At 43.8% G+C, this 72,089-nt stretch overlaps 1 protein-coding gene and 1 long non-coding RNA gene across 2 annotated transcripts in view; one reads left to right on the top strand and one right to left on the bottom strand.

Moving 5' to 3' along the window:
• The first annotated feature begins 2,789 nt into the window (after positions 1-2,789).
• On the top strand, positions 2,790-43,368 carry LOC121584448. The gene is made up of 4 exons (XR_006003717.2): positions 2,790-3,189; positions 9,002-9,209; positions 34,893-35,022; positions 43,190-43,368. It is a non-coding gene; the product is annotated as an uncharacterized LOC121584448 (long non-coding RNA).
• Positions 43,369-54,095: 10,727 nt separating this feature from the next.
• LOC121584273 (multiple C2 and transmembrane domain-containing protein 1-like) overlaps positions 54,096-72,089 on the bottom strand; it is a 195,742-nt gene continuing 177,748 nt past the window's right edge. Inside the window, exons 17-20 of the mRNA XM_045225950.1 lie at positions 68,752-68,861; positions 64,633-64,742; positions 63,893-63,990; positions 54,096-54,617 (exon numbers count right to left, since the gene is read on the bottom strand). Of these exons, the coding sequence (XP_045081885.1) occupies positions 54,546-54,617; positions 63,893-63,990; positions 64,633-64,742; positions 68,752-68,861 (390 nt within the window). The 3' untranslated portion in view covers positions 54,096-54,545. The remainder of the gene's footprint in view (positions 54,618-63,892; positions 63,991-64,632; positions 64,743-68,751; positions 68,862-72,089) is intronic.

Here is a 72,089-nt window from a genome sequence, read left to right on the forward strand (position 1 = left end):
CCTCCTATCTGGGATCTACCTTCTAGCAGCTGAGAGGAGCTATGGGTTTAGGAAGGTTGTTTTCCCTCCTATCTGGGATCTACCTTCTAGCAGCTGAGAGGAGCTATGGGTTTAGGAAGGTTGTTTTCCCTCCTATCTGGGATCTACCTTCTAGCAGCTGAGAGGGGCTATGGGTTTAGGAAGGTTGTTTTCCCTCCTATCTGGGCTCTACCTTCTAGCAGCTGAGAGGAGCTATGGGTTTAGGAAGGTTGTTTTCCCTCCTATCTGGGCTCTGGCACTTGTACAATCTTCTTGGTAAAAGTTATGTCCTGTGTCCCCTGACTTGACTGGGTACCACCAATATAACTTGCATTTAGAGCAGACAGACCAGGTAAAACATTAAAACGTGACATATTGTGCCTCTGTTCCCTGTTAGAACGCTCAATCACATTGCATCGCTATCCAGTGACCACCATCTTGTGGTACGCTTTAAAGCAATAAGGCACCTCGGGGGTTTGTGGTATATGGTCGATATACCACGGCTAAGGATTGTTCTTAGGCGCAACGAGAACCCTTGAGGTGCCTTATTGTTATCAGAAACTGGTTACCAACATAAATAGAACAGTATACAAGTACTGTATTTCTGCATCATACCCGTGGTATATTGTCATATATACACATGGCTGAAATGCTGTTTCAGCCAATCAGAATCCAGGACCCAAAGTACCTAAAGCCTAATTTATAAAAATGTTTGATCTGTTTTTCAACCTCCATGGCCAGCCAGGGTTTGTAGTTTCATACAGTAGGATATTTATATTCAAGCCATGTTAGTGTGAGAGAGCGATTCTACATTCAGACACTGGTTTAAATGAATACTTGGCATTGTGTATAGCTTTCTAGCGTCATTCTGACAAATAGCATTCTTATTAGAACCCATTGCCAGGAGCTTTTTGAACCAGCTCGCCAGCCGACACATAGTACAAGTACACAGACAAAGTGGACACATACATCTAACTTTTCTATTAAAGAGTGAAATGAGGGATTGTTAGAGGGATATATAGAAAAGGACAGGCGGATTTATCCTTTCCGTGCTTTTGTAAATGCTGAGCATGCAATTACCCCTAATAATGGTGGAGTTGTGTCCAAATTGGAGCCATTAAAGTGATTTAACAGTGCGTGGATTGGGCCTGGCATTGGCGAGGATGTGTACACATGGGGAGCTGTGGAATGGGTGTTTAATCACAGCGTTTTAGAGGCCATAATGGAGGAACACGGTGTGTAGAACGCTGACCTGCCACAGTGCATAACAACTCATTAAGGCCAACTTGGACTTCACTCTCTATGGCATAGGAGTTGCAGCTTTTTTTTGGTGTTCTTTATTTTTAATTTCTTTGTTTCCATGGAACAAATTTGGTCTTATTTATCTGATTTCTTTAAGTGTATTATAGGAAGATTGAGGAAGTAGGCTAGAGCTAATGAGGGAGACGTTGCATTGGCTCCAGCGTGTTACTTACTGTGCGGCGTGAGAGTATTGGTACGGACCAGTAACCCCCGAGAGGAGAATGTGCCTTTTAGGTCACAGTACTGTTCTGGGAGGCTCCAAGACCGGATCCAATCCACCAGTCCCAGCTGTCCTGCTGAATTTCGGACTATTCCAGTTCGACATAACACAATCCAAACCCATTAACTGAGCAGGAGCAGGATTCATTCAGGATATCCTGTGGGTTTTTTTCTTGTTTTTTCAGGGGCTGGCGAGAGGGTACGCACCATAGAGACGCCAAGAGGAGGTATTTATACGAGAAGGTGCAGTTGTATTTTTTACTTAACACTTTTTTTTTAAATTTTAACTTTAAAAACTGCATTGTTGGTTAAGGGCTTGTAAGTAAGCATTTCACTGTAATGTCTACACCTGTTGTATTCGGCGCATGTGGCAAATAACATTTGATTTGATTTGATTTGATTTGATGATACAGGTAGGGCAACTGGGCACTGGAGATCTGAAACATGCTGCCACAACAACACAAGCTACCCTCCGCTTTGTGGCTTACTTCTGGTAACAAACAAAGAGCAAATAATGAATCATTGCTGTTCCTTGTCCAGATGTTGTCGAAGCTACAGATAAACAGCCTCTCTGTCTCCGTTGCGGCTCCCTTCAATCTCTTTGTCAGGTGGGAATCACATTTAATGCATCTAATGCAGGCTCAAAGACACCTCTGGGAAGAAAGGAACTCTTCAAGTTGAAAGCGTTGAGCATTTTCCAAATTTCGCTGTGCCTTGAAATGCAGCAAGCCTTTTCCTCAGTCTGCCCTCTCCTCTCTCTCCTCTCTCTCTTCCTTCTCCTCATACCCTGCTCTATCTGCTCCAGTGAAGCCTCTGTACAGCCAGGCAGACGTCCTGGAGAGGGCTAGTAAAGCGTTTATTAGGGGCTTTGCAGTCCTGTATTATACTGGCAAGCAAAGAGGCACTCATGCTTGGCCTTTAACTTTCTTGTGAAGTTCAGCCATACATGAAGAGGGGGTACTGGTCCTCTAATGTATTCCTGATTTAATATTGTATCAAAAAGAGAGCAGGGGAGGAGGGGGGAGGGGAAGAGGGGGGAGGGGAGAGGGGGGCGGTGGAAAATGTAAATAGAAGCCTTAAGGAGGCTTTTGTGGCCGGGTGTTGAAGTTTGCTGATTAAATATCACGTGGTACATTGGTAATGCCCAGTGGAGCGTTTGAACCCTGGATGTGTGAAGAATCCTGTTGGAGTCTTTGTGCTTGGGCTGTGTACCATAACTTCCTCCAGTGGAACAATACGGGATAGGAAGACAGGAAGAGGCTCTTCTCACACTCTTACCCCATTTATTAACTTTGTGGGGCTCTTGTGTAAGAGGAAAATCCCTCCGTCCAATAAAGGAGGAGGAGAAAGAGCCCAATTCACCATCGTTTTTTTTCTTCCCATTTCTCATCTCTTCTCTGTAAATCGCATTCTCATTGGAGGGTCGCCTTAATTTTGTTCAGTTTTTTGGGGGGTCGTTGGGGACATTTCTCCAGCGCATTACTGGTGTGGGATTTCTTTATCTTTTTCATCTTTCTACTTCCTCTCTCTGTCCGTGGATACGGTGTCCCGGCAAAGTCGAGACACTCCTGCACAGAGCCTGTAAGAGGAACCAGGTTGAGACACTAATCCAGATTCTAGCACTTCCTGGGACCGACTTCAACGTGAAAGGTAGGTCTCCCGACCCCTCGCTCTCCGGCTGCCTTCACTTTAAGGCGTCGCAGAGCGATTAACACGGAAATAGAAAAGAAAGAATACAAGGAATGTGCGTCATCACCAGTGTAACCTTTAGCTAAAATGCGAAGGGTGTGTCTTGGAGGAACAGGGTGGGTTGGAGGCTAGATTTACAGCCGCTCTGCCAAGCAAATGCACGCCCTCTGTTATTTCCAATGGCTGTTTTTTTACCCTCACAGGGCAAATATAATAACTGTCGCCTTCCTTTTAAGTCCTATTCAATCGCTGATACAGATGTGGCGTTATTTGAATCATTTTAATGTGTTTATTAACTGTCATCTAACGTGCTAAGTGGAGATGATGGCGAAAAAGGAAGCGGGACAAAATGAAAGGGTTGAAATGGCGGTGGGGTGACTAGTTTGAGTACAGTCTCCATGCTCTGGTGACATGAAACACAAACCGGGTCCCCATAATGTGAGACCTCTGGTCTCAGACAGAAAACGCATAACGTTTAACTTCAGAGCACTAGAATGATTTTCACGACAGAATATATCCACCGACCACACAGTAGGTATAGATTTAGACTTGCTTATCAAGATCAAGATCGATTTAAACTATTCCGACTATTACGTTTTAGTGTGTCTAACTTTGGATGTAGTGAAATCATTAGAGTATCCCAGATGATTTGGTTTTAAAATGAAAAGGTGGCTGCTATTTTTATTTTGTATTTATTTTTATCATAATTGTAATTGTTATAAAAAAAGTAATATATATATATATATATATATATATATATATTTATTTTATTATGGGGGTAGATCAGCTTGTCACGTTCGTTGAGAGACGGGTCAGACCAAGGTGCAGCGTGATATGCGTACATGTTTATTAAGACGAATAAACACTTGACAAAATAACGAAAACGTGAAGTCCTATGGGCTATACACACAACAAGCCTAACAGGAACACAAACAAGATCCCACAACTAAGGTAGGCAACCAGGCTACTTAAGTATGATACCCAATCAGGGACAACTAGCGACAGCTGCCTCTGATTGGGAATCACACCTGGCCAAACATAGAAATATCAACCTAGATCTAAACATAGATATACAATTCTAGATCTACACATAGAAACTCACGCCCTGACCAAACCAACTAAAGACAACCGGGCTCTCAAGGCCAGGGCGTGACACCGCTTTAATATAGCAGATAGATTATAACTTCCATCAATGTAATTGTCTGCATCACTTCCAATCCCCCATAGGTTTTTTTTCTCTCGCAAATATACACTACCGTTCAAAAGTTTGGGGTCACTTAGAAATGTCCTTGTTTTCCATGAAAACATACATGAAATGAGTTTGGATAGGAAATATAGCAAAATGCATAGGAAATGTAGTCATTGACAAGGTTAGAAATAATGATTTGTAATTGAAATAATAATTGTGTCCTTTGCTTTCGTCATAGAATCCTCCATTTGCAGCAATTACAGTCTTGCAGACCTTTGGCATTCTAGTTGTCAATTTGTTGAGGTAATCTGAAGAGATTTCACCCCATGCTTCCTGAAGCACCTCCCACAAATTGGATTGGCTTGATGGGCACTTCTTACGTACCATAAGGTCAAGCTGCTCCCACAACAGCTCAATAGGGTTGAGATCCGGTGACTGTGCTGGCCACTCCATTATAGACAGAATACCAGCTGACTCCTTCCCTAAATAGTTCTTGCATAGTTTGGAGCTGTGCTTTGGGTCGTTGTCCTGTTGTAGGAGGAAATTGGCTCCAATCAAGCCCCGTACACAGGGTATGGCATGGCATTGCAAAATGGAGTGATAGCCTTCCTTCTTCAAGATCCATTTACCCTGTACAAATCTCCCACTTTACCACCACCAAAGCACCCCCAGACCATCACATTGCCTCCACCATGCTTGACAGATGGCATCAAGCACTCCTCCAGCATCTGATGGCTGCTGATAATGGCCCTCTGTATGCCTATGTAGATATTCCATTAGAAATCAGCCGTTTCCAGCTACAATAGCCATTTACAACATTAACAATCTGTACACTGTATTTCTGATCAATTTGATGTTATTTTAATGGAAAAACAAGGACATTTCTAAGTGAACCCAAACTTTTGAACGGTAGTGTATATATACACACACACACACACACACACACACACACACACACATATATATATATATATATATATATATATATATATATATATATATATATATATATATATATATATATATATATATATACATACACACACATACAGTTGAAGTCTGAAGTTTACATACACCTTAGCCAAATACATTTAAACTCAGTTTTTCACAATTCCTGACATTTAATCCTAGTAAAAATTCATTGTCTTAGGTCAGTTAGGATCATTGCTTTATTTTAAGAATGTGAAATGTCAGAATAATAGTAGAGAGAATGATTTATTTCAGCTTTTATTTATTTCATCACATTCCCAGTGGGTCAGACGTTTACATACACTCAATTACTTGGGTCAAATATTTCGGGTAGCCTTCCACAAGCTTCCCACAATAAGTTGGGTGAATTTTGGCCCATTCCTCCTTGCAAGCAACCCCCTTATTTCTCCAAACATAACGATGGTCATTATGGCCAAACAGTTCTATTTTTGTTTCATCAGACCAGAGGACATTTCTCCAAAAAGTATGATCTTTGTCCCCATGTGCAGTTGCAAACCGTAGTCTGGCTTTTCTATGGCGGTTTTGGAGCAGTGGCTTCTTCCTTGCTGAGCGGCCTTTCAGGTTATGTCAACATAGGACTCGTTTTACTGTGGATATAGATACTTTTGTACCTGTTTCCTCCAGCATATTCACAAGGACCTTTGCTGTTGTTCTGGGATTGATTTTCACTTTTCGCACCAAAGTGCGTTCATCTCTAGGAGACAAAATGCGTCTCCTTCCTGAGCGGTATGACGGCTGCATGGTCCCATGGTGTTTATACTTGCGTACAATTGTTTGTACAAATGAACGTGGTACCTTCAGGTGTTTGGAGATTGCTCCCAAGGATGAACCAGACTTGTGGAGGTCTGCAAAAAAAATTCTGAGGTCTTTGCTGATTTCTTTTGATTTTCCCATGATGTCAAGCAAAGAGGCACTGAGTTTGAAGGTAGGCCTTGAAATACATCCAAAGGTACACCTCCAATTGACTCAAAAGATGTCAATTAGCCTATCAGAAGCTTCTAAAGCCATGCCATCATTTTCTGGAATTTTCCAAGCTGTTTAAAGGCACAGTCAACTTAGTGTATGTAAACTTCTGACCCACTGGAATTGTGATACAGTGAATTATAAGTGAAATAATATGTCTGTAAACAATTGTTGGAAAAATTACTTGTGTCATGCACAAAGTAGATGTCCTAACCGAGTTGCCAAAACTATAGTTTGTTAAGAAGAAATGTGTGGAGTGGTTGAAAAACTAGTTTTAATGACTCCAACCTAAGTGTATGTAAACTTCCGACTTCAACTGTACATACAAATGCATATATACACATACATACATATACATATATACACACACATATATACAGTGGGGAGAACAAGTATTTGATACACTGCCGATTTTGCAGGTTTTCCTACTTACAAAGCATTTAGAGGTCTGTAATTTTTATCATAGGTACACTTCAACTGTGAGAGACGGAATGTAAAACAAAAATCCAGAAAATCACATTGTATGTGTAGTGTATTAGGATTATGTCTTTGTTAGTGTTTTTCATGTGGAACTGAACGGATGTTTATTTTAGTTCAAAAGTAGCCATTTGTAGGGTGACGCCCCAGGGGAGACAGGTGATTGGACAGCAGAGGGAGCAACCCATATTTTTGCATTGTTTATAAGTATATGCTGGACGAAGAAGAGGTTAGAGCAGACATTACAATTCGAGGACACTGCTCTCCGGGTGGTCATGACATCCGTCACTTATGCTGAAATCTTGTGATATGAATAAAACTTATGATCAAAGGTTCAGTATGAGCAGACTCCTTTGTTTATCAGCAATAATTGCCAGCATTTACTCGATACTACATATGATTTTTAAGTAATTAATTTGCATTTTATTGCATGACATAAGTATTTGATCACCTACCAACCAGTAAGAATTCCGGCTCTCACAGACCTGTTAGTTTTTCTTTAAGAAGCCCTCCTGTTCTCCACTCATTACCTGTATTAACTGCACCTGTTTGAACTTGTTACCTGTATAAAAGACACCTGTCCACACACTCAATCAAACAGACTCCAACCTCTCCACAATGGCCAAGACCAGAGAGCTGTGTAAGGACATCAGGGATACAATTGTAGACCTGCACAAGACCTGCACAAGGCTGGGATGGGCTACAGGACAATAGGCAAGCAGCTTGGTGAGAAGGCAACAACTGTTGGTGCAATTATTAGAAAATGGAAGAAGTTCAAGATGACGGTCAATCACCCTCGGTCTGGGGCTCCATGCAATATCTCACCTCGTGGGGCATCAACGATCATGAGGAAGGTGAGGGATCAGCCCAGAACTACACGGCAGGACCTGGTCAATGACCTGAAGAGAGCTGGGACCACAGTCTCAAAGAAAACCATTAGTAACACACTGCGCCGTCATGGATTAAAATCTTGAAGTGCACGCAAGGTCCCCCTGCTCAAGCCAGCGCATGTCTAGGCCCGTCTGAAGTTTGCCAATGACCATCTGGATGATCCAGAGGAGGAATGGGAGAAGGTCATGTGGTCTGATGAGACAGAAATAGAGCTTTTTGGTCTAAACTCCACTCGCCGTGTTTGGAGGAAGAAGAAGGATGAGTACAACCCCAAGAACACCATCCCAACCGTGAAGCATGGAGGTGGAAACATCATTCTTTGGGGATGCTTTTCTGCAAAGGGGACAGGACGACTGCACCGTATTGAGGGGAGGATGGATGGGGCCTTGTATCGCGAGATCTTGGCCAACAACCTCCTTCCCTCAGTAAGAGCATTGAAGATGGGTCGTGGCTGGGTCTTCCAGCATGACAACGACCCGAAACACACAGCCAGGGCAACTAAGGAGTGGCTCCGTAAGAAGCATCTCAAGGTCCTGGAGTGGCCTAGCCAGTCTCCAGACCTGAACCCAATAGAACATCTTTGGAGGTAGCTGAAAGTCCGTATTGCCCAGCGACAGCCCCGAAACCTGAAGGAACTGGAAAAGGTCTGTATGGAGGAGTGGGACAAAATCCCTGCTGCAGTGTGTGCAAACCTGGTCAAGACCTACAGGAAACGTATGATCTCTGTAATTGCAAACAAAGGTTTCTGTACCAAATATTAAGTTCTGCTTTTCTGATGTATCAAATACTTATGTCATGCAATAAAATGCAAATTAATTACTTAAAAATCATACAATGTGATTTTCTGGATTTTTGTTTTAGATTCCGTCTCTCACAGTTGAAATGTACCTATGATAAAAATTACAGACCTCTACATGCTTTGTAAGTAGGAAAACCTGCAAAATCGGCAGTGTATCAAATACTTGTTCTCCCTACTGTATATACACATATATACATACACACAGATACATATAAATACATATACATACATAGTTATATACATATCCTTTTTTTAAATATAAAGGTGGCTGCTATTAGCTATGAAGCTATTAGCAGCATAATATGTGAATGTGTTTAATGGTTGTCTTAGGGGTTGTCCTCCATTTCACTCATAACGCTTTCTTTAAAGGATTTTAAAAGATTCCATCGGGATGACTGTTTGTTCTGTGTGTATGTGTGTGTGTGTGTGTGTGTGCGCGCGTGCATGTGTGCCTGCATGTGTAGTTGTATGTGTGTGTACGTGTGTGTTACTCCTCAGACCACGCAGGCTGGACGCCCCTGCAGAGGCATATAACCATGGCAGCAGTGCGTGTGTGGAGGCCCTGCTGCGCCACCAGCCCGTCCCTCACCTGAACGGCCAGGTGGGCGGAGTCAGGCCGCTACACAATGCTCTGTGGACACACAGACATCGGCAAGATGCTCCAGCATGCAGGTTAGTACACACAAACACACACACACACACACACACACACACACACAGATAAACAAATTAATGCTCACACAAAGCTATTGGTACGAGTTTGAGGGGTATTTGGACCACTATGGTACTTGGAAAAGGAACCATTGAATAAGGTGAGAGGAATATGGATGGATGAATTAGTCTGAAATATATCAGGGAAATTGGCACTGGGCCTTAGGGGCCTAACAGTCCTTTGCCCACAAATCTGAATAATCTCTGCATCTCTACAGTCCCCCCCACACCATCTTCCTCTTCCTCCCCGCTTCTCTCTTCCTTTCTGCGCTCTGTCGCAACGTCTGTCCAAACATCCGTCATAAGATGTCTGTTAATGTATTTTTGAAGAGATCAGAGTCGTCAGGTTCTGCCGCTTGCGAAATTCACACTGGTTTGGTGGGAAACGTGTCACAACAGAAATACTTTTTCTCTGTGTGTGTTTGCTTGCCACATGCAATCGCTGACCGGGAGCTTTGAAGTGAGTGTGACGTGTGACGTGTGTCAAAACGGGAGGAGGGTGTGTTGGTGGTATAGCTGTGTGTATGGTGGTGGTGCGGGAGGAGATGGATAGATGTGTGTGTGTGTGGTAGTGGTGGGGGGAGGGATGGATAGATGTGTGTGTGTATGGTAGTGGTGGGGGGAGGGATGGATATATGTGTGTGTGTATGGTAGTGGTGGGGGGAGGGATGGATAGATGTGTGTGTGTGTGGTAGTGGTGGGGGGAGGGATGGATAGATGTGTGTGTGTATGGTAGTGGTGGGGGGAGGGATGGATAGATGTGTGTGTGTATGAAGGTGGTGTGTGTATGTATGTGGGGGGATGTATATGTGTGTGGTTGGGGTGGGGCTAGACAGCGTTGAACGAGACTCCCATGTATGCTGATGCCACTTCCCTGCCTCACTCTCCACTTTGACTAATTATAGTTAATTTGATTCGGCTTTCCCATTAACACATGTACATATTCTGTCCTCAAAAAATAAATGAGATTGGGATTGTTTGGTCCCGGTGAGAGTTTTTTTTCCCGCAGTGACAGGAGAAAAGGAGAAAATTAAAAAGGGTCAGAGGAAGAGACTGTTTGCAAAATTAGAAAAAAGTGTGTGTGTGACTGTCTGTGTGTGCAAGCAAGCTGTCTGTCAGGGCTGTACCAGTCACTGCGGGCCCCGTCTGTCTAGGACTCAGCTCGTTCTGTCTAGGACTCAGCTCGTTCGGTGCTGCCTGCTAGGCCACAGCACTGAGATGGGTGGATGGAGGGAGCTACTGCTGCTGCAGAAATGTGACACGCGGCTCACTTTCCCTCTTTCTTTCACTTAGTTTCTATTTCTTGGTGTTGTGACAGGAGATAGTGAGGCAAGCTGGGTAGTTGGGATGGGCATGAGTAATCGAGTACTCGAACGGACGTCAAAGCTTGATCTTTAACCAGAGAGCACATTTGTTTCAAATACTGTAAAACTATTTGGTGGAATGTGCTTTATGGCTGCCCGAACGGCCATGTAAAATATTGTCTTGAAGACAACGTTAATTTGCTTTGACTCTAGTGTTCCATTTATACAACAACAAAAAAAAAGTATCACACCGTTTTTCTCCCTAAATTCCTGTTCCCCTCTTAGTCTCATTCACGCAATTGCGTTTTGACCGCTCCTTCCACACATGCGTGCTGAGTGGGCACACAAGCTCCCGTTAGGCCTACAGAAATTAATACCTATAAAACGAATCTAACTGATGGGATAGATAAGCTACATTCCTTGCCCAATGCCAAACAGTTTAATTGATTTTTTTAAATGGACTGGTTAATTGTAAATGTGTTCCAACAGCGAGCTGCAGTTTTGGAATAATTGTGTCCCCTCTATGTCCCGCTTAAGCGACTTTGCAAACCGGTAGTGCCATTTAGAAAAAATTAATAAATAATCAGCTTTAATATTGCAGATAGATTGTAACTTCCATCAATGTAATTGTCTGCATCACTTCCAATCCCCCATATGTTTTTTTCTCACGCAAATACAGTGGGGAAAAAAAGTATTTAGTCAGCCACCAATTGTGCAAGTTCTCCCACTTAAAAAGATGAGAGAGGCCTGTAATTTTCATCATAGGTACACGTCAACTATGACAGACAAAATGAGGGAAAAAAATCCAGAAAATCACATTGTAGGATTTTTAATGAATTTATTTGCAAATTATGGTGGAAAATAAGTATTTGGTCAATAACAAAAGTTTCTCAATACTTTGTTATATACCCTTTGTTGGCAATGACACAGGTCAAACTTTTACTGTAAGTCTTCACAAGGTTTTCACACACTGTTGCTGGTATTTTGGCCCATTCCTCCATGCAGATCTCCTCTAGAGCAGTGATGTTTTTGGGCTGTCGCTGGGCAACACAGACTTTCAACTCCCTCCAAAGATTTTCTATGGGGTTGAGATCTGGAGACTGGCTAGGCCACTCCAGGACCTTGAAATGCTTCTTACGAAGCCACTCCTTCGTTGCCCGGGCGGTGTGTTTGGGATCATTGTCATGCTGAAAGACCCAGCCACGTTTCATCTTCAATGCCCTTGCTGATGGAAGGAGGTTTTCACTCAAAATCTCACGATACATGGCCCCATTCATTCTTTCCTTTACACGGATCAGTCGTCCTGGTCCCTTTGCAGAAAAACAGCCCCAAAGCATGATGTTTCCACCCCCATGCTTCACAGTAGGTATGGTGTTCTTTGGATGCAACTCAGCATTCTTTGTCCTCCAAACACGACGAGTTGAGTTTTTACCAAAAAGTTCTATTTTGGTTTCATCTGACCATATGACATTCTCCCAATCCTCTTCTGGATCATCCAAATGCACTCTAGCAAACTTCAGACGGGCCTGGACATGTACTGGCTTAAGCAGGGGGACACGTCTGGCACTGCAGGATTTGAGTCCCTGGCGGCGTAGTGTGTTACTGATGGTAGGCTTTGTTACTTTGGTCCCAGCTCTCTGCAGGTCATTCACTAGGTCCCCCCGTGTGGTTCTGGGATTTTTGCTCACCGTTCTTGTGATCATTTTGACCCCACGGGGTGAGATCTTGCGTGGAGCCCCAGATCGAGGGAGATTTTCAGTGGTCTTGTATGTCTTCCATTTCCTAATAATTGCTCCCACCGTTGATTTCTTCAAACCAAGCTGCTTACCTATTGCAGATTCAGTCTTCCCAGCCTGGTGCAGGTCTACAATTTTGTTTCTGGTGTCCTTTGACAGCTCTTTGGTCTTGGCCATAGTGGAGTTTGGAGTGTGACTGTTTGAGGTTGTGGACAGGTGTCTTTTATACTGATAACAAGTTCAAACAGGTGCCATTAATACAGGTAACGAGTGAAGGACAGAGGAGCCTCTTAAAGAAGAAGTTACAGGTCTGTGAGAGCCAGAAATCTTGCTTGTTTGTAGGTGACCAAATACTTATTTTCCACCATCATTTGCAAATAAATTCATTAAAAATCCTACAATGTGATTTTCTGGATTTTTTTTTCTCAATTTGTCTGTCACCTATGATGAAAATTACAGGTCTCATCTTTTTAAGTGGGAGAATTGCACAATTGGTGGCTGACTAAATACTTTTTCCCCCCACTGTAATTGGTTAAAGAAAATTGTGATAAATAAAAAAGTATACCAATTTCATTTAAGGACCAAAGGATTGACAGCCGTCCCATATAGATTGCAAAATAGTTGGGAAGAGATTTTTGACGTACCGATTCCATGGCATAGTGTTTATGAACTGATATGCAAAACAACGCCGGATTCAACACGTATAATTTTTCAATTTTAAATTATTATACAACATTCTTGCTACCAATAGAATGTTATTTATATGGGGGATACAATCTTCCCAGCTCTGCAGATTTCGCTGCGAAGAGACAGAATCATTAGATCATTTGTTTTGGTACTGTCCATTTGTAGCTTGTTTTTGGACACAGGTCCAGGAATGGCTAAAGGATTGCAATATTTACCTGGAGCTAACCCTGCAGATAGCACTACTGGGTGATCTGAAAAGTCATAGTCACTCAATCAATAATCGCAAAAATGTTTATTTTCAATTTACAATCTGTAGAAACAATGAGAATAGAAGGGCTCAGAACTTTTGTAAAACATCACAGTACAGTTGAAAAATATATGGTAAATAGAAATCCAATATGGATGGTGTTAAGAGATAGATGGGAGGTGTTGAATGGAGTTGAAGGATGGGACTAATAACAACTAACAACAACTAATAACAACAAGATAACTAATGTAAAGCATACTGTGTCCATAATAAGTTTATACTGTAGGTTATAGGTTGAGAGCTTTTGTGAAAGAGCACAGTTAGAAAGATATGGAATATAGAAGCAAACCGGATGGACATCATGAAAATGATCAGAAAGGTTGAGGGAAGAAGAAGTTCAGGAGTAAAAACAAACAATATTGAATTATTGTAAAATTGACTGTGTCTATAAAATGTACAGTTGAAGTCGGAAGTTTACATATACCTGTCAGAAGAACCGATGTGGATGTGGTGGAGGAGTCAGGCGCAGGACACAGAGGCTTCGTCCAACAGACTTTACTAGTCAAAAGTGCAAAAATACAATACACGGCCTCGAAACAAACAGAGGCGAGTGAATACGTAAACCATGCGTAAACACTAAACAAACAAACAGAGCGTAAACACGCAGCTCCGAAATACAGGCAGACAACAACACACAATCTAACCAATACAAAACAGGGAACTTATAGGACACGTAATCAGAACACAAACAGACACAGGTGTACAAGACAGACCAAAGCAATCACACCACGAAACATTCAACGGTGGCAGCTAGTACTCCGGGGACGGCGAACGCCGAAGCCTGCCCGAACCAGGAGGAGGAGCAGTCTCGGCCGAAACCGTGACAATACCTTAGCCAAATACATTTCAACTCAGTTTTTCACAATTCCTGACATTTAATCCTAGTCAAAATTCCCTGTCTTAGTAAAAGTTAGGATCACCACTTTATTTTAAGAATGTGAAATGTCAGAATAATAGTAGAGAGAATGATTTATTTCAGCTTTAATATTTTCATCACATTCCCAGTGGGTCAGAAGTTTACATACACTCAATTAGTATTTGGTAGCATTGCCTTTAAATTGTTTAACTTGGGTCAAACGTTTCGGGTAGCCTTCCACAAGCTTCCCACAATAAGTTGGGTGAATTTTTGCCCATTCCTCCTGACAGAGCTGGTGTAACTGAGTCAGGTTTGTAGGCCTCCTTGCTCGCACACGCTTTTTCAGTTCTGCCCCGAAATGTTCTACATGATTGAGATCAGGGCTTTGTGATGGCCACTCCAATACCTTGACTTTGTTGTCCTTAAGCCATTTTGCTACAACTTTGGAAGTATGCTTGGGGTCATTGTCCATTTGGAAGACCCATTTGCGACCTAGCTTTAACTTCCTGACTGATGTCTTGAGATGTTGCTTCAATATATCAACATCATTTTCCTTACTCATGATGCCATCTATTTTGTGAACTGCACCAGTCCCTCCTGCAGCAAAGCACCCCCACAGCATGATGCTGCCACCCCCGTGCTTCACGGTTGTGATGGTGTTCTTCGGCTTGCAAGCCTTCCCCTTTTTCCTCCAAACATAATGATGGTCATTATGGCCAAACAGTTCTATTTTTGTTTCATCAGACCAGAGGACATTTCTCCAAAAAGTACGATCTTTGTCCCCATGTGCAGTTGCAAACAGTAGTCTGGCTTTTTTTTGGCGGTTTTGGAGCAGTGGCTTTTTCCTTGCTGAGCGGCCTTTCAGGTTATGTCCATATAGGACTCGTTTTACTGTGGATATAGATACATTTGTACCTGTTTCATCCAGCATCTTCACAAGGTCCATAATACGTATATACTGTATGTATGTGTATATGTATGTGTATGTATGTATATGTATATGTATGTATGTATGTATGTATGTATGTATGTATGTATGTATGTATTTATGTATGTATGTATGTATGTATGTATGTATGTATGTATGTATGTATGTATATGTATGTATATGTTATGTATGTATGTATGTATGTATGTATGTATGTATGTATGTATGTATATGTATGTATATGTATATGTATATGTATGTATGTATGTATGTATGTATGTATGTATATATATATATATTTTTTTTAAATATTATATTTATATATTTACAGTGGGGAAAAAAAGTGTTTTAGACAGCCACCAATTGTGCAAGTTCTCCCACTTAAAAAGATGAGAGAGGCCTGTAATTTTCATCATAGGTACACGTCAACTATGACAGACAAATTGAGATTTTTTTTTCTCCAGAAAATCACATTGTAGGATTTGTAATTAATTAATTTGCAAATTATGGTGGAAAATAAGTATTTGGTCACCTACAAACAAGCAAGATTTCTGGCTCTCACAGACCTGTAACTTCTTCTTTAAGAGGCACCTCTGTCCTACACTCGTTACCTGTATTAATGGCACCTGTTTGAACTTGTTATCAGTATAAAAGACACCTGTCCACAACCTCAAACAGTCACACTCCATACTCCACTATGGCCAAGACCAAAGAGCTGTCAAAGGTCACCAGAAACAAAATTGTAGACCTGCACCAGGCTGGGAAGACTGAATCTGCAATAGGTAAGCAGCTTGGTTTGAAGAAATCAACTGTGGGAGCAATTATTAGGAAATGGAAGACATACAAGACCACTGATAATCTCCCTCGATCTGGGGCTCCACGCAAGACCTCACCCATTGGGGTCAAAATGATCACAAGAACGGTGAGCAAAAATCCCAGAACCACACAGGGGGACCTAGTGAATGACCTGCAGAGAGCTGGGACCAAAATAACAAAGCCTACCATCAGTAACACACTACGCCGCCAGGGACTCAAATCCTGCAGTGCCAGACGTGTCCCCCTGCTTAAGCCAGTACATGTCCAGGCCCGTCTGAAGTTTGCTAGAGTGCATTTGGATGATCCAGAAGAGGATTGGGAGAATGTCATATGGTCAGATGAAACCAAAATATAACTTTTTGGTAAAAACTCAACTCGTCGTGTTTGGAGGACAAAGAATGCTGAGTTGCATCCAAAGAACACCATACCTACTGTGAAGCATGGGGGTGGAAACAACATGCTTTGGGGCTTTTTTTCTGCAAAGGGACCAGGACGACTGATCCGTGTAAAGGAAAGAATGAATGGGGCCATGTATCGTGAGATTTTGAGTGAAAACCTCCTTCCATCAGCAAGGGCATTGAAGATGAAACGTGGCTGGGTCTTTCAGCATGACAATGATCCCAAACACACCGCCCGGGCAACGAAGGAGTGGCTTCGTAAGAAGCATTTCAAGGTCCTGGAGTGGCCTAGCCAGTCTCCAGATCTCAACCCCATAGAAAATCTTTGGAGGGAGTTGAAAGTCTGTGTTGCCCAGCGACAGCCCCAAAACATCACTGCTCTAGAGGAGATCTGCATGGAGGAATGGGCCAAAATACCACAACAGTGTGTGAAAACCTTGTGAAGACTTACAGAAAACGTTTGACCTGTGTCATTGCCAACAAAGGGTATATAACAAAGTATTGAGAAACTTTTGTTATTGACCAAATACTTATTTTCCACCATAATTTGCAAATAAATTCATTAAAAATCATACAATGTGATTTTCTGGAAAAAAAATGCTCATTTTGTCTGTCATAGTTGACGTGTACCTATGATGAAAATTACAGGCCTCTTTTAAGTGGGAGAACTTGCACAATTGGTGGCTGACTAAATACTTTTTTTCCCACTGTGTGTTCTTTAATGCAGGGCCGACAGACATATGTTTCCATATGTTTTTGTTAGCTGCATGTGCGACATAACTCCACTAGTCCTACATATGATATCATTTACGAAGATTCGTTTTTTATCAATTAGTATATTTGAGTTTAACCACAATATTTTTTTGCATTATTTGTTCTGTCATTTCTGGAGGATTAAATTGAAATTGCAACCAACTTTCTATGGCTTGTTTTAAAAATAGTGATATTTGGGAGATTATTTCCTTTTCAAATAACTGAAAGTGAGAGGTTGTAATCTGAATAAAGGGAAAAAGGCTACTCTTGAACATTGGGTGAGACAATCTTACTAATTTGCTAGAGAACCAGTTCGGATTTAAGTATAACTTTTGTATGACTGAAGCTTTTAGTGATAGGTCTAATGCTTTAATATTTAATCATTTCTGTCCTCCGAATTCATATTCATTATATAAATAGGCCCGTTTAATTTTGTCTGGCTTACCGTTCCAAATAAAATTGAATATTTTTTTCTCATATCATTTCAAAAACTGTTCGCTAGGCGTAGGCAAGACCATAAGCAAATAGGTAAACTGAGATAATACTAAAGTTAATCAGGGTGATTTTTTCACTAATTGACAGGTATTTACCTTTCCATGGTAGCAAGATCTTATCTATTTTGCTAACTTTCTATTAAAATTTACATTTTAGTCATTTAGCAGACACTCTTATCCAGAGCGACTTACAGTTAGTGAGTGCATAACATTTTTCTTTTCAAACTGGTCCCCCGTGGTAATCAAACCCACAAACCTTGGCATTGCAAACGCCATGCTCTACCAACTGAGCTACACGGGACTGTATTGGAGTGAGATCATTTATTTATAATATAATATAATATAATATGCCATTTAGCAGACGCTTTTATCCAAAGCGACTTACAGTCGTGCGTGCATACATTTTTGTGTATTGTTGGTCCCGGGGATCGAACCCACTACCTTGGCGTTACAAGCGCCGTGCTCTACCAGCTGAGCTACAGAGGACCACATTTCATTTGGCATATGTATTCCTAGTATATCCACATCACCATCATACCATTTTATTGGTAATGTAAAATTTGTATTTTTTTGTGATCCAAAAAATATAGTACATTTATCATAATTTGGTTGTAATCCAGAGAGGTTAGAAAATGTATCCAGCTCCTCTATGAGGCTGTGGAGGGATTAAAGTTGTGGATTTAAAAGAAAACATGAATCATCAATGTACAAGGACACCTTTGTTTTTAAGCCCTGGATTTCTAATCCCTTGATTTTATTGTTGGATCTGATTTTAATAGCTAATATTTCGATGGCCATAATAAATAGATATGCTGATAGTGGACAACCTTGTTTTCACTCCTCTTGACAGTTTAAAACTTTCGGAGAAATAGCCATTATTTACTATTTTACACCTAGGGTTACTATACATGATTTTAACCCATTTTATAAGAGATTCTCCAAAATTGAAATGCTCCAGGCATTTATATATAAACCACAGACGTACTTTATCAAATGCCATTTCAAAGTCTGCTATGAATAGCAGGCCTGGTTTCCCAGATTTGTCATAGTGTTCTATTGTTTCTAGTACTTGCCTTATATTATCTCCAATGTATCTTCCATGTAAAAACCTGTCTGATTAGAATGAATAATGTCCGACAATACCTTTTTAATTCTATGCGCTATACATTTTGCTAGAATTTTTGCATCACAACACTGAAGTGTAAGGGGCCTCCAATTTTTTTAATGGACTGGATCTTCATATTTTCCACTTGTATCCTGTTTCAGTAATAATGAAATCAGAACTTCTTCTTGAGTGTCTGATAATCTACCATTTACATAGGAGTGGTTAAAACATGCTAATAACGGTCCTCTGAGTATATCAAAAAAGGTTTGGTATACCTTGTCTGGTATGCCATCCAACCCTGGAGTTTTCCCAGACTTAAAGTATTTAATTGCATCCAGAAGTTCTTCCTCTGTAATGGCTGTTAATTTTACATTATCAATCGAAAAAAATCTCTACAATTAGCTTCAGTTAGAGGAGATGGTGGCGACTGAAACGAAAACATATGCTTAAAGTACTTTGCTTCCTCCTTCAAAATATAATTAGGTGAATCATGGGTGACTCCGTCATTTGTAATCAGTCAATTCTTTTTGGTAGCATTTCTATGTTGAAGATTAAAAATATAATTTGGTGCATTATTCCCCATATTCCATCCAGTTTGCTTTGTTTTTATATTATATTACACTTGATCTTTCTTGAATAAGTTTCTCCATTTATTTTTGTTTTTCCTCTAATTTATTCTGAGCCTCTATGTAACAGTTTTTATTGCTATCTATCTGTTCTGTTAGACCTTCTATTTCCTTTGTTAGTATGGACTCTTTTGACCTACATTTCTTTTGTTTTCGAGATGAGTACTGAATTGCATGGCCTCTAAAGGCACATTTAAAAGTGTCCCATACAATAAGGGGATTTGCTGTACCTATGTTATGTCAGAAAAAAACATCAGTTATAAATTCCTCTGTCCTAGTTAAAAACAAGTTATCATCCAATAGGCTTTGATTACATTTCCAATATCCTCACCCACGTGGAAATTCAGTAAGAGTAATGTATATGACAATTCATAGTCCTGTGTAGCTCAGTTGGTAGAGCATGGCAGTTGCAATGCCAGGGTTGTGGGTTTGATTCCCACGGGGGACTAGTATGAAAATGTATACACTCACTACTGTAAGTCGCTCTGGATAAGAGCGTCTGCTAAATGACTAAAATGTAAATTATATGATGGTCCGACCGCATTCTGTCCCCTATCAACACTTTTTAAATGTTTGGTGCCAACGAGAATGACATAAGAAAGAAGTCAAGACGACTAGCTTGATTGAGTCTCCGCCATGTATATCTCACTAGATCAGGATATTTAAGCCTCCATATATTTACTAGTTCTAATGTATCCATGACATTCACGATTTCCTTAAGAGCATGAGGGTGATAGTTTGTAGTGTGATTTTCTTTACGGTCCATTTAGCTATTTAAAACAGTATTATAATCTCCCACCATAATAACAGAGTCTTGTATTGCTTGCAGGGTTGATAATTTATTATATATATTGTCAAAGAAGTGTGGAACATCACTATTTGGTCCGTAAAGGTTAATGAGCCATATCTGTTTATGGTCCAATAACATTTTCTTTACACTCGCCAAATTCAGCCCCATTTCAAATTAACACTCTTTGAGAATAAATCTTCCAAATCAAATCAAATGTTATTTGGCACATGCACCGAATACAAAAGGTGTAGACCTTACCGTGAAATGCTTACAAGCCTTAACCAACAATGCAGTTCAAGAAATAGAGTTAAGAAAATATTTACTAAATAAAGTTAAAAAAAAGAAAAAAATAAGTCACACAAGAAAATGACATAACAATAATGAAGCTATATACAGGGGGTACCGGTGCCGAGTCAATGTGTGGGGGTACAGGCTAGTCGAGGTCATTTGTAAAGTAGATCATAAACAGCGAGAAGCAGCAGTGTAAAAACAAGGGGGGGCTGTTATGACTAGGGTGACTGCTATGATTAGGGTGACTGGAGTCTTTGACAATTTTTGGGCCCTTCCTCTGACACCACCTAGTATATACAGTGAGGGAAAAAAGTATTTGATCCCCTGCTGATTTTGTACGATTGCCCACTGACAAAGAAATTTGAATGGTAGGTTTATTTGAACAGTGAGAGACAGAATAACAACAACAAAATCCAGAGATACGCATGTCAAAAGTGTTATAAATTGATTTGCATTTTAATGAGGGAAATAAGTATTTGACCCCTTCTCAATCAGAAAGATTTCTGTCTCCCAGGTGTCTTTTATACAGGTAACGAGCTGAGATTAGGAGCACACTCTTAAAGGGAGTGCTTCTAATCTCAGCTTGTTACCTGTATAAAAGACACCTGTCCACAGAAGCAATCAATCAATCAGATTCCAAACTCTCCACCATGGCCAAGACCAAAGAGCTCTTCAAGGATGTCAGGGACAAGATTGTAGACCTACACAAGGCTGGAATGGGCTACAAGACCATCGCCAAGCAGCTTGGTGAGAAGGTGACAACAGTTGGTGCGATTATTCGCAAATGGAAGAAACACAAAATAACTGTCAATCTCCCTCGGCCTGGGGCTCCATGCAAGATCTCACCTCGTGGAGTTGCAATGATCATGAGAACGGTGAGGAATCAGCCCAGAACTACACGGGAGGATCTTGTCAAAGATCTCAAGGCAGCTGGGACCATAGCCACCAAGAAAACAATTGGTAACACACTACGCCGTGAAGGACTGAAATCCTGCAGCGCCCGCAAGGTCCCCCTGCTCAAGAAAGCACATATACATGCCCGTCTGAAGTTTGCCAATGAACATCTGAATGATTCAGAGGAGAACTGGGTGAAAGTGTTGTGGTCAGATGAGACCAAAATCAAGCTCTTTGGCATCAACTCAACTCGCCATGTTTGGAAGAGGAGGAATGCTGCCTATGACCCCAAGAACCATCCCCACTGTCAAACTGTTTTTCTGCTAAGGGTAAAGGACAACTTCACCGCATCAAAGGGACAATGGACAGGGCCATGTACCGTCAAATCTTCGGTGAGATCCTCCTTCCCTCAGCCAGGGCATTGAAAATGGGTCGTGGATGGGTATTCCAGCATGACAATGACCCAAAACACACGGCCAAGGCAACAAAGGAGTAGCTCAGGAAGAAGCACATTAAGGTCCTGGAGTGGCCTAGCCAGTCTCCAGACCTTAATCCCATAGAAAATCTGTGGAGGGAGCTGAAGGTTCGAGTTGCCAAACGTCAGCCTCGAAACCTTAATGACTTGGAGAAGATCTGCAAAGAGGAGTGGGACAAAATCCCTCCTGAGATGTGTGCAAACCTGGTGGCCAACTACAAGAAACGTCTGACCTCTGTGTTTTCCAACAAGGGTTTTGCCACCAAGTACTAAGTCATGTTTTGCAGAGGGGTCAAATACTTATTTCCCTCATTAAAATGCAAATCAATTTATAACATTTTTGACATGCGTTTTTCTGGATTGTTTTGTTGTTATTCTGTCTCTCACTGTTCAAATAAAACTACCATTAAAATTATAGACTGATCATTTCTTTGTCAGTGGGCAAACGTACAAAATCAGCAGGGGATCAAAAAATTTTTCCCTCACTGTAAGTTATCTGGCTAGCTAGTTCAAATAATGACCATATCATATAGCTGACAACATCTTAACTTTAGCTAATTTGTATTAATTATTACAGAAAAATAAACTCACAACAAGATCATTATTTACAAGTTAATGGCGAGCGAATTACAGAAAATAGCTTACGGTTCTGAGTGTGACGTAATAAAAGCAGGACATTCTACCAGAGAATTTTAGAGTTTGGACACTGTCACCAGGCATATTTTTGTTCAGTAGATACATGCGCAAAGAAATATCCAGTGCAGGCCTTGTGTTCTAAAAATAGCAATCGAACAGTCAAAAAATGTAAAATGCCCGTCCTTACTGGGGAGATGGAGGGAGTGAAGCTAGCTTGGAAGATTAAGGGAGTGAGGCTAGCTGGGAAAATGAAGGGAGTGAGGCTAGCTGCATTGTTTGTTGTATGGGGTTTTAGGCTGGTTTTCTGTATAGCACTTTGTGACATTTGCTGATGTAAAAAGGGCTTTATAAATAAATTTAATTGATTGATTGAGTGAGGCTAGCTGGGAAGATGGAGGGACTGCAGTCTGTCTGTCTGTCTGTCGCCATGGACATCACTGCCCTCCAGGCTGACCAATGGAAAGGACAGAGCGAGTGATTCCTGTGGAATAGAACATTAGAACCAGCGGCTTTAATTATCAGGTGGTTGATTCTGATTCCACATTAAAGAGTAGTGGAGCAGCTTGGCTCCATTTACAACACAGCTTAGGCTAAATAAGGACATCAGGTAAAGCAACTACAATGTAGTAGTCTATTGCATGTTTTCTACTGAGTTTGTGTATGTGATATGATGGACACTGATTACATGCATCAATGAAAGCTATCTTTGTTGGTAGGGTTAGCTAACTAGCTAGCTAGCGTTTCTGCAGTGGTTACTAAATGGCTGCTGACTGGCTGTCACCCTGCTGTGTTGTTATTCCCAACAGCCAGCTGAGCTGCCAGGGCTTGGTCAGAAACAAACAACGTTTCTCAATGGCAGTGTTCTCACCCTGAAATAATAACCCTGGCTGGAGGACAGAGGGAGGAAGGAGGCGGTGGGGGGAGTAATGTATGGCTCCCACCCTCGACCCTTGGCTGAGGGCAAGGCCTGATCTCCCCCTTCCCTCTCTCAAGGCTGGCCCACACAAACCAGTGTGTTTGCTTATGTTAGTGCACGAGCGTGTGTGTTCCTGCTCGCTGTGCCTGCGAGTGATTAATTTTGCAGGATAACGAGAGGAGAGAGAGAGAGAGAGAGAGAGAGAGAGAGAGAGAGAGACACCCTTATTGGAATGGAAAATGACCTGGAGCAGTGGCTGCTCCAGAGAGGCGTGGAGAGGGAGAGAGGCAGGCAGAAAATAGATTTTCCTTAATCTCTGGTGGCGTCTGCTCTATACAACCACCCATGTTAGTAAGCAGACCCAGCCCGCTTAGCCTAGCCTAGCCTAGCAGCCCTCCAAATCTAGTCTCATTGAGACCCGGCTAAAACAGACCAACTAAGCAGCTAGTTTAGATCATTGCACTACACTACACTAGATGAACTAATCAGTGCATCTTTTTCATATCTTTCCTTCCTCCTCTCCTCCTCTCCTCATCATCTCAGAGTCTCTGCCCGACTGTAGATTAAAGCAAACTTAAATTAAGGACAGCGAGTTCTACCAGGCTCTTCCTCTGCTGCTGTTTGTTTGTTACACCACCAAGCATTCATCAGCTTGTCTCCCAAACAGTCCCCCCTTCCTTTACCTTCCCAAGCCAATCCCTTCAAGTTTTGCCGAATTCATGTTTGTGGAGCTGAAAGACATCATTAGCTCGGCGGCACAGGACACAGCTCGGTCCCCTCAGACTGCTGCAGTGTCACGGATTCACTCGGGCTGCGATGTGGAGAACTGTTTCAAAATGGCGGATCAACACAACAGTGCCTTGCTCAGGGTAAGCTCATTTGTTCTCACCGCTGGGACTGGAAGCAGTAACGTTCTGTTAGCAACTGCTACTTTGTAAGCTAGCCATATCCAGACCAAAACGACACTGCAATGCATGGATTTCAGCTTAACTTGTGGCTGTTTCAAAAGGCTAGGCCTCCCAAACCTCCCTAGGCCTTTTCACCTCCAACTTCTACTCTCACTCGCTCTTTCTCTGCCTTCATTGGGGTGTTGGGTGTTTGCCAGGATAGAGCCTGCAGCCCCCCCCTCATCTCTCTCCCTCCCCCCCTCATGTCACTCCCTCATGCTCTCGTAGAATGTGTTTCCTCTTTCAGGCTTCTCTCAGCACACAGCTTGTATCGAGACCCTTACTCTGGTCTTTGTGCTGGCAGAGCCCATGCTCAAGACTGAGTGTGGTGTGTTTGTGTGTGTGAGCGCAGGCAAGCTGCTATTTATTCCAGGGTGTGCTTCTACTTGGCTTTGTGCTATTTTTCGATCTTGAAGGTTTCTGGCAGCACACCTAGCCCCAAAGGCCCTATAGTACATTCACTGTACCCCCACACATACTAGACTAGCCCTCCTCTGTTAGAACCAATGCATGGCCTTGTGCTTTAATTTTACTGCCTATCAAGGCAGCCTTGGCGGGAGGGAGGCTTATTTTATGTGAGAAAACACATTGGTCGAGCAACTGGTACTGCAGCACACCATTTCCATTCTTGTTCCCTTCCAAAGGTTCAGTTTCATGTCTTTCCTCTCAGAAGAAATCAAATCAAATTGTATTTGTCACGTGCTTCGTAAACAACAGGTGTAGAATACCAGTGAAATGCTTACTTACGGGCAATGCAGAGAGAAAGAAAATAGTGAAATAATAGAAAAGCAAAACGCCTGGTAATAAATACACAAGGGATGTAGGGATGGAAACAAGACAGGGTTAGCATCGCCGTGTCCAACCGCTGCACTGAAACACAGTAGGTGAATATAGCCAGACCTTTTCTAGGACAGTCCCTTCTCTCTGTTCAGGCCTGACCTCCAACACCAAGTCTTAAGTTGAACCAACTGTGGTGGACCTACACAACACTACTGACTAATGGAACAGGAATAAGTCACAGAATAAACAAATAAAGCTTGTGACTTCAACATTATTGTGGATGCTATCATGATTACGGATTGTCCTGAATGAATCATAAATAATGATGAGTGAGGAAGTTAGACGCACGAATATCATACCCCTCAAAAAAATGCTAACCTCCCCTGTTATTGCAATGGTGAGAGGTTAGCATGTCTTGGGGATATGAGATTTGTGGGTCTAACTTTCTCACTCGTCAATATTCACGATTAATTCAGGACTATCCATAATCATGGTAGCATCCACGTTAATGTAGAAGTGTTTAGAAACATATTCTATTCTTGTTTACACTAAAAGTGACTCCAACATTACGCTACATTATTTACCATTCATTTCTATTGGGCACAAAATAATCTGAAACACAACCAAAATAAACAGCAAACGCATCCAACAAGTTTGTAGAGTCACGAGCCTGATGTAATCATTGAGTGCTAGGAATACTAAACTTTTTACTACTTTAATACGCATAAGTTAATTTTCCCCAATACGTTTGGTCCCCTAAAATGGGGGGACTATGTACAAAAAGTACTGTTATTTCTAAACGGTTCACCCGCTATGGATGAAAATACCCTCAAATTAAAGCTGACAATCTGCACTTTAACCTCCACAGTAATGTATCATTTCAAATCCAAAGTGCCGGAATATAGAGCCAAAACAACAAAACATGTGTCACTGTCCCCATACTTTTGGAGCTCACTGTATAGCTGGTGTGTTAGAAGCAATTATTGGTACCATGATAGTCTTCGAAAATGTTAATTTACACAAAGATTGACTACAAAGACCACCATTTTCCATTTCACTATCATGGGGGATCCCGTTTTCTGCAAACAATGCCTGCAGTACCGCGGTCGGCCTTGAACTCCAGTGGCTTCAATGAGTGGACAGTCGTTCTCCCCTGGTACTAAGGAGCCTACCCAGTTCCTTCCTTATACTTGATATGTTGTTCACTGGCCAATGAGGGTCCAAGAGCACTAAAGATGCTCAAATCATTACACGGTAACCAGTCTGTATTTAGATACATGGCTCTGGTCTGAGTGGGTCATAGGCATATGAAGAGATCATCTATCCTGTTAACCAAATGATGTGCCTACTCCGTGGACTTTCTTAGACATTTTCTTAGACAATGTCATTTTCTTAGACTTTGAGACATCAACTTTAATCTACTGGTGATGGGGGGGAGGAATCGATACAAGTAAAGTATTGTGATATTACTTTTGATGATATATCAGTTCTATGACTCCAAGTAACGATTCTTGTTTAACTACTGCTAGGTAGTTAGCGTTAGCTAGCGCTAGTTGGCTGGATGTGCGCCAAAACTCTCCTTCTATAGCTTATTCTCCATCTTTTTAAATGGTAAACCAACATGTTTTCATCACTTTTATTTCCATGACTGATCAAAACTAGTTTTCTCATAGCTCTCACCAGGCATATAGTGAGCAATATGTTTGGAACATCAAAATGCAATAAAATCGTAGCATCGAATCACAATACATGTATAAATTGTGATAAATATATCATCACAATACATATAGTATTGGTACCTAAGTATCGTGATAATATCGTATAGTGAGGTCCCTGGCAATTCCCATCCCTATCATCTAGTGACCAGCCACTGGGTCTAAGTGAGAATATTATCAAATCGCTACAAAGCCATACAGCAGCCTGGATAACAGCATAAACCCAAAATACTGGGCAACAAGGGGTTTAGAATGGCACCTCAAATATCAATTTGTCCCTCGTCCTGTAGGTGTCATGGCGTGGATGCCCACTCTCCCTGGTCTGAGTGTGCCAGTGCCTTCCAGGGGATTACAGCCAGCCTCCAACCCTAACCCTCTGGCCCCTAATCTGGCTCTTATCTCTGTCTGCACAGGCCCATGTTTGTTTGGGTGAGGAGCCCTACAATAGATAGACATCTTTACCAGCGCTAACCAACATCCCCACAATGCTAGCTACCTCTAGCAGGCTGGGGTCACTTAAAAAAGCGCAATCTGCAGTTGCTACATACATTTTTGGACTTAAAAATGTATGATATGTACCCATTGATTCTTAAAGAATATAACTTGTTTCAACTGCTGATGTGGGCTGCGTCTCAATCACGGCATGTTTTTTCCTTTCTTTGTCTCCTGTTGTCTCATCCACAGAGATTTGGAACCGGACTGGTGAAGATAAGCTTTCCGGATGCACCATCTCTGTATATTTTTCACGAAACCAGTCTTTATTTTTTTAGATCAGCGTGACGGAGGGAAAGGAGGTTGAGGAAAGGAAGCTTTGTTCCGCTGGCTGTTGAGATGTGCACATTGACTGTGGTGCAGCGCCATTGGATGACTCTGTGGTAGTGTGTTCCTATGGCTGTTGTCGTTGTTGTAGGGCGGGCGCTCCTTTGGGTGTGTGTGATGTGTTGCCCCTGGCCTCAGTTCACACAGTCTCTCTCTGTGTTTGTCAGGCAGAAGGGGAAATAGAAAGAGGGATGTTTTCCTCTTTGCTGTGGAGCTGTATCCCAGTCTGCTTTACTTCCAGGAGAGAGAGAGAGAGAGAGAGAGAGAGAGAGAGAGAGAGAGAGAGAGAGAGAGAGAGAGAGAGAGAGAGATGGAACTCGGCCTCGTCACTCTTTCTCCCCTCCTCCCCTCCTCCCCTCCTCCACTCTGGCTTTTGTATTTCTTGTCTTCGCCTGCCCTCTAAAGGCCAGAGGGCTTCGCATTGTGTGTGTGTGTGTGTGTGTGTGAGAGTGTGTGTGAGTCAGGCGGCAGTAGTGTTCGTGAGGCGTGTGAATTCCCCTCCCTGCACGAGCCTGAGCAGGGCTACACACACACACACACACACACACACACACACACACACACACACACACACACAGGGCACAGTGTAATTACCCCTGGTCACATTTAATCCCCCAGGTGTTTTATTTATCGCCAGAGCAGCATATCTGACACATTGCGCCAATACCTGGACTCACTTCAGTCGCTCTCCGTGATACGGGAGCCAATATCATACCAAGCCCTGGCCACTCTCACAAAACTCTTAGTGGGTGTGTAGGTGTGAAGTAAAGCACTGACAGATGGGTATTTCATGGGCCATTGTGAACAATAGGCAGTGGCTGATTCCATTGTCCTGGGAGAGAGAGATCCGCTTGCTGTGTGCATTCATCAAGTTCTACTGGCGACTGCATAGGCAGAGAGCGAGAGAGAAAGAGACAGACAGACAGACTGTCTGTCAGAGAGAGAGAGAAAGAGAGAGTGAGAGAGAGAGAGAGAGAGAGAGATGGGCAGACAGGGAGAGCGCAAGCGTGTGCACGTCCCCTCCCTTGTGAATGTGAGGGAAAGAGTGGGGTGTAGACAGGCAGGGATAGAGAGACAGCCAGAGACAGACAGACAGGCCCCTGCTGCACCCTCCCCCCTCTCTCTGCCTCCGTCACCCCCCAGATTGGGGCCTGTCTGTCAGGCAGTTTGACATGGCAGCGGGGCGGCAGGCAGGGACCACGTCAAGCCTGCCTCACCCAGCCTGATGCCTCACTCACAGCTGATGGCTCTGATTTTGGCCCAGGCCTCTTTTGCACAATAGAGGGAGGGGAGGAGAGGGGAGGAGAGCAGTCAGCTCAGAAAGAGGTAGGGAAAGGAGGGGTGAGGGCTCAGTTCACAGAGAGGGGGAGCAGAACAACGGGGCCCATCACACCCATCTGTAGGTTTTGTATTTGGCTTCCTTGTATTTTAATAAGTGCTCTGTCGTTAGCAGGTATGTAGGGGAGGGCCATAGAATGCTTTAACAGAATATACACAGTCATGGATGATGGTGCACTTATTTTTTCTGTGGTTTTTGCACACATCATGGAACGTTGAAGGCAACTTCAGATGAGCCTGAATTCTGTTGACTGAAAAGATAAATTCTTCTTTTTGGAGAATAGTTCCAAAAAGTACTTGAGAACATGGCCTTCTGCCATTGAAATATTAATTGACTGTGTGAAATACTCTGCTGAAAGGCACATGCAGAACACATGTACTCCTGAGTGGCGCAGTGGTCTAAGGCACTGCATCGCAGTGCTAACTGTGCCACTAGAGATCCTGGTTCGAATCCAGGCTCTGTCGCCGCCGGCCGCGACCGGGAGACTCATGGGCAGCGCACAAGTTGTCCAGGGTAGGGGAGGGAATGGCCGGCAGGGATGTAGCTCAGTTGATAGAGCATGGCGTTTGCAACGCCAGGGTTGTGGGTTTGATTCCCACGGGGGGCCAGTATAAAAAAAATATGTATTCACTAACTGTAAGTCGCTCTGGATAAGAGCGTCTGCTAAATGACTAAAATGTAAATGTAAACACAACCCAAGAGCACTCACTGAAAGCTATAGCTATTGTGAACAAAAATATATTATAAACTGGGTGGTTCGAGCCCTGAATGTGAATTGGCTGAAAACCGTGATATATCAGAACATATGCCATGGGTATGACAAAACATTTATTTTTACTGTAATATATACTGAACAAAAATAAATGCAACATGCAACAATTTCAAAGATTTTATTGAGTTACAGTTCATTTAAGGAAATCAGTCAATTGAAATAAATGCATTAGGGCCTAATGTATGGATTTCACATGCTTGGGAATACAGATATGAATCTGTTGGTCACATATCCCTTTAAAAAAAGGTTTGGGCGTGGATCAGAAAACCAGTCAGTATCTGGTGTGACCACCATTTGCTTTCCTTTGCATAGAGTTAGTTGATCAGGCTGTTGATTGTGGAACGTGGTCACACTCCTCTTCAATGGCTGTGCGAAGTTGCTGGATATTGGTGAGAACTGGAACACGCCATCGTACACGTCGATCCTGAGCATCCCAAACATGCTCAATGGGTGATGTCTGGTGAGTATGTAGGCCAGGTAAAAACTGGGACATTTTCAGCTTCCAGGAATTGTGTACAGATCCTTGCGACATGGGGCCGTGCATTATCATGCTGAAACATGAGGTGATGGCGGCAGATGAATGGCACGACAATGGGCCTCAGGATCTTGTCACGGTATCTCTGTGCATTCAACTTGCCATTGATAAAATGTAATTGTGTTCGTTGTCCGTAGCTTATGCCTGCCCATACCGTAACCCCACCGCCACCATGGGGCACTCAACACGGTTGTGAGGCCGTTTGGACATATTGCCAAATTCTCTAAAACAACGTTGGAGGCAGCTTATGGTAGAGAAAATAACATTCAATTGTCTGTGTACATTCCTGCAGTCAGCATGCCAAATGCACGCTCCCTCAAATTTTGAGACATCTGCGGCATGGTGTTGTGTGACAAAACTGCATATTTTAGAGTGGCCTTTTATTGTATCCAGCACAAGGTACACCTGTGTAATGATCATGCTGTTTAATCAGCTTCTTGATATGCCACACCTGTCAAGTGGATGGATTATCTTGGCAAAAGAGAAATGCTCTCTAACAGGGATGTTAACAAATTAGTGCACAAAATTTAAGAGATAAGCTTTTTGTGCGTATGGAACATTTCTGGGATCTTTTATTTCAGCTCATGAAACATGGGACCAACACGTTAGATGTTGTGTTTATATTTTTGTTCAGTGTATAAATGTGTATTTTCAAGGCTCAAACTGGAAGAAATTTACTATGGCCTGGTGAACACTGCGAATGCTTCCTCTCAAGGCCCAAAGCGCTTGCCTGAGCCTGACATGGCTGACCTGCAACTTCATAAGCACTCCTTTTACATGGGCCTGATGTCAAGGCCAAATCAACCTGGAGTGGTTGGCTATTATTACCTGCTGTGTGTGAAGATCTCTTCTCACCTCGCCCACTCTCTCTCTAACCGTCTCTCTCTCTCTCTAGAGTGGCTTTGATCAAAACCATGCTCTTATGTTCTCAACTGCTGCTTCACGGCTGACCTCTGCATTGTACATTTCCCTGCTAATGTAAAAAGTTTATGTAGATTAACGCGACAATTTATGTAGATTGAGTTTTTGCCACTCGAGCTTGAAGCACTAAAAGATAGATGAGCGCTGACCCTGTGGTACCTGAGCCATGCGTTTTGCTTTCGCTATTCTTCAGAGTGCCAGAGCTGGCTAGTCATACCCAAGAGGGAAAAATAAACACTTCATAATTCACAAGGTCCTTTCTTTCCACAAGTCGTGATGGCCGCCTTAAAAGGGGCATACCTCCACAAAGTTCCACTGTAAATACATTGTTATTTAGCATGAGAATATGGAGGTATGTAGATGTGGTATGTATATACTATATGTGAGAGAGCATATGTGAGAAAGAGAGGATGTATGCATTTATTTTAATACCTGCAAATAGCAAATCAACTACTTAAACTTGAACTTGCCGAATGCCAATTTGCACTCGTAAGGTAGAGAACAACATTAGCCGTGTTAAATCGTAGGATCATAGTCTTTAAAGTCTGATGCCGCCTCCGCACAAGCAGCACACATCCAACAACAAGGACAATTTTCCTTCCTTGACACGTCATGTTTCACAAGCCTCAAAGAGTGTCTGTCAAACAGAAACCGCTGCCTGGCTGTCTGTCGGTAAGCTTTCAGGCGCTGTGGCGAATCGTCAGAGAGCCCTAAACTAGCTCACAAGTGGCAGGAACATTGCGGAGGTTGAGCAGTCAAGTGCCGTCAAGCACAGTTTGCCATAGAAAATGGATGTCTAAAAGCAAACAAAGAGCTTGACTCGGCTCCACATAGGCCAAGTGTGCGTGGGCCCACCGCTGGAACTGGCTTTTATTCTGAACACACAAAGAGAAGGGAAGAGGAGAGAGAGAGAAATTACTTTTCCAACACATTCCCCTACTACACACAGTTAGCTGGCTTAAAATACATGTGTACGTGTGTTATGTACAGTCCTACTGACGAAGGAGCAATATGGGTCAAATCAAATCAGTCTTGTGTTCGAACCGTAATAGCCTTAGGCCTAGAATCAATCAGATCCACTTTAGCCGACATCCGCATAGCTGATGTTTATGGTGGTGTAACTGCATTGGAGCTGTCAAATCGGTGAGTAGCTGCTCTTTATCATTGCCATGAAGTCACACCTGTCCCATTCCTGTTAGAAGTTCAGAATGAGAAAGTGTAGGCTATATATACATAGAAATAATGACGCTCAAATTGAAACTCATTAAATGAAATAATTAGGATTTCTATCAGCCTAATGGAGATGTAGAGTACATCTCACATTCCACTGTTCCAACTTGTAAACAAGTCTGCCTTAATGCGACTCTGTGCAGCCAATGGCAATGTCTGCTTTAGGTATAATGCCATGAGATGTTTGTGGATTGGACAGCTCTAACGCTGTTCCAACTCCGACACTGCCAAAAGAACCGCTATGCGGATGTCAACTAAAGCGGATCTAATTTAATAGAGCCCTTAGTGTACTCTAGCCTCCTCATGTTTTTTTTCCATCCCAAGCCTTTCAATTACTCTCAGTTTGATTCATCTGCACTGACACAGTCTAATGTGTTACATAAGCATGTGTCAGCCTAAACCTCTATCAGGTCACTATCTCACTAGAATCCCCAAACACAATGTGACCAGTGAGTAAGCCAGTTAATTGTGTCAACACAAGTTAGTGAAGTGAGTTATATTCTCTGACTGGCGCTGTGGCCCAATGGGTAAACAGCTGTTCTCTTCTGTGTGTGTGTGTGTGTGTGTGTGTGTGCATCCACTATTTATATCTGTTGCAGTATCCTCCCATTGGCCCCCATGTTGTCTCTCTTCCGCGTTATTTCATAATTATGTTGCTTAAATTGGCTGCTCAACTGTGAATCGTTGTATGACATATGATCACTGATGCTCAGCTGGCTGAATGCATGGGGGACGTGTTAACCTCCCTCCACTTCTCAGGCCCAAGTCACACATTTATGACAAGTGTGTTGCGATATTTCAATGTAGTACGTTTGTTTTCAATTGATTCCCTATAACCCACAGTCATAACAATCTATGCTTCAAGATTGTTTTGATCACTCGGACTGGGATATATTCCAGATTGCCTCTGAGAATAACATTTATGTATACACTGACTCGATGACTGAGTTCATCAGGAAGTGCCAATAACAACGTATCCAAACCAAAAAACGTGGATAGATTGCAGCATTTGCAAAACAAAGCGTGAACCACCGCATTTAACCACGACAAGGTGACTGGGAACATGCACGAGCACAAACAGTCCAGCTATGCCCTCTGTAAGGCAATCAAACAGGCAAAACGTCAGTACAGAGACAAACTGGAGTCGTAATTCAACGGCTCAGACACGAGACATGTGGCAGGGACTCCAGACAATCACGGATTATAAAGGGAAAACCAGCCATGTCGCGGACACCAATGCCTTGCTCGCAGACAAGCTAAACACTGTCGCGCGCTTCGAGGAAACGGTGCAGCCGACGCAGGACACCGCTGCTCACGAGGACCCTGAGCTCTTGTTCTCTGTAGGTGAAGTGAGTAAGACATTTAAGTGTGTTAACCCTCGCAAGGCTGATCCTCAAAACGGTGGCCCCACAAGGGTGCGTGCCACGCATGTCTCCAACATCTCCAACACAATCATCAAGTTTGCAGACAATACAGATGTGGTAGGCCTGATTACCAACAACGACGACGAAACAGCCTACAGGGAGGAGGTGATGGCCCTAGCTGAGTGGAACCTCTCCCTCAACGTCAACAAAACGAAGGAACTGATTGTGGACTTCAGGAGAAAGTTCCTCGGCGTGCACATCACTGACAACCTGAAATGGTCCATCCACACAGACAGTGGTGAAGAAGACACCAACCTCAGGAGGCTGAAGAAATTTGGCTTGGCCCCTTAGACACTCTCGGGCTGCATCACCGCCTGGTACGGACAGCACAACGCATCACCGGGGGCACACTGCCTGCCCTCCAGGACATCTACAGCACCCAGTGTCACAGGAAGGTCAAGAATATCAAGGACCTCAGCCACCCGAGCCACGGCCTGTTCACCCCGCTACCATCTAGAAGGCGGAGACAGTACAGGTGCATCAAAGCTGGGACCGAGAGACTGAAAAACAGCTTCTATCTGTCACCACTAGCCGGCCTTCGACTAGTACCCTGTCCTGAACTTTAGTCACAGTTACTAGCCGGCTACCACTCGATACTCTACCCTGTACCTTAGAGACTGTTGCCCTATGTACATAGAGTCATTGAACACTGGTCACTTTAATAATGATTACACACTGTTTTACCCACTTTATATGTATATACTGTATTCTAGTCATGGCTCATCCTATATAACTACTGCTGTCCACACCTTTTCTATTCATATACTGCCCATAATGTCTATACACACCATCATATACATATATATCTATACTCCGGACTCTGACACTGCTTGTCCTAATATGCATATATTTCTTAATTCCATTATTTTACTTGTAGATTTGTGTGTATTGTTGTGTAGTGTTCAATATTACTGCACTGTTGGAGCTTAAGCATTTCGCTACACCCGTGATAACATCTGCTAAATATGTGTACGCGACCAATACAATTTGATTTGATTTAAGATGCCATAAATATGAGATTAATAGCAATAGTTTAAATGGCCAAAATATTAAAATGGCAAGGAATGTAGGGTTAAAGTGGAAATAAAGTGTCTTGTTGGGTTCAAGGTGAAAGGTGACCTCCCTCTGCCTCTGTCCGTCTGTCCTGCAGGATCTGCTGCAGCAGAAAGACAGCCATGGCCGGACAGCGCTGGAGCTGGTCTCCAATGCCACGCTGAGGGAGGAGCTTCCACGCAGCATCCTGGCTGGAGAAGTGGCCCTGGAGGCACTGAGGCACTGAGGTAATTGTGCTCGGGGTTTTCCTCATTCAGGCCGAGATTCAATCAAAGGCGTGTTATAGAGCATCGCTCCAGACAGCTGCTGACAATGCACATTTAAAGGCGCCTTGGATTGAATCCCAGCCCCAATGGGCAAGTTCAGTATGCATTGAATTCACTTTAGGAACATGGAATGGTCTAAAATAAGCAACTCCTCCAAACCAGGGCTATGGGCCAGAGACGGAAGAGATAGCGAGACATCTCACAGGCAAAACATTTCTGGGCGAACGGGGGGAATAAGTAGACCAGAGCCAGCTGTTATAAACAAATTTAAAAATAAGATATATATCCTGTCTGTGTAAATGGGAGTTACCTCTCTCGTGTGATCATACCAGAGATTATGGAGGAACTGTGAGTTCAACAATGAAAGCATGCTCACGTGAGAGGGGAAACGCCCACTTACACGGACTGGAACCTTGACAATGTTTTTCAATGATAAACTGCCTTTATGAGAGGACATGATTATCCACCATCTTTGTATGGGCAATGCAAAACTAATCTTGTTCGAAAGGATGCTCCGTCTCAAGTGCTGAACTACTGTAATTGGTTGGATTAAAGCTCAGTGGGCAGAGCTTAGAATGACACGTCAGTGGGTGGAGTTTACAGGTGAGAGTCAAATAAAAAAGGGTCTTATGGGAGGTAAGTTGGAGGTGGATGGAGGGCATTACATGCTGGCCACAACCTGCAAGGTATCCAGTTTGAATCCTGTTTGAGACTTTTGTTTTCCAACCATACGTAACACTCTTAACGGCACATTTGTAATCTAACTTTTTACGTTTCTAACTTCCTGACTGAACAGAATTAAATATGTCTGGTGCCCTCCCCCCTGATGTTGCATTGGACTAGGCACTAGGATGGGGACCAGAAGGTCCTATGTTCAAATCTTGCCGATGCCTGTTCTCAAATATGGTCTATTTACGTTACCTTTCCGTAGCAAGGAATGCTCACCCTCAAAACCCAAACCATCCAACTCTTGTTAGTGATACTGGAGGATATTCACTAACATCCATGACTGGGGTTTCTATGCAATGGGTGAATCTCAATTGTATTTCCCTGATTTCTTACGGCCTCTCTCCGTGCCTTCTCCTCAAGACACACTGGAGGAGAAGATCCAAGGGAGGAACCTCATTCTGCTCCAATGTGCTTTGAGAAAGAGATGAAAGGAAGACATTAGGAATCAAGAAAATACAACTGAGATTCACTCAATGTATTCACTCTGACCCTTTTCTAAAACAGTGTTCTTCGAGTTAGGCTGGGATTCAATCCAACCGCTGGTTGTCCTCTGGGAAATCTGGGAAACCAGGCCTGGTATTCATAGCTGACTTTGAAAAGGCATTTGATAAAGTACGACTGGAATTTATGTATAAATGCCTGAACTATTTTAATTTTGGAGAATCTCTTATACAATGGGTTAAAGTTATGTATATTAACCCCAGTTGTAAAATAGTAAATAATGGCTGCTTCTCAGAAAGTATTAAATTGTCAAGAGGAGTAAAACAAGGCTGTTCATTATCGGCATATCTATTTATTATGGCCATGGAAATAGCTATTAAAATCAGATCCAACAATAATATCAAGGGCCTAGACATCCAGGGCTTTAAAAAAAAGTGTCCTTGTATGCTGACGATTCATGTTTTCTTCTAAATCCGCAATTTGGACCCCTGCACAGCCTCAGAAGATCTAAATCATTTTTCTAACCTCTCTGGATCAAAAAAATACAACTTTTACATTACTGTGTAGTTTACCAATAAGATGGTCCGACGGTGAAGTGGAAATACTCGGTGTCCTTAAGCCATTTTGCCACAACTTTGGAAGTATGCTTGGGGTCATTGTCCATTTGGAAGACCCATTTGCGACCAAGCTTTAACTTCCTGACTGATGTCTTGAGATGTTGCTTCAATATATCCAAATAATTTTCCTTACTCATGATGCCATCTATTTTGTGAAGTGCACCAGTCCCTCCTGCAGCAAAGCACCCCCACAGCATGTTGCTGCCACCCCCGTGCTTTACCGTTGGGATGGTGTTCTTTGGCTTTCAAGGCTCTCCCTTTTTCCTAAAAACATAACGATTGTCATTATGGCCAAACAGTTCTACTTTTGTTTCATCAGACCAGAGGACATTTCTCCAAAAAGTACGATCTTTGTCCCCATGTGCAGTTGCAAACCGTAGTCTGGCTTTTTTATAAAAGATCCCAGAAATGTTTTAAAATGATAAAGTTGGATTAGCAAACACAACATGCCATTGGAACACAGGACTGATGGTTGCTGATAATGGGCCTCTGTACGCCTATGTAGATATTCCATAAAAAAATCAGCCGTTTCCAGCTACAATAGCCATTTACAACATTAACAATGTCTACACTGTATTTCTGATCCATTTTGTGTTATTTTAATGGACAAAAAAATTGCTTTTCTTTTGAAAACAAGGACATTTCTATGTGACCCCAAACTTTTGAACGGTAGTTTATATATATATATATATATATATATATATATATATAATGGGGGATACAACCATCTCAGCTCTGCAGATTTTGCTGCGAAGAGACAGAATCATTAGATCACTTGTTTTGGTACTGCCCATATGTAGCTTGTTTTTGGTCGCAGGTTCAGGAACGACTGAAACGATGCAACATTTACTTGGAGCCAACTCTGCAAATAGCACAGCTGGGTGATTTGATAAGTCATAATCAATCAATCAATAATATAATAATACTCTTAGCAAAGGTGTTTATCTTTAATTTACAATCTGTAGAAACTATGAGAATATAAAGTTTCAGAACTTTTGAGAAAAATCACAGCACAGTGGAAAATATATATGGCAGCTAGAAATCTGGATGGTCTTCAGAGATAAATTGAAGGGGTTGAGGGTAGCTGAAGGCTGAAGACTAAAAACAAACAAAAGATAACTAATGTAAAATATACTGTCTGTGAAATGTATGTAGTATGTATAAGCTGGAAGTGGAAGCCTAAGTATTGTTGTCCATTAGTTTACTCCAATTAGAGGAGGGGTGGTAGGGTTAGGGGAAAATAATACACAAAAAATATGTATATAGTATGGGGGATTGGAAATCATGCAGACAATTACATTATAGAAGGCACAATCTATCTGCAATATTAAAGCTGATCTAGAGAAAAACAAAGAGACGAGGAATAAAAAATTGAGATTCACTAAATGCATTCACCTCTTTCCAAAACCATGTTCTTCCAGTCAGGATGGGATTCAATCGAACAGCAGGTTGTCCTCAATGTGGCTTTAAAAGGCAATGTTCCCGCGCTCGCTGAGATTTCATTCACGGTAAACGATGCATATGTCGACTCAATTGGAAATTACCTTTAAAAGCAACATTGTCGACAACCACCGGTCGGATTGAAAAATGCCTAAATATCATAAAAATTGATAATAAAAAACTAAAGCAAACTAATAATCAAGGAGACTTGAGGATCCAAAGAAATTGATAGCCCCGTGTGCTGGAGCATGGTGCTTGCAACACCAGGGACGTGGGTTTGATTTATGCTGAACAAAATTATAAAACGCAACATGTAAAGTATTGGTTCCATGAGCTAAAATAAAAGATCACAGAAATGTTCCATACGCACAAAAAGCTGATTTATCAAATTTTGTGCACAGATACCTCCCACCTGACTGCAGAAATGTCCACCAAAGCTGTTGCCAGAGAATGTAACGTCATTTTAGAGAATTTGGCAGAATGCCCAACCAGCCTCGCAACCACAGACCACATTTAACCACGCCAGCCCAGGAACTCCACAGCCGGCTTCTTCACCTGCGGGATCAATTGAGACCAGCCACCTGGACAGTTGATGAAACTGAGGAGTACTTACAGTATGTCTGTAATATAGCCCTTTTGTGGGGAAAAACTAATTCATTCTGATTGGCTGGGCCTGGCTCCCAAGTGGGTGGGCCTAAGCCCTCCCAGGCCACCCATGGCTGTGCCTCTGCACAGTAATGTGAAATCCATAGACTAGGGCCTAATGAATGTATTTCAATTGACTGATTTCCTTATATGAACTGTAACTCAGTAAAATCGTTGAAATTGTTGCATTTATATTTTTGTTCAGTATATATAAGGGCCACATATAAGCTATGGTGTGGCCAAGGGTTGACCTAGCTAGCAGATTGTAACGGGCTAATGTGATTGTAACAGGCTGCTCCATTAGCCGTTACAGGATAGGTACTATTTTCGACCAACCTTAACTTGTCGATACTATCTTCGTTCTCGATTCTGTCAAACATGAATCTTCTTGATTGTCCAAGTCCAGTTGTAGGTGGTTTGTTTGAGTTTAGAAAATGCTACGTTATTAAAATAACTATTTTTCTCCATGAAGTAAACAAACAATGTGTACGCCGCCATCTTGTCCATTACAGATCTTCTCTCATTGATCGAGAAAGGTGAGTGCCATGACATGCGGCACTTTAGGTGGAACCACCTGTCTCAATCAATTAGAGAAGATAGAAATTACAAAATTGAAAACTTTCAGATTGACCAAGGACCAGGAATAGAACATAACAGTACAAACACTCAAGAGGCAGGTTAAAGGCTCTGTCAGAGCATATAACTTAATCAAACTGAACCAAAGTCCTTCCTTCAAACATAAAGGTCCATGGAGCTTAGAGATTCTTCAGCATCTCCTGCTGCTCTCCATGCGTCTTCTTCTTCGATAGGGTTTAACGGCAGTTGGCATCCAATGTTAATGGTGCAATACCGCCACCAGCTGGACGGGGTAGTGTATAAGAAACAAAAAAAAAACATTGCGGGAAATGACATCATACTAAATTAAACACGTCAACTAACAAAACCCATCCAACTTCATCAATCACAGTCCACTCCAAAATACATCCCTACACAGACTCAGGGGCCTGTGATGGTGGAACATTCACCGACAGGATTTCTTGCACGGCCTCAGCTGTGAAATCACGAAAACCCCCAAAACGTTCAGCTGCTTTTACAATGATTCCAATTTTCTTAGACTTCTTCTCCACTTGTGCTGTACAGTTTATGACCATTGCAATAAATAATACAAAGTCCACCTTTTTACAATGTAGCATTTCACTATCCCTCTGTTGATGAGAAACATTCACTGGTCGTGGTGGCTCTACTACCATTGTTTCTTCCCCGCCACTCGTTCCTTCCAATCTTCTCACCGCCTCCAGATAGGAGACAGGCTGGACACTCCTTACCCTTGCCACCTCATTCTCCTTCACCCTAACAGGGCACTCCAGGAATTCAGGCTTATGTTCACCTCCACCGTTGCAGCATTTCACTTCATCTGGCATACAATACTCCTTTCTTCTGCACACATTTGACCAAATCTTTTACATTCATGACACTGATGGATCCTAACTTTATACGTATGAGAAGGGAGAGACTCTTAATCAAAGAACAGTAGCATGGATGAAGTTAATTTATTTTCTCCGTCCACCATACGTCATTTGACGTGCACCAACCACTCCATCGGTGTCTTCAGTTATATCCTCTGCCTTTATTTCTATCGCCACCCTAGAAATAACCCCCTTGATAGGCGCCCTGCTACAAAAATCCAACCCCCAATGCAGCACAGGTGTTGCCAATTTAAAACATAATGAGGCCACTCAGGCCAGGTGACCTGTAGAGCAGGGGGGTTATGGGTCGTGTAGTCTTTACCATGGCGGCCATCTCAGCGCTACTGTGTGGCAATCCCGTAGGTCAAATCAAATTGTATTTGTCAAATGCGCCGAATACAACAAGTGTAGACTTTACCGTGAAATGCTTACTTACAAGCCCTTTCCCAACAATGCAGTTAAAAAGTAAGAACATTAACAAATAGATCAAAAGAAAATAGTAACACAATAAAATAACACAATAAAATAACAATAACGAGGCTATATACAAGGAGTACCGGTACCGAGTCAGTGTACTGGGGTACGAGGTAATTGAGGTGATTGATTGAGGTAATATGTACATGTAGGTTTGGTTAGGTGATTGATTGATTGAAGTACTATGTAGGTAGGGGGTGAAAATCAGAAAGTCCGGTGGAGGGGCTTGTCACGTGTGCATGTGGTCTTGCGACATGAGACAGACATGGGTTTAAGCAATAAAAATTGCACAATAACAAGGGCCTAAACGGTAACAGGGAATGACAAATGAATCACAAATCAACAAAACTACAACTTAACAGGACTCAAATCAACAGAATACTGGGAGGAGTTACCCTTGCTCTTACCCCAAGTAGTATTTTCCTATGCAAGGGAAGTTAACCTCTAACCCTGAAAGGTTGTTCGCGTCTATATAGTTGCTGGTGGGTCAGGAGTCTTCAAAATAAAGCACACAACAAGTCTGTTGAACATAACCACACACGCACGCAGACTCAAAGTTCTGTCTTTGCGTTTGGCAGTGGAATCATCTATTGAGGGGTCCTGTCATGTTTGGTCACGTAGTGTCCTGAGAGAGGCACAGGACAGAGATGGAAGAGCCTCATCTGGGGGCCATGTGGTGGGGTAGCCAGGGGTAAGACTAGCCCCCCTCTGGCTGCTCAGGGAACAGCCTAACCCTAACCTAGCCACACAGACAACGCTGAGGGATGACCTGTTTCCTGAGAGGGGAACTTCAATGGAGAGAGGGGCTTATAATGTAGCGTGTGTGTTAGGAGAGATAGAGATTAGAACATGAGAAGTGAGGATGGTGTGTGTCTGTCAGAGAAGAGGAGAGATGGAGAACAAAGATACTAATAACCCTCAGTGCCATCCTGACCTCTTGTGGAGGGGTGGGCATGTATGTCGTCGCTGGGTATGTATGTCGTCGTTCATGGGGCTGTGTGGCGTGGTGTACAGGGGTTTAGATGAAGGGGTATCAGACAGTGGAGACACCCCCAGACTAATAAATGATCTGGTCAGGGGCCCTCCAGGGGGTTAGAATGGCCCTCTATCCCCCTCTGTGTACGTTGAAACTAAAACACACACAAACGACATAGTTACACATGCTTCAAATCACCCTTCTGTGTCCAATCATACACAGTCCTACACACGCCCGTGGCTGGCTATGTATTGGTCTTCGTGAAGCTCAATGACTCGCTATTTTGGCAATTAATGAAAAACCTTCCAAGATTATACAAAATATTTAATATTTTTCACGTTTTTCAAAATAATCGACATACATCAGGTGCATTTATATGTTTATATGTTCTCAGAACTTTCCCTTACTGCCCACCCACCCCAAAATCTCCACCACTGTCCTCTACAGACATTGACCAGGACAGGGAAAGTGAAGCTGATGTCACAGGAAACTCTGCAGGCAGTGCTTGACTTGGACTGAAATAGGTTCCTGTACCCATTTTGTGTGCCGGTACTGTTTATATTTAGGTGCAGGAGCTCCACAATACTTTTGAGCTAATATTCTACCAGAGGAACAGGAGCTCAAGCAGTAGAAAATGTGAGGTGCCGGTACTCAGCTCCGGTGAGCTCCTGCCCAAGTCAAGCGCTGACTGCAGGCGAAAAGACCTCAGAGAGAAATGACAGGCAATCACCTATACAAGATCATCAACATTAGACCATTTACAAGCATACAGTCAAAAATACTTTAAAACCATAAATTAACAAGGGCTACTATGTACATCATTCAAAAATTAAGTTGAAGTAAAAAAAAATGGGTGCAATTGAAAGTGCCTTTTTCCTTTACGTCTGTCAGATACATTCTGTTTAGCGGTTTTTTCTCTCATCAAAAAAAAAAAGTTTGGGTTTGCTTGCAAACACAGCCAATACAACTTTATTAAACTTTGAACATTTGGATGCATGACCACACATAATTAACCCACCACAGTTATTGTAAATTATAGCTACCACATACAGTAGTACACACATACATATTCAGGTTTTCAAAATGTCCCCTTCAGGCAGTACAAAAAGACACAAAATAGTATTTTGGTGAGGATGATATTAAGTGTCTGTCTAGGTCTAATTCTCCACGGAGCATGTTATTCTTTCAAGTGCATTCCTCAAAACAAACTAAATCAATGGCCTTCCAAAGAGACAGATCTACGCTTGCTGAAGTTTAAGGGATGGAGAGGGAGAGGGGGACGTGGATATGAAGGAGTGGAAGGCTTCTCAGATGAAGCCTACGCTGTGATCTTTCAACAGATGCTCTAGGAGAGACCCAGGAGACTTTCCCTTCAGACAGGGCTGTGACCCCAACCACTGACGAATGAGAGAGGGAGAGAGAGCGGGATGAATGGAGGAATTTGGTAAAAAGGGTGCACACACACACACACACTCGGGTGCACACACAGACACGCGCACACACACACACACACACACACACACACACACACACACACACACACACACACACACACACACACACACACACACACAGCCCTGCCATCTCTGGCCCAAGTCCCCTAAGCGTCTTGTCTTGTCACATAGCGGCTGGCTGGCTGCTCATCTAGCTCACCCTTCTTCAAACTCAGATCCACATCCATCTGCTGTGCCAGAGGAGACCGACAACCAAACACCGACAAGGGTGGCAGGTAGCCTAGCGGTTAGAGCTTTGGGCCAGTAACCGAAAGGTCGATGGTTGGAATAGCCGAGCCGTCAAGGTGAGAAATCTGGCGATGTGTCCTTGAGCAAGGCACTTAACCCTAATTTGCTCCAGGGGCGCTATACTACTATGGCTGACCCTGTGAAACAACACATTTCACTTCACATATCTGGTGTATGTGACAATAAAACACCTATTTTCTTATTTGATTTTACTCTGGAGCTATATGCACACACACACACACACACAGCATGTACACACACAGCATATACACACACAGCATATACACACACACAGCATTTACACACACAGCATGTGCACACACAGCATGTACACACACAGCATATACACACACATCATGTACACACACACAGTGTATGGGCACACGCCAAGCATACAACTAGCTTGTTTGCTTGCATAAACACATATGCACGCGCGCACACACACACACACACACACACACACACACACACACACACACACACACACACACACACACACACACACACACACACACACACACACACACACACGTTCCTTGAAAGAGATTAAAGTTGAGCTGTGGGCAGATGGAGAGGGCGGCCAGCCTGGGGCACAGCGTCGTAGTGTGTATGTGTGTGTATGTGTGTGTATGTGTGTGTATATGTGTGTGTGTGTCTGTGTGTGTATTTGTATGTGTGTGTCTGTCTGTGTGTCTGTGTGTGTGTGTGTGTGTGTCTTGCCCACTGAGGCAACACATGTGGAGATGAGAGGAGACCAGCCTTTCAAATAAGATTACCACTCTGCTGCCTTAGGCCTGCCTGGCGATTCTGTCTGCACAGGGTGACATCTATATTAGCTCAGTGGCACAGCAGCAAGCCACACTCTCCTGCCTCTGCTGGGGGAAATGACACTCCGTTTCTGGGTAGAAAAACACTCATCTGGGCTATCGATGGGAGTAAAGACTGGCATATCGGCAGGACTGCAGCAGTTTTTAGTTTAATTTAAAAAAGAATGTTTGAGGTTTAAACGTTTCCACATTCATTTGGATAGTCAAGTACCACTGGGACAGGGTTATATATTTATTTTAAAAAATTTAACTAGGCAAGTCAGTTAATAACATATTCTTATTTACAATGACGGCCTACACCGGCCAAACACGGACGACGCTGGGCCAATTGTGCACCGCACTATGGGACTCCCAATCACGGCTGGTTGTGATACAGCCTGGAATCGAACCAGGGGGTCTGTAGTGACGCCTCAAGCACTGAGATGCAGTGCCTTAGACCGCTGCGCCACTCGGAGCCCATATATATGCATAGGCCTAACAATTGAAAATACCTCTTAAAATGTCTAATTAACTTTCACTATTTGGCGTAAGAGTTAGAAATGTGGGCATTGTGCAACTCGACGTGTACAAATACAGCCTCAGATATGAAATGAAGGGGTGTGTCTGTTTTCGTTGCGATAGAAGCTAATCAACGTGGTAGCTCACTGGTTGAGATAGAAGCCAATCAATGTGGTATCTCACTGTATACTGGTTGAGATAGAAGCTAATCAACGTGGTAACTCACTGTATACTAGGGTCCCCTGTAGCTCAGTTGGTAGAGCATGGCGCTTGCAACGCCAGGGTTGTGGGTTTGTTTCCCACAGGGGGCCAGTATGAATATGTATGCACTCACTAACTGTAAGTCGCTCTGGATAAGAGTGTCTGCTAAATGACTAAAAATGTAAAATACTGGTTAAGATAGAAGCTAATCAACGTGGTAACTCGCTGTATACTGGCTGAGATAGAAGCTAATCAACATGGTAACTCGCTGTATACTGGCTGAGATAGAAGCTAATCAACATGGTAACTCACTGTATACTGGTTGAGATAGAAGCTAATCAATGTGGTAACTCGCTGTATACTGGCTGAGATAGAAGCTAATCAACATGTTACTGGCTGAGATAGAAGCTAATCAACATGGTAACTCACTGTATACTGGCTGAGATAGAAGCTAATCAACATGGTAACTCACTGTATACTGGCTGAGATAGAAGCTAATCAAAATGGTAACTCACTGTATACTGGCTGAGATAGAAGCTAATCAACGTGGTAACTCGCTGTATACTGGCTGAGATAGAAGCTAATCAACATGGTTACTGGCTGAGATAGAAGCTAATCAACATGGTAACTCGCTGTATAATGGCTGAGATAGAAGCTAATCAACATGGTAACTTGCTGTATACTGGCTGAGATAGAAGCTAATCAACATGGTAACTCACTGTATACTGGCTGAGATAGAAGCTAATCAATATGTTAACTCGCTGTATACTGGCTGAGATAGAAGCTAATCAATATGTTAACTCGCTGTATACTGGCTGAGATAGAAGCTAATCAATATGTTAACTCACTGTATACTGGCTGAGATAGAAGCTAATCAACATGGTTACTGGCTGAGATAGAAGCTAATCAACATGGTAACTCACTGTATACTGGCTGAGATAGAAGCTAATCAACATGGTAACTCACTGTATACTGGCTGAGATAGAAGCTAATCAACATGGTAACTGGCTGAGATAGAAGCTAATCAACATGGTAACTCGCTGTATACTGGCTGAGATAGAAGCTAATCAACATGGTTACTGGCTGAGATAGAAGCTAATCAACATGGTAACTCACTGTATACTGGTTGAGATAGAAGCTAATCAACATGGTAACTCGCTTTATACTGGCTAAGATAGAAGCTAATCAACATGGTAACTCACTGTATACTGGCTGAGATAGAAGCTAATCAACATGGTTACTGGCTGAGATAGAAGCTAATCAACATGGTAACTCACTGTATACTGGCTGAGATAGAAGCTAATCAACATGGTAACTCGCTGTATACTGGCTGAGATAGAAGCTAATCAACATGGTAACTCGCTGTATACTGGCTGAGATAGAAGCTAATCAACATGGTAACTCACTGTATACTGGCTGAGATAGAAGCTAATCAACATGGTAACTCACTGTATACTGGCTGAGATAGAAGCTAATCAACATGGTAACTCGCTGTATACTGGCTGAGATAGAAGCTAATCAACATGGTAACTCGCTGTATACTGGCTGAGATAGAAGCTAATCAACATGGTAACTCACTGTATACTGGCTGAGATAGAAGCTAATCAAAATGGTAACTCGCTGTATACTGGCTGAGATAGAAGCTAATCAACATGGTAACTCGCTGTATACTGGCTGAGATAGAAGCTAATCAACATGGTAACTCACTGTAAACTGGCTGAGATAGAAGCTAATCAACATGGTAACTCGCTGTATACTGGCTGAGATAGAAGCTAATCAACGTGGTAACTCGCTGTATACTGGCTGAGATAGAAGCTAATCAACATGGTAACTCACTGTATACTGGCTGAGATAGAAGCTAATCAACGTGGTAACTCGCTGTATACTGGCTGAGATAGAAGCTAATCAACGTGGTAACTCGCTGTATACTGGCTGAGATAGAAGCTAATCAACATGGTAACTCGCTGTAAACTGGCTGAGATAGAAGCTAATCAACATGGTAACTCACTGTATACTGGCTGAGATAGAAGCTAATCAACATGGTAACTCGCTGTATACTGGCTGAGATAGAAGCTAATCAACATGGTAACTCGCTGTATACTGGCTGAGATAGAAGCTAATCAACATGGTAACTCGCTGTATACTGGCTGAGATAGAAGCTTGGAGCAGAAAGACACACACACACACGCTTGTGTCTTTCACAGGTGTCATGCCCATAGGGGGCACAGGTTTGTCCTGTTAAATGTTTTAAATAAAAATAGTAAAACAAATGTTGTTGTTTCTCTGTAATACTACTAGCCAACTAGCAATTTTATGAAGTTGGCTTTAGCTAGCCTAGATAGGTTCTCCTAACTTCATAACTAGCTACCAAGAACCCATTTTAGGCTATCAATCAGGTTAGAGTAGCTAGCTTGTCTAACTATCTTAGCTGGCATGCCTGCTGGCAAGGTTGGTAGACTTTTAAAAAAGCAAGCAATTGTTAAAATAAGACTCACATTCCTTTCAATCACTCAGGAGGATAAAGGCACCACTCAGGAGGATAGAGGTACCACTCAGGAGGATATAGGCACCACTCAGGAGGATAGAGACACCACTCAGGAGGATAAAGGCACCACTCAGGAGGATAGAGGCACCACTCAGGAGGATAGAGACACCACTCAGGAGGATAGAGAAACCACTCAGGAGGATAGAGACACCACTCAGGAGGATAGAGGTACCCCTCAGGAGGATAGAGACACCACTTGGGAGGATAGAGGCACCCCTCAGGAGGATAGAGACACCACTCAGGAGGATAGAGACACCACTCAGGAGGATAGAGGCACCCCTCAGGAGGATAGAGACACCACTTGGGAGGATAGAGGAACCCCTCAGGAGGATAGAGAAACCACTCAGGAGGATAGAGACACCACTCAGGAATAGAGACACCACTCTGGAGGATGCAGACAGCTCAAGAGGTATGCTTAGATATGCAGAAAATAAAACATATATATGTTTTTACATATAATTAAGAATAATGATTATGGCTCTAGATTACAGGTGTTTTCAAAATTCAAAATTCTCCAATTTACGGATGGTGGACCTAGCCTTTCTTTCTTCCTCCCGACCACACCCCAACCCTCCTCACGTACTTTGTGCCCCATTAGATTTTTGGGGTGTATGATGCCCCTGCTGGTTTTGAAATGTGTGAACTGTATTCACATATCCATTCTACCTGGTAAATAGTAGTGATGGTGGAAAAAAATCAATATTTTTTTTGACGATATATCATATGCAATATTATTTTTGACGATATACAGTTGAAGTCGGAAGTTTACATACATTTAGGTTGGAGTAATTAAAACTTGTTTTTCAACCACACAAATTTCTTGTTATGGGCGGCAGGTGGCTTAGTGGTTAAGAGCGTTGTGCCAGTAACCGAAAGGTCGCTGGTTCTAACCCCCGAGCCGACTGGGTGAAAAATCTGTCAATGTGCCCTTGAGCAAGGCACTTAACCCTAATTGCTCCTGTAAGTCGCTCTGGATAAGAGCGTCTGCTAAATGACCAATTTAATTTTTATTTCATTTAACAAACTATCGTTTTGGCAAGTCGGTTAGGACATCTACTTTGTGCATGACACAAGTAATGTTTCCAACAATTATTTACAGACAGATTATTTCACTTATAATTCACTGTATCACAATTCCAGTGGGTCAGAAGTTTACATACACTAAGTTCACTGTGACTTTAAACAGCATGGTAAATTCCAGAAAATGATGTCATGGCTTTAGAAGCTTCTGATAGGCTAATTGACATAATTTGAGTCAATTGGAGGTGTACCTGTGGATGTATTTCAAGGCCTACTTTCAAAGTCAGTGCCTCTTTCCTTGACATCATTGGAAAATCGAAATAAATAAGCCAAGACCTCAGAAAAAAAATGGTAGACTTCCACAAGTCAATTTCCAAACGCCTGAAGGTACCACGTTCATCTGTACAAACAATAGTACGCAAGTATAAACACCATGGGACCACACAGCAATCATACCGCTCAGGAAGGAGACGCGTTCTTTCTCCTAGAGATGAACGTACTTTGGTGCGAAAAGTGCAAATCAATCTCAAAACAACAGCAAAGGACCTTGTGAAGATACTGGAGGAAACAGGTACAAAAGTATCTATATCCACAGTAAAATGAGTCCTAAATCGACATAACCTGAAAGGCCGCTCAGCAAGGAAGAAGCCACTGCTCCAAAACCGTCATAAAAAAGCCAGACTACGGCTTGCACTGCACATGGGGACAAAGATCGTACTTTTTGGAGAAATGTCCTCTGGTCTGATGAAACAAAAATAGAACTGTTTGGCCATAATGACCATCATTATGTTTGGAGGAAAGCCAAAGAACACCATCCCAACCGTGAAGCACGGGGGTGGCCTCATCATGCTGTGGGGGTGCTTTGCTGCAGGAGGGACTGGTGCACTTCACAAAATAGATGGCATCATGAGGAAGGAAAATGATGTGGATATATTGAAGCAACATCTCAAGACATCCGTCAGGAAGATAAAGCTTGGTCGCAAATGGGTCTTCCAAATGGACAATGACCCCAAGCATACTTCCAAAGTTGTGGCAAAATGGCTTAAGGACAACAAAGTCAAGGTATTGGAGTGGCCATCACAAAGCCCTGACCTCAATCCTATAGAAAATGTGTGGGCAGAACTGAAAAAGCGTGTGCGAGCAAGGAGGCCTACAAACCTGACTCAGTTACACCAGCCCTGTCAGGAGGAATGGGCCAAAATTCACCCTTATTGTGGGAAGCTTGTGGAAGGCTACCCGAAACGTTTGACCCTAGTTAAACAATTTAAAGGCAATGCTACCAAATACTAATTGAGTGTATGTAAACTTCTGATCCACTGGGAATGTGATGAAAGAAAGAAAAGCTGAAATAAATCATTCTCTCTACTATTATTCTGACATTTCACTTTCTTAAAATAAAGTGGTGATCCTAACTGACCTAAGACAAGGAATTTTTACTAGGATTAAATGTCGGGAATTGTGAAAAACTGAGTTTAAATGTATTTGGCTAAGGTGTATGTAAGCTTCTGACTTCAACCTTATCGTATAGTTTTGACAATATTGCAATATCATTTTTGCACTAGTTAGCTTTACCTGCACAAAAACTCCAGTATTTTTCCTTCATAGCTGTTCTCCATTTTCTTTTTAAATATGAAGCCAATTTCTTTTGATCACTTTTATTTCCATGACTGATCAAAACTCGTTTTCTCATGGCTCTCTCTTGTCCTTCTGCAGCAGACATAGGGTGAGCAATATGTTTGGAACATCGAGTCGCAATAACATCACAGTATCGAATCGCAATACATATAAAATCGTGAGAATCACAATACATATCGTTTCGACACATACAGTGCCTTCAGTAAGTATTTACACCCCTTGACTATATTCACATTTTGTTGGGTTACAAAGTGGATTAAATGGATTTAATTGTAGTTTTTCGTCATCGATCTAAACAAAATACTCTGTCAAAGTGGAAGAAAATTTTGAACATTTATTAAAGATTAATGAAAAATAAACTGATATATCTTGATTAGATAAGTATTCAACCCCCTGAGTCAATACATGTTAGACACACTGATTAAAGCTGTCAGTCTTTCTGGGTAAGTCTCTAAGAGCTTTGTATATCTGGATTGTATATATTGTATATATTGTAATATCTTTAAATATTGGCTCATTATTATTTATTTATTTTATTCTTCAAGCGCTGTGAAGTTGGTTGTTGATCATTGCTAGACAGGCATTTTCAAGTCTTGCCATAGATTTTTTAAGCCAATATAAGTCAAAACTGTAACTAGGCCACTCAGGAACATTCAATGTCTTGGTTAGCAAATCCTAGGTTAATTAATCTCCCAGTGTCTGTTGGAAAGCAGAATGAGCCAGGTCTTCCTATAGGATTTTGCCTGTGCTTAGCTGTATTCCATTTCTTTTTATCCTAAAAAACTCCATAGTCCTTGCCGATGACAAGCATACCCATAACATGATGCAGCCACCACCATACTTTAAAATATTGTACTCAGTGATGTGTTGGATTTGCCCCAAACATATCGCTTTGCATTCAGGACATAAAGTTAATTTCTTTGCCACATGTTTTGCATATTTACTTTGTAAACAGGATGCATGTTTTGGAATATTTGTATTCTGTACAGTCTTCCTTCTTTTCACTCTGTCATTTAGGTTAGTATTGTGGAGTAACTACAATGTTGTTGATCCATCCTCAGTTTTCTCATATCACAACCATTAAACTCTGTAACTGTTTTAAAATCACCATTGGCCTCATGGTGAAATCCTTGAGCGGTTTCCTTCCTCTCCGGCAACTGATTTAGGAAGGACTCCTGTATCTGTGTAGTGACTGGGTGTATTGATCCACCATCCAAAGCCTAATTAATAACTTCACTATGCTCAAAGGGATATTCAATGTCTGCTTTTTATTTATTTTTACCCATCTACCATTCGGTGCCCTTCTTTGCATGGCATTGGAAAACCTCCCTGGTCTTTGTGGTTGAATCTGTGATTGAAAGTCATTACTCGATTGAGGGACCTTACAGCAGTGGTGGAAAAAGCACTCAATTGTCATCCTGACAAGTAAAAGTGGAAGTCACCCAGTAATATACTACTTGAGTAAAAGTCTAAAAGTATTTGGTTTTTAAATATACTTAAGTATCAAAAGTAGATGCAATTGTTAAAAATATACTTAAGTATCAAAAGTAAAAGTAAAAGTATAAATAATTTCAAATTCCTTATATTAAGCAAACCAGATGGCACAATTTTGTAACAACTACTTTTGGGTGTCAGGGAAAATGTATGGAGTAAAAAGTACATTATTTTCTTCAGGAATGTAGTGAAGTAAAAGTAAAAGTTGTCAACAATATAAATTGTTAAGTAAAGTACAGATACCCCACAAAACGACTTAAGTAGTACTTTCAAGGATTTTTACTTCAGTACTTTACACCACTGCCTTACAGATAATTGCGTGGGGTAGAGAGATGGGGTAGTCATTAAAAAATAATGTTAATTACTATTTTTGAACATAGAATTAGTCCATGCAACTTATTATGTGATTTGTTAAGCACATTTTTACTCCTGAACTTATTTAGGCTCGCCATCACAAAGGGCTTGAATACTTACTTATTGACTCAAGACATTTCAGCTTTTAATTTTTTATGAATTTGTAAAATAATTCTAAAAACAAAATTCCACTTTGACATTATTTATGGGGTATTGTGTGTAGATCAGTGACACAAAATCTCAATTTACAGTGGGGGAAAAAAGTATTTAGTTAGCCACCAATTGTGCAAGTTCTCCCACTTAAAAAGATGAGAGAGGCCTGTAATTTTCATCATAGGTACACGTCAACTATGACAGACAAAATGAGAAAAAGAAATCCAGAAAATTACATTCTAGGTTTTTTAATGAATTTATTTGCAAATTATGGTGGAAAATAAGTATTTGGTCAATAACAAAAGTTTCTCAATACTCTGTTATATACCCTTTGTTGGCAATGACACAGGTCAAACATTTTCTGTAAGGTTTTCACACGCTGTTGCTGGTATTTTGGCCCATTCCTCCATGCATATCTCCTCTAGAGCAGTGATGTTTTGGGGCTGTCGCTGGGCAACACAGACTTTCAACTCCCTCCAAAGATTTTCTATGGGGTTGAGATCTGGAGACTGGCTAGGCCACTCCAGGACCTTGAAATGCTTCTTACGAAGCCACTCCTTCGTTGCCCGGGCGGTGTGTTTGGGATCATTGTCATGCTGAAAGACCCAGCCACGTTTCATCTTCAATGCCCTTGCTGATGGAAGGAGGTTTTCACTCAAAATCTCACGATACATGACCCCATTCATTCTTTCCTTTACACGGATCAGTCGTCCTGGTCCCTTTGCAGAAAAACAGCCCCAAAGCATGATGTTTCCACCCCCATGCTTCACAGTAGGTATGGTGTTCATTGGAGGCAACTCAGCATTCTTTGTCCTCCAAACACGACGAGTTGAGTTTTTACCAAAAAGTTATATTTTGGTTTCATCTGACCATATGACATTCTCCCAATCCTCTTCTGGATCATCCAAATGCACTCTAGCAAACTTCAGACGGGCCTGGACATGTACTGGCTTAAGCAGGGGGACACGTCTGGCACTGCAGGATTTGAGTCCCTGGCGGCGTAGTGTGTTACTGATGGTAGGCTTTGTTACATTGGTCCCAGCTCTCTGCAGGTCATTCACTAGGTCCCCCCGTGTGGTTCTGGGATTTTTGCTCACCGTTCTTGTGATCATTTTGACCCACGGGGTAAGATCTTGCGTGGAGCCCCAGATCGAGGGGAGATTATCAGTGGTCTTGTATGTCTTCCATTTCCTAATAATTGCTCCCACAGTTGATTTCTTCAAACCAAGCTGCTTACCTATTGCAGATTCAGTCTTCCCAGCCTGGTGCAGGTCTACAATTTTGTTTCTGGTGTCCTTTGACAGCTCATTGGTCTTGGCCATAGTGGAGTTTGGAGTGTGACTGTTTGAGGTTGTGGACAGGTGTCTTTTATACTGATAACAAGTTCAAACAGGTGCCATTAATACAGGTAACGAGTGGAGGACAGAGGAGCCTCTTAAAGAAGAAGTTACAGGTCTGTGAGAGCCAGAAATCTTGCTTGTTTGTAGGTGACCAAATACTTATTTTCCACCATAATTTGCAAATAAATTCATAAAAAATCCTACAATGTGATTTTCTGGATTTTTTTCTCTCAATTTGTCTGTCATAGTTTACGTGTACCTATGATGAAAATTACAGGCCTCTCTCATCTTTTTAAGTAGGAGAACTTGCACAATTGGTGGCTGACTAAATACTTTTTTCCCCCACTGTAATCCATTTTAAATTCAGGTTGTAACACAACAAAATGTGGAAAAAGTAAAGGGGTGTGAATACTTTCTGAACACACTAAGCATCGTGATAATATTGTATCGTGAGGTCCCTGGTAATTGCCAGCCCTAGTAAGTAGCTTTGGGATGGTTAAATTATATGTTCCTACTGGGGCTATTATGGAGAAATGTCTGAAGCCTTAATTGAATGAACTCATAACTGTGACACTCATAGTTGAACATTACGAGGACAGCATGACTTGGACATCTGTCAGACTGGTTCAGTAAACACCTGGGTCTGAAATAGTCCACTATTTCATCCACACTCATCTCTAAATTCATAATAATTTAAGATTGTTCTCGTTGTCTCTTTGTACTATGATAATTACACTTCGGGAGCCTGTACATGTATATTCAAAGTCAGTAGAAGAGAGAGAAAGAGAGATAGAGAGAGAGAGTTCAGCTGGTTCAGACCAGTGTTTCTATGCTCCTTGGCGTCGGGCGGGTGAGGGAGGGTAGATTCAGTGGGCGGGCAAAGCCAGTTACCCCGGGTTGTTTTTCTTTCTTTTATTTGGACTATGACTGGGATCCAGTTTCAGCTCTCGGTACTGCACCTGTTAAAACACACATACACACACACAGAGAGAGGGAGAGAGAGAGAGAGTGGGCGGTCAGATGGGGAAAGCGAAGGATGCTGGGGTGGATAGAGTCAGTGAGACCCCTGGGAAGACTCAGTGTGTCCGTCCATCCGTCCAGCTGTGTGGAACAGTGGCCTGGGGGAAGGAAGCACACAAACAAACAGAGCAAGGCAAGGGTTCATGGGAAAGCTTGGAGAACGTACAGAGCCATGGAGGCTATACAGGAAACACAGGTTAACCCTTAACAAGCCGCGGCTAGGGCTCCAGCTGCATTGTAGCAGTGTGTTGTGTTGCTCCGTCTATGAAACACTGTGATACGCAATGCAAACTGTATTACCATGCCTAGGCTTGAAATCCACAGTACGTTTAGTACTGTACAAGTCTGTTGAAGAACACAGTCAGATTGAGGCCAACACAACCTCCATTACAATAAACACAATTAATTATTTTCTCCTTATGCGGAGTTCTCTAACAGAACAAGGGATCAGACAGTCGTAACACACCGATCTCTGAACCACACTAAATAAACCAGACCTTTGTGTGTCACAGCCAGGGGAGAACGATTTCAAGTTGAAGGCCGACCACGGTACTGCAGGCATTGTTTCCAGAAAACAGGATCCCCAATTATAGTGAATGGGGAAATGGCTATCTTCGTGGTCAATATTCTTGGATATATAAAAAAACATCAAACACTAACATGGTACCAATAATTGATTCTATTACACCAGATGTATATCCTGGAATCACGTTAATATCACACACAGACAAAGTTAAAATGATATTTTAGTTGCTAATGGCAGCATGCAGTACCTTGGTTGGCATTCAATCAGTGGGGGCAGCACCGAGCTAGCATGCCATGTCACTTCCTAGAGTAGCTCAAACTGCGCATGCGATGTTTCCAAAAACTCTTCCATTTAGCAAGATGGTGACACACTGAAATGACACTTTCTGATCTTCAAATGCGCCACTAAGCATTCTCATATGAAACAATGGGGTGACATCATTGATGGCTTGGTCCATATTTTTTACAGTCTATGGTCACGGTGTGTCCAAAAATACCTGTAGTCAGAAAGGCCATGTTGGAGATTTTCTCCCATGTTTATATTCTCCATCCATGATGAAGACTTCATGTTAATCCGCTTTCCCTTTCTCTCTCTCAACACCCCCCATCTCTCTCTCTTCCCCACTCTCTCTCTCTCTCGCTCTCCCTCACTCTCAGAGTTGGCTGCAGCGCGCTGGCTGAAAGCGGTCCTTTAATCCAGGCATTGTGTAACCTTCTCTCTCAAATCCACCATAATTAACGGACACCGGAAAGATGGGTGACTTCAAGATCCACCAAGAGAGAGGATCTGTCACTCATGGATCACCAAACCGAATCCGGTCTGAACCAGCCTGAATGTTCTGAGGGCTCCAGAGATGACTTAACCTGGTAGAAGACAGAGTGGAGGAAGGGAGATGGGGCAGGAGAGGGAGAAGGAGAGGATAGAGGGAGAGGGGGAGGAGAGGAGGGAAGGAGAGGGGGAAGGAGAGGAGGGAAGGAGAGGAGAGGAGGGAGGGAGAGGAGAGAGGGAGAGGGGGAAGGAGATGAGGCAGGGAGAGGGGGAAGGAGAGGAGACAGGGAGAAGGGGAGGGCTGGGGACCAGGGATAAAGGTTTGTTGACCCGGCTGAGGCTTTTATCTAGGGGTAACCTAACCAATACATATCTACAACCCACAGAGAGAAAGAGAGAGAGAGATATAGGGGGGTCATTTATTTTTTATTCATTCCCATGTTTTATTGCAACTCAATATTAGGAAGGTGTTCTTAATGTTTGGTATATTCAGTGTATTGCGAGGAGGACAGGGAGCCAGTGGGGGATCTGCAGCAGAGAAAGGATAATGTACTGGTTAATGGGTGTTCATGCATCACATCATAGTAGCTTAGCCTCAAAAACCAAAGGCTGTCACTCTATTAGCCCCTCACTCACAGAGACACAGTCCCGCAAGACACTGAGAGACACACACACTCCCCCGGGATCCCTGAAAGCCTGAAGTACATTACACTCCACACTGACTGACACCCTGTAAGATTTGCCAGACAAGTGACTGACGTCCTCTAAGCATTCCCCTTCTCCAGTGTGGTCGCTCTGTTCGCTGCGGCCGGAACACAAGAATCTCTCATCATGGCTGTCTGAGAGCTAGCTAGCTGCTTTCCCATTCGTCTCCTGCTGCTTAACAGTGCCAATTCACCAGGCAGTGCCTAACCCTTAATCTGTCACACAAAACATCTCAGACACATCAGCCTGTCATTGCATTAACCCCCCCTAGTCAACCACACACTGTCTGTACGCTATTTCAACTCCCCTTCACAGCAGTCACCACCAATGTCCCATAAAAGGATCGGTGACTGGAGACGTTCCTCCTCTTCGCATCACTAGCAGCACCAGGTGGGGATGATTCAGAGCTACACTGTCCATGACCTACAAGCAAAACATCTTACAAAACATAGGATCAATTTACAGCTGAACAAGTACGGTTCAGTCAATGGACAGGGTGAGAGAGTGGAGGAGGTGCAGAGTGGAAGAACTAGAGGAGTGGTTCTGTACATCTGTACTGGTCCTGGTGATGAGCACAGACCCAGGGGGAGAGACGGGGGAAGAGAAGGAGTCCGGCCCCAAAACAGTGGGATGATGACAGATACTGTTCTCATGTGGGTTGGGATCCTTTTCTAGTCTGGCCAACTAAAGCAGCCACTGGAGCAGGAGCCCAGGGGACCCAGGCTTTTATACAGGTCCGTCCCATCTGTGCTGCTGCTGTTGCTGCTGGGATGAACGGCTGCACTGTGTCAGTCAGGGTTTCATTATGGGAGCTTAGGGGGCTGGCGGGATGCCACTGTCCGTCGAGTAAGGCTGAGATCATGCCATGTCCATGAGTGATGGAGTGAATGGGTTCATGAATGATTGAGAGAGTGAGTGAGTGAATGCACATCTGGGGGTGGGACAGGTTCCCTTTAAATAGGTGCTTTGCCAGGAGACTTTCTGGAGCACAGAGACAATCCTGATCTGAGTTTTGTTGTTTATATACTGTAGGCCATCAATCCATTGTCATACAACATTGGACATATTTTCGAAGACAAAGGGAAAAGCCTACAACACATCCCAAACAGGACTTGTAATATCACTGCCTGTTAAAATCAAATCAAATCAAAATGTATTTGTCACATGCTTCATAAACAACAGGTGTAGACTAACAGTGAAATGCTTAATTAGAGGTATTTTTCAGTATTTTTCAGAGTTAAAGATCAAGATAAAAAATATAAAATAAAAATATAAATACTTACACGAGGAAAAAATACACTGAGAATAACAAATAACTAAACAGAGTAAAAAATTACATGGTTATATACAGGGAGTACCAGTACCGAGTCGATGTGCAGGTGTACGAGGTAATTGAGATAGCTATGTACATATAGGTAGGGGTAAAGAGGGAGAACACTTCTCTGTAACTTCCATCACGTGATCCGACACTGATACGTACTGCTTGACATCAAGGAACTAGCAGAGGAAACTGAGCAAGGAAACACAGGGAAGTGAGGGCATAAATACACAGGTGAATCAGATAGCCACAGGTGACACCAATAGGCAGAAAATTAGTCCTGACTGTGAGTGAGGAGGTGCCTATGGTTGTCGGAGGATGACACCTAGTGGGTCGCTCCGGAACTGCGACCCACTCCTGTAACACTGACGTCACACACACACATTCACACTCACACTCACCACATACGCTGCTGCTACTGTCTATTATCTATCCTGTTGCCTAGTCACTTCACCTGTGTCATTGTGTTTTTCCAGCCAGAGTTATTATTTCGTATTGTTTGTTGTCAGCCTGTTTTTTGGAGACCTATGTGCTTTTCATGTATAGTCCGTTGTTTTGTATCCTGGCTTTTGGACCACTAGTAAAGATCCTTGTCTCACCATCCTTCCCTACTGCCTGCTGTCTATCCTGCACCGCACCTGGGTCACACCTCACACCAACCCTTACACGTCAGTATGCATGTGTGCGCGTGATATGTGGGTCTGGGCATATGTAGTGTGAGCGTATATGTGTGTGTTGGGATGTCAGAGTGTGTGCAGAGTCAGCGCAAGAGACTTAGTGCAAAAAAGGGTCAATGCAGGTAGTCTGGATAGGCATTTATTTAGTTATTTAGCAGTCTTGTTTTGTAGTCATGGCTTGGGGGTAGAAGCTGTTCAGGATCCTATTGGTTCCAGACTTGGTGCATTGGTACCACTTGCTGTGTGGTAGCAGAGAGAACAGTCTATGACTTGGGTGGCTGGAGTATTTAACAATTTGTTGGGCCTTCCTCTGACACCGCCTGGTGTAAAGGTCTTGGATTGCAGGGAACTCGGCCCCAGTGATGTACTGGGCCGTGCTCACCACCCTCTGAGGATCTGAGGCCCCATGACAAATCTTTTCAGCCTCCTGAGTGAGAAGAGGTGATTTCGTGCCCTCTTCACAACTGTGTGGGTGTGTGTGGACCATGTTAATTCCTTAGTGATGTGAACACTGAGGAACTTGAAGCTCTCAACCCGCTCCACTACAGCCCCATCGATGTGGATGGGGGCGTGCACGTCCCTCCGTTTCCTGTAGTCCACGATCAGCTCCTTTGTCTTGTTGACGTTGAGAGAGAGGTTGTTGTCCTGGCACCACAATGCCAGGTCTCTGACCTCCTCCCTATAGGCTGCCTCATCATCGTCGGTGATCAGTCCTACCACCATCGTGGTGTTGGAGTCATATGCTGCCTCGCAGTCATGGGTGAACAGGGAGTGCAGGAGGAGACTAAGCCGACACCCCTGAGGGGCCCCCGTGTTGAGGGTAGGCATGGCGGATGTGTTGTTGCCTACCCTCACCACCTGGGGGTGGCCCGTCAGGAAGTCCAGGATCCAGTTGCAGAGGGAGGTGTTCAGTCCCAGGGTCCTGAGCTTGGTGTTGAGCTTAGAGGGGACTATGGTGTTGAATGCTGAGCTGTAGTCAATGAACAGCATTCTTACATAGGTATTCCTTTTGTCCAGGTAGGAGAGGGCAGTGTGGAGTGCAATAGAGATTGTGTCATCTGTGGCTCTGTTGGGGTGGTATGCAAATTGCAGTGGGTCTGGGATGATGGTGTTGATGTGAGCCATGACCAGCCTTTCAAAGCATTTCATGGCTACAAAGTCAAACACCTACAATTCCCGATTTTTTTTTAGCAATTTGCTAGTCTGTTGCTATTCAAATCAAAATCCTTCTGGGGAACTAAACAAACAAAAGTTTGCAAGTCAGGAGTTTTCATAACGAAAGGAGGGAACCAGATAGAACAAAAGAAAGAGAAAAGAAAGAGAGAGAAACAATAATAGCTAGATCAAGAGAGAGCTCTCTCAGAAGAGCTGCCAGAGAGAGACACGTCACCCGTTCCATTCCACCTTCCAGGTGACAGCCCCGCCGTGCAGCACTCGCGGCTCCGCTCGCTCGTGATCATGCTCACCCTTCCTAATAAAGCTACGCCGCCCCGCACATGAAAACATGGCGAGCTAGTTAAATTCAAAACAGAGGAGAGGGAGAGGAGCAAGGAATACAAACTAAGGAGTAAAGAGAGAGACGGAGAGAGGAGAGAGAAGGGTAACAATTTGGTTTGAAAGAATTGTAGAGCACAAAGCTAACATCTATGGGAGACAGTGGGTAAAAGACCTGGCACTGCTCCACCCTCGCTCCTCTTCTCTCCTCGCCACCTTCCCTCCTCTCCACCATGTTGACAGTCGAACTACAAAACAACCTCTGAAGTGTGCACTGCGGAGGGGGCGCCGCGTATTCCAGAGAGTGTTTCGTTTAGCAGTGTCAGGTGGCGGCGTCCCGGGATCCGGTGTTCCGCACGGATCGCTCTCTTTCTCACTGTCGCCCTGCCGTTAAGTGAGAGGATTCCGGTTTGAAGGCGCCTGGGCGGGCAGGTAGCGGAGCAGGAAAAGGCAAATATAAACAAGTCAATGAGAGGAGACAGAGAGACAGCGTTTTAATGATACTACACTATGATGTTTCTACAGGGGTAGAAAAGTAGCTGCAGGCTTCATCTTTTGTGATGCCTATAACCTAGCATTATGGGTATTAAACGGTGCCAAAAAACAACAGCTAGCGCACCGGCACCCACAGACAGGGGATTCAGCAGCACTCAGGTATACTTTTCACAGAGAAGAAGCATGTCAAGGTGAAAGCAAGGCAAACAGACAAAAAAACACACAGAGGAAAGTTTTCCCAGCAAGTTTGTAGGCTGCTGAGTGGAGACTAATTGCTTGCTCAAAGTGAAAAGTTTAAATGTGTCCCAGAGATGACGAGGGAGGGGCAGAGCAGAGTGGAAGATGTGATGGATGGTGTCTGGCACCTAGTCTCAGCCCTTTAGCCCTGTTCAGCCCTCTACGCCCTGCCTTTGACCTCCTGACCTCTGAAGTCCTCAACCTGCAGCCAATCAGAGCCATAATCCTCAACATCAAGGGTGTCTAAAAAAAAAAAAAGTTCCCAGTGTGCATTTGGAGTTCATTGACGAGTCGTGTCTATTTCTGTGGAGGGGTTTAAACCTGCTACTTTACGCCGGCTATAAAGGAGCACTTGCTATGCTAATTGCTATCGTCCTACTTATGCAGTCCACAGCTCACATGGCTAATGGTGTCATAAAGCATGTTGGTACACGGAGCTGTCCCAGACACCAGGTTGGGAATACTTAGGTTGATTATGGCTGTTGGCCTCGTTTAGGGCACATGAAGGATTCCCCTAGACCGTAAAGGTAGCTTACTCTGCCGTAAAATTACAACCAGCCATCCAGAGGGGAAAGTATACAAGGCAGCCATTAAGGTTACAGCCTATGAAGAACATCAAGGAAAACGGAGCAGCTGTAAACGTGAACTGGGTAGTAAGTAAAGGTTTTACACCAAGGTTTATCTGTGGGTTTCAACCAATTCACTCCCTTTGTGCTAGTCTTTAAAGAGGGTTGCCAGTGCTGTTAGAGGCACAGTGTCTGTGAGCTAAAGAGCACATTTTATTAAGCCCATGTAGCTTTAGTGAAAGTGCACTGTTAAGTGTTCACTAGGGCTGAGGGAGTGGCAGCCATCCGGCCACAGTCACCCACTCCCCAGCACTTCAGGTGGCCACCATGATGATTGATCCACTGTTCTCAAAATACACACAAAATCTTTGTCTCTGTAAATATACAAATACCAGGAAACCAATGTCACGATCGTTGAGAGACGGGTCAGACCAAGGTGCAGCGTGGTATGCGAACATGTTTGACTCAATAAACATACAACAAAACAAACAACGTAACGTGAAGTCCTCCGGCTATACGCCAACACGGAACAAGATCCCACAAACATAGTAGGCAACTGGGCTACCAAAGTATGATCCCCAATCAGAGACAACGAGCGACAGCTGCATCTGATTGGGAACCATACCTGGCCAAGCATAGAAATATAAATCCTAGATCGTAAACATAGAAATAATAACATAGAACTTCCACACCCTGACTCAACTAACAAGAGTTCTATACGTCAGGGCGTGACAACCAAATAAATGTTAGAAGCTATACAACAATAAACCCATATACATCTTGGTGTACTTTAACTACTTGCACATTGTTACAACACTGTATATATACATAATATGACATTTATTCTTTTGAAACTTCTGAGTGTAATGTTTACTGTTAATATTTATTGTTTATTTCACTTTTGTTTACTATCTACTTCACTTGCTTTGGCAATGAATTGAAAGAAAGAGAGAGAGAGAGAGAGAGAGAGAGAGAGAGAGAGAGAGAGAGAGAGAGAGAGAGAGAGAGAGAGAGAGAGAGAGAGAGAGAGAGAGAGAGAGAGAGAGAACAAAAGTTATTCCACAGAATAGACACAGAACAGCCCTGTGCATGCTGGCCTGTGGGCTAGCCTGTCTGCCCTTCGAATATAAAGTCATTAGAAAGCCATCAGTCCTGGCTGCTCCAAAGTACCTCCAAACGATGTGGAGCGCTGAGCTGGGCCTGGCCCGGCCTCAGAGAGGGCCACCAGAGGGACAGCGCGGGAGGTGTGGAGGGCCACACTGGGGCCCTGAAATAGCACTTCATTTGTCATCCGCAAAGCTGGCCGGCTGGACACAGGCCGGGGAGGGAACGCTCCATTTAGGCCTGGTTGGCCCTGAAGCCTCCCCAGACCTGGCCCCTGCTGCCCCCTTTGACCCAGAAACACAGGCAATGAGGTGAACCAACCACCGGATGCAGCGCAGGGGAGAGAGCAGAGCGACGGAGCTCTCAGCGTTCCACCTCTGGAGCAAAGCAGTAACAAGAGCTCCAGGGTCTGTGGGCTGGGGAATGTGTGTGTGTGTGTGCGCGCATCCGTGGGCTGTCCCGACCAGCCGCCCCTCATTAAGGTGCTCGTAAAGCCCTCCTACCTGCCGACCCCTCCGACTCCAGGTGTGCAAGGTGGCTGGACCTCAGCAGAGGTCCACCTTGGCCTCATTTGGGTCGGGGCTACCTGCTGCTACAACGGCCATGGAAGACTGTAAAACCTCACGGGGGCGGGCTGGGGACCGAGGATTACGACCCTGTAAAGATCAAAGGGGTGGCGGCCAACAGGCGATCAAAGGGGAGTGTGTTGGCGCTAATGTGGCAGGGGATTGGCTCAAGTGTGTGTCTGTGCTGCTCTGCTTCCAGCAGCACAGCCTGAGCACTTTCACAAGCTGCCGTTTAATTGCAGTTAAACAGCAGCAGCACCTTGGCTGGGCGCGTTAGAGCGTTTGAGCTAAGAGTTTATCAAACCCCACCATCCAACTCAGCGGCCGCAGCGTTAATCTGATCTCACGGTTAATGTAGAACTAAAGCGCGTGAGGGTGGTTAACTGTTGGTTTAACTCTATAATGACTCAGTCACAACAGCATCTCTACTGGATGGATTCAATCAGCCAGCCCATTAAGGCCTTCACTCACGATCCTTATTCATTCTGTGGATTCAGGAAGTATTGAGCAGGAAAACACTTCATAATGGTTGGAATATGGTCATATATGGTTTGCTAATATGTAGTAGGAATAAGGCTGTCGATATTAATCACTGTTAAAATCACCAATAGAAAGCGAAATCAGTGAATGCATAGGTATGGAGAGAGGAGAAAGTGTGAGAGAGAGAGGGGGAGAGAGGGGGAGAAGGGGAGAGAGGGAGGGAGGGAGGGAGGGAGGGAGGGAGGGAGGGAGGGAGAGAGGGATGAAATCACACCTACCACTTGTACATCTGAGGGGACTCTGGACAGGAAGTCCAAGAGCTCGTTGTTGTCAATGGTGTACGGGTCACGGAGCTTCTTGGTGAATTTATTCACCCCTGCAGGGAGCGGGGGAAAGAGGGAGGAGAGCTGTTCAGCGCATGGGTCACAAGAGCTCACCTACTTTCTTTCTCTCTCTCTCTCTCTCTCTCTCTCTCTCTCTCTCTCTCTCTCTCTCTCTCTCTCTCTCTCTCTCTCTCTCTCTCTCTCTCTCTCTCTCTCTCTCTCTCTCTCTCTCTCTCTCTCTCTCTCTCTCTATCTCTCTCTCTCTCTCTCTCTCTCTTCCTCTCTTTCTCTCACATTCTCTCTCTCGCTTTCTCTCCCTCTCTTTTTCTCTCTCTGTATCATCACAGCCCTCTTTCAGCCCTTCATGGTAACTCAATGTGTTTCAAAGCAGAGTGCAGACACCATTAGAGACCAGAGCTCCCCTCTCCACCCCTCAAGAGATCCTTCCGCTCAGCTCTGTCTGAAATACACTTGTCTGAAATACAACTGAGTTGGGTCCCTGAGCAACTGTGGCATGGAAGTAGACACCAAACCACATGAAAGGGTTAGTATACTGCAGAAAGGGAGATATAATGATGATCTATCCCCAATCTAGCCCATCATAATGGATACATTACATAAAAGGTACTACACCGCTCTATTGTTGTCTCATAAACGCAGTAGTCATTAGTGTGGAGCTTCTTTTAGGCACTCACCCCAGGCCAGGACGATGTAGCGTAGGGGGATATAGTAGATGAGAACAGTGGCCACACATAGTGCCACGATGGCCAGCCAGCTTAGGAAAGGCACTGTCCAGTTAAAGGTGCTGTACAGAGAGTAGGGGAGATCTGTATTAGAACATTATAACACCTTGATACACCTATGTGTAGGCAGCATGCATCCTTTAGTTCTCCAACTTTACCCTCCAAGTGAAACTGACTAGGGAGTTTCACTAACTTTACTGCCTGTTCTTGGCCCTGTGTGTGCATTTAAAAGCATAAAAAGCAACAACATTTCAGTCATTTAGCAGACACTCTTATCCAGAGCGACTTACAGTTATTGCATACATCTTAAGATAGCTAGGTGAGACAACCACATATACTCAGTCATAGTAAGTATAGGATTACCCAATAAAGTAGCTATCAACAAAGTCAGTACTAGTAGGAAAAGTCCAGTGCAAGTCTTAGTTCAAGAAAGGCAAGGGTGTTAGTTTAATTAATGTAGCAGAAGCTAAAATGTGTGTTTTTGTGTATGTACAGTGAGGGAAAAAAGTATTTGATCCCCTGCTGATTTTGTACGTTTGCCCTCTGACAAAGAAATTATTGTCACGCCCTGGCTCTGGGGACTCGAGTATGTTGAGCCAGGGTGTGAGTTTTCATGTGTGTTGGTTCTAGTTGGTGTATATCTATGTTGGCCAGGGTGGCTCCCAATCAGAGACGGCTGTAGCTCGTTGTCTCTGATTGGGAGTCATACTTAGGTAGCCGTTAGGCATTCATTCATTGTGGTTTCTTGTTCGTGTTGGTTTGTGTTTGACCATTGACTGTCACGTCATCGTTTTGTTGTTTTGATCGTGTGATCATTAATTAAATAAATATGTTCGCATTCAACGCTGCGCCTTGGTCCTCCTCTGTTCCCGACGAGCGTGACAGAAGAAACCACCAAGACTGGACCAAGCAGCGTGTCCAGGAGCCATCGCCAGGGAGTTCTTTAGCAGATCTCCTTCGCCTCCTCGACTGGGTCAAGCCGGGTGAGGAAGAGAAGGGCTTGACATGGAGGCAGAAGGGCGAAAGGCTGGCGAGGGACATGGAGACCTGGTCCACGGGTAGGAGAGACGCCCAGAAATTTTTTAGGGGGGGGCTAACGCCGTGGACGACGGGCCAGCAGGAGACCGCGGCAGAGCGGCCCAGCGGGTTGGCAGAGGAGGCCGCCAGGTTACGGGGGCCACTGGTCGAAGAGGGGATGGAAGGTGTAGAGGCACGGCGAGAGGTACTGGGGTGTGTTACCAGTCCGGTCCGGCCCATTCCAGATCCCTGCGTAGGACCAGTGGTGTGTGTCCCCAGTACGGTCCGGCCTGTTCCTGCTCCCGCACCAGGCCAATGGTGCGCTTCGTCAGCCCGGCTCGGCCCGTTCCTGCTCCCCGCACCAAGTCAGTGGGGCGCTCGTCAGCCCGGCTCGGCCCGTTCCTGCTCCCCGCACCAAGTCAGTGGTGCGCCCGTCAGACCGGCTCGGCCCGTTCCTGCTCCCGCACCAAGTCAGTGGTGCGCCCCGTCAGCCCGGCTCGGCCCGTTCCTGCTCCCCGCACCAAGTCAGTGGTGCGCTTCGTCAGCCCGGCTCGGCCCGTTCCTGCTCCCCGCACCAAGTCAGTGGTGCGCTTCGTCAGCCCGGCTCGGCCCATTCCTGCTCCCCGCACCAAGTCAGTGGTGCGCTTCGTCAGCCCGGCTCGGCCCGTTCCTGCTCCCCGCACCAAGTCAGGGGTGCGTTTCGTCAGCCCGGCTCGGGCCGTTCCTGCTCCCCACACCAAGCCAGTGGTGTGCGTCGTCAGTCCGGCACAGCCCGTGCCTGTTCCACTGGTGCCTGGTTCAGCACGGGTCAGCTGCTTCACGCCGGAGCTAGAGCAATCCGCTCCACCAGTGTGCAGTCCAGCTCCGGTCAGCAGGGCCAGACCGGACCAGGGGTACTTTGGGGGGTTAGAGAGCGAGTGGGGATCATGCCCGGAGCCGGATCCGCCGCCAAGGCGGAGTGCCCACCCGGTCCCTCCCCTGTGGTATTTGGTTGGCGCGGTCGGAGTCCGCGCCTTTAGGGGGGGGTACTGTCACGCCCTGGCTCTGGGGACTCGAGTATGTTGAGCCAGGGTGTGAGTTTTCATGTGTGTTGGTTCTAGTTGGTGTATATCTATGTTGGCCAGGGTGGCTCCCAATCAGAGACGGCTGTAGCTCGTTGTCTCTGATTGGGAGTCATACTTAGGTAGCCGTTAGGCATTCATTCATTGTGGTTTCTTGTTCGTGTTGGTTTGTGTTTGACCATTGACTGTCACGTCATCGTTTTGTTGTTTTTGATCGTGTGATCATTAATTAAATAAATATGTTCGCATTCAACGCTGCGCCTTGGTCCTCCTCTGTTCCCGACGAGCGTGACAATTATCAGTCTATAATTTTAATGGTAGGTTTATTTGAACAGTGAGAGACAGAATAACAACAAAAAAATCCAGAAAAACACATGTCAAAAATGTTATAAATTGATTTGCATTTTAATGAGGGAAAAAAGTATTTGACCCCTTCTCAATCAGAAAGATTTCTGGCTCCCAGGTGTCTTTTATACAGGTAACGAGCTGAGATTAGGAGCACACTCTTAAAGGGAGTGCTCCTAATCTCAGCTTGTTACCTGTATAAATGACACCTGTCCACAGAAGCAATCAATCAATCAGATTCCAAACTCTCCACCATGGCCAAGACCAAAGAGCTCTCCAAGCATGTCAGGGACAAGATTGTAGACCTACACAAGGCTGGAATGGGCTACAAGACCATCGCCAAGCAGCTTGGTGAGAAGGTGACAACAGTTGGTGCGATTATTCGCAAATGGAAGAAACACAAAATAACTGTCAATCTCCCTCGGCCTGGGGCTCCATGCACGATCTCACCTTGCGGAGTTGCAATGATCATGAGAATGGTGAGGAATCAGCCCAGAACTACACGGGAGGATCTTGTCAATGATATCAAGGCAGCTGGGACCATAGTCACCAAGAAAACAATTGGTAACACACTATGCCGTGAAGGACTGAAATCCTGCAGCGCCCGCAAGGTCTCCCTGCTCAAGAAAGCACATATACAGGCCCGTCTGAAGTTTGCCAATGAACATCTGAATGATTCAGAGGAGAACTGGGTGAAAGTGTTGTGGTCAGATGAGACCAAAATCGAGCTCTTTGGCATCAACTCAACTCGCCATGTTTGGAGGAGGAGGAATGCTGCCTATGACCCCAAGAACACCATCCCCACCGTCAAACATGGAGGTGGAAACATTATGCTTTGGGGGTGTTTTTCTGCTAAGGGGACAGGACAACTTCACCGTATCAAAGGGACGATGGACGGGGCCATGTACCGTCAAATCTTGGGTGAGAACCTCCTTCCCTCAGCCAGGGCATTGAAAATTGGTCGTGGATGGGTATTCCAGCATGACAATGACCCAAAACACACGGCCAAGGCAACAAAGGAGTGGCTCAAGAAGAAGCACATTAAGGTCCTGGAGTGGCCTAGCCAGTCTCCAGACCTTAATCCCATAGAAAATCTGTGGAGGGAGCTGAAGGTTCGAGTTGCCAAACGTCAGCCTCGAAACCTTAATGACTTGGAGAAGATCTGCAAAGAGGAGTGGAACAAAATCCCTCCTGAGACGTGTGCAAACCTGGTGGCCAACTACAAGAAACGTCTGACCTCTGTGATTGCCAACAAGGGTTTTGCCACCAAGTACTAAGTCATGTTTTGCAGAGGGGTCAAATACTTATTTCCCTCATTAAAATGCAAATAAATTCATAACATTTTTGACATGTGTTTTTCTGGATTTTTTTGTTGTTATTCTGTCTCACTGTTCAAATAAACCTACCATTAAAATGATAGACTGATCCTTTCTTTGTCAGTGGGCAAACGTTCAAAATCAGCAGGGGATCAAATACTTTTTTCCCTCACTGTATGTATGTGTGTGCGTGGTGTGTGAGTGTGTTTTCCAGCCAGCTCGACGGGGTTGAACAAGATGTGACAGGGACAGGCGGGCAGGTGGTGAGGGCGCTGGCACCGGGAAGCATTGGAGTGGCGGGCCAGGCGCCGAGGAGGAAGCTTACGACTCACTTCTTTATCCTCTCGCCATAGGAGGCCACTTCATCCAGCGCATTTTGCACACTGATGCACACATCTTGGATGGCATACAGCTTGTTGATGAAGCTCTTTCTCTCTGGGTCCTGGAGGACAGTTAGATAGAAAAGGAAAAAGAGAAGGAGAGAGAGAGCGAGAGAGGGGGAGAAAGAGAGAGAGGAGAAAGAGAGAGCGAGAGAGAGAGTGAGGAGAGAGATAGCGAGAGAGGAGAAAGAGAGAGGGGAGAAAGATAGAGAGAGAGAGGGGGAGAAAGAGAGAGGGGGAGAAAGAGAGAGAGAGAGAGAGAGAGAGAGAGAGAGAGAGAGAGAGAGAGAGAGAGAGAGAGCAGAGAGAGAGAGAGAGAGACATGGGCTGGGCACATGCATCTTTCAACAAAGAAAACATTTAAAGAGCGTCAAAGACTTGAAAAGGGGAGCCAAATCACGAGATATCCTCCTTCAGTTGACTGACTACTCTCCAAGCTTTAATAGAGATTTGAAAGTCAGCAGAACAAATCGTAATATTTGCCCTCTTACAGCGAGCACACGGTGACATGGCAATATGTGATTAGGGTGAATTTAGCTGAATGCCAAATGGATCCTTCAATCTTTCTACTGCCAAGACAGGCACGCTTTGTTGTTGGCAGCACACTATGATGTCACCAGAAGTGACATCATTTTCATCGTCAGCACCATGACGAGCTCCTCCTTTTCAACTTTTGATGGTTGAGAACATCAGCAGGACATAAGACCAGAGAGTGACACGGCGGGCCAATCTAAAAGCCTCTACTATTAGACACAAAGTACAAAAGAGGAAGTCATGCAACAGTCAATGAGCTGCTGTGGGACAGGATGTGGTGACTGACTGACTGACAGAACGGAGTGGGACAGGATGTGGTGACTGACTGACTGACAGAATTGAGTGGGACAGGATGTGGTGAGTGACTGACTGATAGAACGGAGTGGTACAGGATGTGGTAACTGACTGACTGACTGACTGAGAGTGGGTGAGTTAGGACAGAGACAGACATTTGTGGTGGTGGTGGTGGTGTGGACATGATTGGAGGAGACGGGTCGCAGACCAGGGCTCTCTGTCTCGGTCTCTACTACAGACAAAGATAGGAAAAGAGCATAGCACTGATCAAGCATTACACCACTACAGTAACCTGTGACCTGTCATGGAGTCCACCTGTAGTTTGTAAGGACAGTCATCTACGGTCAGGAAAGACTAGATTCCCCAAACCGTGCAATAGCTGAGGGAGCTGAGAGAAGAAGCAAGGGAAAGGTCTTAGAAAAGCAGGGACGCACTTTTACGGTGAAAATGAACCGAATATTTATATAGTATTATAGTATGTAATTCAATGCTGATTGTCAACCAGGTTTACCCAAAAACTACTTCTCTTCAAAATCACTTTCCACTTCATGGCAGATTTGACGGTTATGGATGCCCACCTGTGTGTGAGAATTCTACAGGTACATGCTGTACACATGGCGTTCAATATCGAAAGAGAACAGTCACATCATAGAAACAACAAGGGGCTAATTCATCATTGACGAGAATGTGGACCAGGAAAAGACACTAAACGGTTTATAACCTCCAGGCCCCTAACCCTCCCCAGAGACCCCCATCGCACCCTCTGTACTCCTCTTCCTGCCCTTCCTGCAGGATCAGGTACTTGATAAATGAACCCCGATGCAGCCAGGGAAACTACAAGGCCTCACTGAAAAACCACACAAGACACGTAGATATAATTAGACTGGGTTATTTTTTTTTTAACAAATATTTTACAAGCCTCCTTTCTTCTCAATCTGTTTTGTATTACTGGTTCCAACAAAGCCCGATGTCCAGGGTTCACTGTGTTGGGTTGGGTTGTGTTGTGTTGGGTTGGGCTTAGTGTTCTGGGCCTGAGGAGTGTTCTCGGAGCTCCGGGGAGAGTGTTTGAGGGACAGGGGAGCGGTGTGAAAGAGCGAGTGGTGGCGGAGAGGAAGGGATAGAGGTCATCAGAGTATAAACCATTGCCACATGCCCCTCGAACCATGGGCTGACTCCAATTTCCTGCCTTCAAACGTAGGGCTGAGAGGAAAAACAAAAACACGGAGCCAGGGAGAGGCTTGTTTCCTGCTCACCAGCACTCCCCAGCACTCCCCAGCACTACCTAGCACTCCCCAGCACTCCCCAGCACTCCCCAGCACTCCCTAGCACTCCCCAGCACTCCCCAGCACTCCCTAGCACTCCCTAGCACTCCCCAGCACTCCGCTGCACTCCCCAGCACTCCCTAGCACTCCCTAGCACTCCCTAGCACTCCCCAGCACTCCGCTGCACTCCCCAGCACTCCCTAGCACTCCCTAGCACTCCCCAGCACTCCCCAGCACTCCCTAGCACTCCCTAGCACTCCCTAGCACTCCCCAGCACTCCGCTGCACTCCGCTGCACTCCCCAGCACTCCGCTGCACTCCCCAGCACTCACATACTAAAGCAACCTGCTCTTAGACTGGGATGGAATCAACCAGCACACCACATGGCCTTAGATCATCTTGATACAAACAGCTGGATCTGCTTTGGCCCAGTAAAAATACTTACAATTACCTTACAATGCCCTTTGTTATATTATGCTAACTTTACCCTGCTTTTCTTTGCCTGTTCTGTTTGTAACCTTGACATCATTTGCAAAAAAAAATGTTTGGGGGGTAGATCAGCTTTAATATTGCAGCTAGATTGTGGCTTCTATAATATAATTGTCTGCATCATTTCCAATCCTCCATTTATATATTTTTTGCATCACGACCTTGTCATACACTATAATGTCATCATTGAGGAGAGCGTTGATATACAGTACCCTGTATGGGATGACAGCACCAATCACAGATCACTGTCAAGGTCAAAAGTTGCTTGCCTTCAAAAGCGGGTGTAAAAAAGGAGAAAAAACAGACTCATGTCGGTTTCCCAGATAAGGATTTGACTTTGACGTTCAGTGTTTGCACCCTTCACATTTTGAAACCTGCTTTCATGTTTGTATGTAAATGATACAGCTCCAGAAAATCGTATAGCATCAGCTATATCGCACATGCTGAAGTTCAAAGAGTCAATAGAATTGGTGGCCTATGTCCTATTAATTATAGGTGTTGTACAAGTATGTGCCTTGATGAGGCTATACCATTGCTAACCCTACTTAGCAGTTGTGGAGTGGGTAACAGGTGTGCTATCTGGGTGCTCTGCCATATATGACAATGACAAGTTGAGGAACATTGGGAAATGGCGGTGCTCTAAAATGTTTCTTCTTTTTTTTTTACAAAAAGACGTCACCTCATTTCACCTTTTTATTTTCGGCCTGCAGGC

Source organism: Coregonus clupeaformis, chromosome 16, assembly GCF_020615455.1.
Source record: "Coregonus clupeaformis isolate EN_2021a chromosome 16, ASM2061545v1, whole genome shotgun sequence".
NCBI classification, from domain to species: domain Eukaryota; kingdom Metazoa; phylum Chordata; class Actinopteri; order Salmoniformes; family Salmonidae; genus Coregonus; species Coregonus clupeaformis.